Below are 72,089 nucleotides of genomic sequence, written 5' to 3' on the forward strand. Positions count from 1 at the left end.
CACTAAGAAAATAACCCTAGCCACATATTCAAAATCATGTAACACAATAACTATGTAATTTTATGCTCGCTTATGTTTGTTCAATTATATTCATTTTTGTTCAATGATTTCACAGTAGACGAGGTACATGCCTGGGCATACTTGTATTTTGCATTTTAACAAGAATACTAACAAATGCCGTCACAACGTGTCAGTTGTTCTCTTTACATTTTGTTGCATATGTACAAGTCCATTCAGCTTTAACCTAATAGTGGAGTGACTACAAACAACCTTTTCTTTTTCTTGTTACGCAATGAAGAAACGTGGACCGACTCACTGGTAGACGATCTACTTTCCTCTGGTGTGATTATGCTATTCCACCGATGGATCTCTGGAATCTGGGTTCTTCCACCTACAAAATGAACAGCACCGTAAACTTACCCCTCAGAAAGGGACAGAGGGGTCCTCTTTGGGGTAACCCTCCGGTGTGAGAATAAGTGTTTGTAGGAGAAGATAATAATATCAGAGTAAGGAAAATGGAGTGTATTGCTTAATAGCTGAATACTCTGTAATTGTCTGTGATTGTGTATTCTTCCTTGTGGAGTTGATGTGATATTTATAGTGCTAGGGTTTCCAATGATTGGGCTCAGACCCAATTAGGGCCTTGCTGGCCTCCTCCAATTGTTTTGCGCCACGTGTCCTCTGGGACACCTGGTGCTTTTTCATTGGTTATAATCACGTGGTAGCACATGGGTTTTGCTGAGTTGTCCACCTTTCATTGGCAGCTGTCAACATCAGCATATTCTTATTCCTTAAAAAGATACCTTCTGGAAGGTTGTCTGACGTGCACCATCAAGGTTGCCCTAATCCTGATTTGGATAAGGACGAGGTTGATTATGTGCATGTGTGATACGCGCCTATCCTGAGGATGCGCGAGGTCTTCTCTTTATTCTCACGCGCAGATGTTTCATGCGCAGATGTGATATGCACAAGCATGTGATATGCGCCACGCGCGGATGCGCCACGCGCAGATGTGATATGCGTGAGCATATGTGATGCGTGAGCATATGTGATGCCTGAGCATGTGATGCCTGAGCATGTGTGATGCCTGAGCATGTGATGCATGAGCATATGTGATATGCGCCATGCGCATAGGTTTTGGCTTTGTGCCTTCTTGATTTCAAGCCTCTTGTCTATATCTTGTGGGTTTGACCCGCCTCGCTCGGTGTTGAGGCGGGTACATACCTCTTCAAGCCCCCCCAGTCTAATGTGTGTCTTGTCTCGCGCGAGCGAGGTAAGATAGATATTAGACTTAATATGTTGCTCTTTTTAATAGGGTTTGTCTTTTCTTCTTATTACTCATCGTTGCGCGAAATTCTATCCTTTTGGCTGAAAACGAATCGTCCCTGTACGTGGTTGGTTGTTGCTGACATGCGTCAGTGATGGAGACGTGTCAGACCTTTCGTGTGCTCGAGGTGCTACAGTTGCCTTTCGTGTCCCCTCATATAGTTTCAGGGACACGTGTCGCGCTCGCGTTGGTCCGTTCGTGCGAGTGGTGGTGCGTGAACTCTGGCAGCAGCTGTATAGTTTCTTTTCGTGTCCCCTCACACAGTGTCAGGGACACGTGTCGCGCTCGCGTTGGCTTACACCTGCGAGTGGGGGCGCGTGAAGTCCGATCAGCACCAATTTTTCTCTCTCCTGGGCCTATAAAAGCCAGCCCCTTTGAGTTTTTTATCCTTCATCTTCTTGTTTATTCAGAGCTTTTTCCTTTCATACTATTCCGATTAGCTGTCTTCTGCTTCCAAATCTCTGTTCTTCAGATCATCATTTGTCCGTTTTTACAGTTGTATGTCTGATAGCTCAGACAACACAATCTCCCCCATCCATTGCCTTGTGAAATCGTTAGTGTTGTCTACGTTGAAGAAGACCGGCAAGGGGAAGAGGGCTGCTGAGGCCTCATCGGAGGAGGTAGGGAGGACCAAGGCAGTGAAGAAGTGGGATGAGATCCCCTGCAAACTGAGGCAGGCCGATCTTGACAGCCTTATCGATACTCAGGGTTTTCTCCCTGAGTATGGCTGCATGTTGCCCGCGGCCGGGCAAACGGCGGCGGACCCGCCCACCGGCTATATATCCCTGTATTGCCATTTTTTCACCCACTGCAACCTTCGTCTCCTGATGACAAGGTTTGTGGGTGCGGTGCTTAAGTTTTATGGGATTCATATATCCCAAGTCCATCCGTTTGGACTTGTGCGCATGACTCACTTTGAGTTCATGTGCAAATCCCAGCGCGAGGAGCCCACCCCTCGTCGCTTTCAATTTTTTTATAAGCCCAAGATCCAAGATTCTTGGTTCTCATTTATTCCTCGCAGTCAGAAGGTCAAGTGCTGCACTGTTTCATTCAAGAGCCTCCATGACTGGTCTGAGAGATTTTTCTACATCAGGGCTGGTGTGATCCCCATCCGCATGACCATGCGCGTGATTTCTTCTGCGCATGCGGATGTGGGTGTCCTCAAGAACCCAACTGGCGCCTGGGTAAACAAGTTGACTGCCGAACCATCCCCCGCCAAGAACATTTGCGAGGAGGCGCTGGTGGGGGTTGGCATGAGCAGGAGGTGGGCCGACAGCGCGACTGAGCCCGTTATCCAAGTTGACGGCTTGTGTAAGTTAATCTCATTCCATTACTTCTGCGCTAATGTACTTCGTTTTGCTGATATCATTTGACTTGTTTTGTGCAGTCAGCAAGGATTATGTCCACGCCGCCTATGACGAGCATATGGAGGGTGGCTCTGTCGCGCTGGGCGCTGGGGAGGTTGGTTTCCCCGATCGCTTCAATGACATGTTCATCCCTGTTGATCTGGGATTTGTCTTTGACAGCGATGCGCCTGGTAAGCCTTTGTACTTATGCTTATGCCTTTATAATACCAAATTTGGCTAACATTTCCGTTGCACTTATTGTAGATGCGCTCGAGAACTACGAGCTGGAGCTCGCGGAAGAGGAGGAGGAAGAGGAGGCGCCCCAACTAAAGCGTAAGGCTAAAGGGAAAACTGGCGCAGGGCCAGTTTGAAACAGAAGAAAGATGATGCCCCTGTTGTTCAGGATCCTTCTACCCAGGCGAAGGGACTTGAGAAAACCCAGGTGTTTACCACCAAGTTTTCCTTGTCTTCCCTGCCTCAAAAAGTGGGCAGACCTCCTGTTCACTTGAGGTATGGTGGCGCTACCTCCTCCCTTCGCGCGGCGGAAAAGGGAAGCGGTGTTGCGCCTTCGACAGGTATACTTTGCTTATCCTTTGCCTATCTTTTATGGTTCTATGAGCGCGATTCTGATAGAATTACTAACGAATCTTTGCTCACTCAAATGTGTGTAGAGCCGGCGACCTTGGTGGATCAACCTCAAGCGCCACAAGATGCCGAGGCTGCGCCGGAGGTCCCTTCGAAGTCCCCCGTTTTACCCTCAAAAAAGGGTAGAATGGACTTCATGGCGATGTTTGCCTCGCGAACGGAGTTGCGCCAAGGTATGTATTGCGCTTTAATTTTCTGACTTTTTGTTTTAGATCAAGTCATGAACATTTCTTTTTGTTGATTTTTTCATAGGAGTCATTGCTGGCGTACAAGCTGCTGGCGGCACTCCTGGCGCCGGTGCCAGCGCCGCTGGTTCTGCTCCTGCTCCTGCAAGTGCTGAATCTCCCCTCATCGGGATTACTAAGGAGCAGGAGGCCGTTTTACGCGCCGACCTGGCGGCGTCGAGACCTCCCTCACCTCCTCCTGCGCACAGCCCTCCTCGCGAGACTGAGTTTGGTTCTAGGTCGCAGGAGAAAAGGCCTGTTTCCGAGGAGGATGAGGAGTTTGAAGTTGAAGACTCCGACGGCGGCCGCGCCAGCCCTGCAGCGCCACGAGGTTTCGCGGCGGAGCCTTCTCGTGGGGCTGGCGCTGACTTTTCTGCTTCATCCCCGCAGGTATAGGTTCATTTTTGCTCCGCTGCGCGGACTTCCATCTTAGTGTTTTGATGACTTAGATAATTACTTTGTTTTTGCAGGAAGCCGATCACATTTACCGCCCGAGATGGAATATTACTGAGTACAACACATTTCAGTCCATGGGTGTGTGTGCGGAATTCTGGGCTCATGCTGTGCCTCCAGCTGAAAGGAGGTTCCAGGAGGACCGCGCTCGCGATAACTTGCTCAACGATCACCTGTTTGCTGGGTCGGCCTTCTTTGCTGCCTCCCAAGAGCTTCGCTATGATTACGTAAAGGTACGTGATGCTCTTGCGGAAGCCAAGCAAGAGGCTAAGGTGTCTGCTTGGCATCTTTCTGATGCTCGAGAGAGAGCTGAGAAGCTCCAAGCAGAGCTCAGTGAGAACAGAGCAAGTGCCAACAGCGCCTTCGTGAAGCGCGGGCATGAGCTTCAGGCTGCGCGGGAGAAGTTACAGGCGGCGGAGGCGGACGCGGCCAAGTACGCGCGTAGAGCGCGCGACTTGGAGCTGGACGCGGAGGCGCGTGACCAAGCTCTTGTCCAGTCTATAACTGAAAAATCATCACTGGAGAGTGAGGTTGCGCGCCTGAAGAAGGAGCTGGCGGCCGCGCAGGCCGAGAAGGATGAAGCCTTGGCGACGGCAGCGTCTAGCCAGGAAGCGCTCGAGCTTGCGCGAGCGGAAAAGGAAGAAGCCCTGGCGGCAGCAGCGTCCGACAAAGAGGAGCTGAAACAGACTAAGGAAACTTTTGAGTTGTTAAACTCTCAGATTCCTGCTCTTGAGACGTCTGTTGCTTCCCTCGCGCAAGATCGCCAATGGCTAATCTCACAGGGTGTGACTCATTGCGCTTACGCGATGAAATATTCAGACGAGTTTCAGGCCCTTGTGATGGATTGCAACGCTGCCGCGCGCTTGGTGGGTCGAGCTGAAGGGTTTAAGGATGGCTATGAATATGGGATGCTGAAGAAGAACCCATCCGACTACCCTTATCAGAGCGACGTTGCCTGCGCGGACATGGCCGCGATGGGGGAGAAGTATTTGAATACTCCCATTCCCATCCTTGGGCAGGTATTTTAACTTTAATGAGATTAATTTGATTTATTTTCCAAGTATTTTTGTACTCATATTTTTGCTTATGATTTGCAGATATCCGCGCTTGCTGACCAGCCCGACCTCGGTGCGCTAAAGAAATTACTTGACGAGTGCGAAGGGGCTGGTGGCGGCGATGATGGCGCGGGGAATGCTGCCCCTGCTAGCGGCTCTGGCGTGGCCAAAGGATCCGCTCCTGACACTACTGTGATAGAAGACTCCATTCAGGATGAACAACTTGACTATGGTCAGTTTGGAGATGACGAGGAGCAGGCTGCGCCAGATGCTGAGGGCGGTGATGAGGATGATGAAGAGGCTGACGTCAACGTGGAGACTTGAGAAGCCCTTCATGTTTTTTATTTTTATTTGTAGTTTGTATCTCATCTTGTAAACTTGTAAATTTCAATGCTTTGGAATGAAATTTTGTTTTTCCCTTCTTCGCATCTTGCGCATTCCCCATTCATCTCTTTATATTGCATATTTGCTTGTTGAATATAAGATATGCTTGCACGTTGAAATAAGAACAAGGTTGTAAGGAAATTATTATACTTAATCCTTGTCATATTGTAAGTGATTTTGCCATATCTTGATTATGTTGACACGTGACTTGGCGTTTTCATTATTCCTCTTTTGCGCGACGTTATCGCGCATTTATTATATGGAATTATGAGATTTTTAGCCTTTACGTGTCAATATGTGTTACTCAGATATCCATTACAATTTTATGCGCGACCTCGACCTGAGACCTTAACAACTATGTTTTGGCATTTGCTTTGCCTTAGTTGTGTTTAGGTATTTTTATGGTCAGGCTGCGCAGCATGTAGGATGGATGTTGTGAGTGATTTGAGCTAAGGCTCACATTATTGGGCTAAGGCCCTGAGCTAAGGCTCATATTATTGGGCTAAGGCCTTGACGTTTTAGAGTTAAGACTCGTTAACGCGTTTTTGAGCTTGAAGCTCGCGCATGTATGTTTTACTTCGTTTTATTTTGTTTTGATGTCAATACAATGTTGTCATATTGCTCAAAATTAATAAAGGGAAGTGTGAAACATGTATGCAAAAGATAATAGAATCCACATTAAGTGAAGATAGCGCGTATCATTATTCATAATGGCTTAAAAAGCCTTGATTACAAACTTGACATTTTTTACATGAAACATTTTCTAAGTTGTGCTGCGTTCCATGCGCGCGGGATCTTCTTTCCATTCAAATCTTTTAAGGCGTATGCGCCTTTTCCCAATTCTTCCAAGACTTGATAAGGTCCCTCCCAATTGGGGGACATTTTTCCCGGGGGTATCGCACGGCTAGCTTCATTGTTTCGAAGGACAAAATCATTTTTCTTGAAGTGGCATTCTTTCACGCGCTGGTTGTAATATTTTTCCAGTTTTTTCTTGTATTTTGCTTCACTGATGATAGCCGCCTCTCTGCGCCCTTCAAGTAAGTTGAGATCCAACCTTCTTTCGCGCTCGTTATCAATCTTGCTCATCATGAGGACTCTATGTGATGGGCATCCAATTTCTGCTGGAATCATTGCATCCGTTCCATAGGTTAGGCTGAACGGGGATTCGCCATTGCTGGTTTTGCTTAATGTCCTGTGTGCCCACAGGACATTAGGTAGCTCTTCGACCCAAGAATGGGATTCTCCCTCTAACCTTTTCTTCAGCCCATTCAGCAAACTTTGGTTCGCGCGTTCCACTTGGCCATTCCCCTGAGGGTGATAAACTGAAGTGAATATTTGGTTGATGCGCAATTCCTTGAGCCAGCTGGATATCTTCTTGTCAGTGAATTGCTTGCCATTATCGCTCACAATTTCCATGGGCTAGCCAAAACGGCATATGATGTGGCTCCAGATAAACTGCTTTATCGCTTCAGCTGTGATTTTTGCTAGTGGCTTGGCTTCAACCCATTTTGTGAAATAGTCTACTGCCACTACCAAAAATTTTACTCGTCCTTGCGCTTGCGGGACCCACAATATCGATTGCCCATTTGTGGAAAGGCCATGCGGAGGTCACCGGAATCAAGTTGTTCTTTGGCCGCATGGTGTTTGGCGCATAGCTCTTACATGCTTTACATTTTTGGATCTCTTTTAAAGCGTCCAAGTACATCCCACGGATGGTGCCAATGAAGAAACGTGGACCGACTCACTGGTAGACGATCTACTTTCCTCGGGTGTGATTATGCTATTCCACCGATGGATCTCTGGAATCTGGGTTCTTCCACCTACAAAATGAACAGCACCGTAAACTTACCCCTCAGAAAGGGACAGATGGGTCCTCTTTGGGGTAACCCTCCGGTGTGAGAATAAGTGTTTGTAGGAGAAGATAATAATATCAGAGTAAGGAAAATGGAGTGTATTGCTTAATAGCTGAATACTCTGTAATTGTCTGTGATTGTGTATTCTTCCTTGTGGAGTTGATGTGATATTTATAGTGCTAGGGTTTCCAATGATTGGGCTCAGACCCAATTAGGGCCTTGCTGGCCTCCTCCAATTGTTTTGCGCCACGTGTCCTCTGGGACACCTGGTGCTTTTTCATTGGTTATAATCACGTGGTAGCACATGGGTTTTGCTGAGTTGTCCACCTTTCATTGGCAGCTGTCAACATCAGCATATTCTTATTCCTTAAAAAGATACCTTCTGGAAGGTTGTCTGACGTGCACCATCAAGGTTGCCCTAATCCTGATTTGGATAAGGACGAGGTTGATTATGTGCATGTGTGATACGCGCCTATCCTGAGGATGCGCGAGGTCTTCTCTTTATTCTCACGCGCAGATGTTTCATGCGCAGATGTGACATGCACAAGCATGTGATATGCGCCACGCGCGGATGCGCCACGCGCAGATGTGATATGCGTGAGCATATGTGATGCGTGAGCATATGTGATGCCTGAGCATGTGATGCCTGAGCATGTGTGATGCCTGAGCATGTGATGCATGAGCATATGTGATATGCGTGAGCATATGTGATATGCGCCGTGCGCATAGGTTTTGGCTTTGTGCCTTCTTGATTTCAAGCCTCTTGTCTATATCTTGTGGGTTGACCCGCCTCGCTCGGTGTTGAGGCGGGTACATACCTCTTCACGCAACCTTTTTTTTTATTTGTCTTTCTTCATAAGCTTAACAGGTGATTTTATTGTTGACAACATTTGTCTCCTAAAAATAAAAAAAAAAAAGAGGAAAAAAAGGGAAAAAAATTCTAATCCCACCCGCCATTGTTTTTTTTTTCTTCCAATTTATCAACATTGTAAAGTTTATTCAGATTAAAATGTACACTTTGACATGCTTATTTTACGTTTCTATATAAGTTATAGATATAACCAATTCTTACAAAACACCTTATTGAGTGTGAGTATATGGTGGAAGCACTCCTATCTATTTGTCGCCTACATGGAAACATTTTTTATTTTATGCTCATATTACCATAACACATAATGATACAAAGATAAACCTTATATAATATCCATGAATATATGAACTTGCCCAATTGTCTCCTCATGATCTCATGAATGCTTCTACCATCATTCATGTTTTGATTTGGTATCATGTCACATTGTCACCCCATATGACACCCGGAGATCACAATCTCACTCACCATCATAATCCAACATACATGGGTCTTATCACGCATTGGATCAGTGCTCTCATCAACATTATGCAACCATCAACAATGATTTGGGAAAAAGTAACACACCAAACAAACAAAGGGGTCAAACCCCGCTCCTGTAGTTTAAATCAAAGTTTGGAAAAAAAATGATTTTTACTATATCAATAATCAATTTTTATTAAGTAGTAATAAATTAGAAATCCTATAAGAAATATTTTTCCTAAAAGTTTTAGAGCAAATGCATTTGTTTTAGGTTCTAGCATGTTAGCATTTTTTCATGAAGCACCTATTAAATAATAACTAATCAATTTATATACCTATTTATTCAAGAAATGAAACCGACATTTTATTAGGCGACCAATTAATATCTATCGAAGTTAACCACTCTTAAGCACATTTATTAAATATATATAATAATAACTATTGATGCATGCTCTCAATGACAACTTCATTTTTTTAAAAACATTCAAATATAGTCCAAATTTCACACATCGTGTATATAACTGGTAACCGAGTTGACTGTACGGTTGAATGAGTGTTAATTTGTGAGTTGATGGAATTGTCGCCTCTATCTCATCTAGTTTTATTTCTCATATTTAAGTTTAAGTTTAAATTAGCAACATCACTAATTTAAATTCAGTTGTTGACTTTAGTTAGTCCAAATTTGAATTAAGCTTTGTATCAGGTACTTCACATATTAGTTGTAACCCCATTGTTTTGCATCCCAAAAATGATCAAATGTATATTCTTTCTAATATTCATGGAGTCCTCAACATTAACCGCAAGCAAAGGTGTTAGTTTACATGGCTGCGTCCAAGTTCTCTTTGTGGACTATTAAGCACTCTATATTAATTACAATAACAAGTCATCAATTTATGGTGAGTATTCATTTGATTGGGTTCCTTCGTCTAGAAGGTCGGGTGGGTTATTATCGATCTGGGATTCCCAAGTCTTTCGTATGGAAAGGGTGGTCAAGAATAATAATTGGCTTCTAGTTTCGGGCACTGTGAAAGGAAAGAGTAGCTTGTTTCATTTTCTCAATGTTTATTCTCCTCAAAATCTAGTTACTAAACGAGCTCTTTGGAGGGAAATTCGTGATTTGATCGGGGAGGGTAATGGGAGGTGGATTGTGGCAGGAGATTTTAACTCGGTTCGGTGTGCCGAGGATAGGCGGAATTCTTTGTTTAATGTGGGTGAGGCCAATGAGTTTAACGATTTCATTGATGATTCGAATCTTCACGAGTACTCCTTGAAAGGGAGGCGTTTTACTTTTGTTGCAGGAAATAAATTAAGCCGTATTGACAGAATCTTCGTTAATTGGGATTTCTTTATGGAATGGCCGTGTGCGGAGTATATTGCTCTCGAAAGGAATAAGCCGGATCATAGTCCGTTGGTTTTGAAAATTGGTTCTTCCAAGAACTATGGTCCCAAACCGTTTAGGTTTTTCAATTCATGGCTTGGTATAGAGGATTTTGGGACGTTAGTTAAGAAGACGCTTGTTGATGGCTCGTTTCACGGTTCTCCGGACGCGAGATTGTTGTATAAATTTAAAGCTTTGCGTGATGCTATCTCTAGATGGGCGATCGATTGTAAAGCCAAAGAAAAGGAGGAAAGGGTTTTATTGGAGCAAGAGTTGCGTGATTTGGACCAAACCATGGAGGTTCGGGATTTGTTGGAAGAAGAGACATGGTTTTTAAGCGAAATTAAAAGACGGCTAGGCGAGTTGGATAATCATTATTACCGGGATTTGAAGCAAAATGCTCGGTGTAATTGGGCGATTCATGGAGACGAAAATTCTCGATTTTTTCACGGTTTTATTAATAAACGTAAAGCTTCAAATTATTTTCCGGGTTTGGAAGTGAATGGGGTGTGGGAAACAAACCCGGTTCTCATTAAAAAGGAAGTTTTGCGTTTCTTTGCTGGTAAGTTTAAAGAATCTATTACACATCGGCCTCGGTTGATTGGATATGGGTTTTCGGTCTTGTCTTCGGTGGAGGCGGATTTTTTGATCAGTGATTTTTCCGTGCATGAGATCAAGAAGGCGGTTTTTGAATGCGGTAGTGACAAAGCTCCTGGGCCGGATGGTTTTAATTTTAGGTTCATTCGGTTTTTTTGGGAGTTGTTCGAGAAGGATTTTGCGGATATTCTTGATCATTTTCATAGTGTTAAAAGTTTTTGCTCGGGGGTTGGATCGTCTTTTATCACCTTAATTCCTAAGGTAAACAATCCGTCATCTTTGGGGGATTTTAGACCGATAAGTCTCATTGGTTGTATTTTAAAGACTGTGTCGAAGGTGTTAGTGAATCGACTCAAAACGGTTATGAATAAGATTGTCTCAGAGCATCAGTCGGCTTTCTTATCCGGGAGATATATTCTTGATGGCCCTTTGGTGGCTAATGAGGTCATTGCTTGGGCTAAGAAGAGGGAGAGAAGAATTTTTTTGTTCAAGATTGACTTCGATAAAGCCTATGATAATGTGAATTGGGAGTTCTTGTTGTCGGTTCTTTCTCAGATGGGTTTTCCTTCGGTCTGGTGTGATTGGATTAGTGGTATTTTGTTGGCGACCAGATCATCTGTTCTTGTTAATGGATCTCCTACATTCGAATTTGGGTGTCATAAAGGCATTCGTCAAGGTGACCCGCTATCGCCTTTTCTTTTTATTATTCTGATGGAGGCTTTTTCAGGTATGTTGAAACAAGCCTGTGATATAGGTGCGTTTCATGGTATTACTCTTCCTAATGAAGGTCCTACTTTATCTCATCTTTTTTATGCGGATGATGCTATGATTATGGGAGAATGGTCTTCTTTTAATTTTGATAACTTGAAGCGTATTCTTCGCATATTTTACTTGTGTTCGGGGCTAAAGATTAATCTCCATAAATCAGTGTTATTTGGAGTAGGTGTAGAAGATGGTGAGATCGATATCCAAGCTGGGTTCATGGGTTGTAAGCCGGGTAGAATCCCGTTTTCTTATCTAGGGATTATGGTTTGGTTGGCGCTAACATGAATAGGGTGGTTAATTGGGAACCGGTTGTGTCCAAGTTCAAGAAGAGGCTTTCTAAATGGAAAGTTAATTCGTTATCTATTGCCGGTCGGTTAACCCTTATTAAATCGGTGCTGGATAGTCTTCCCACTTATTATTTTTCGCTATTTAAGGCACCCAAGAAGGTTACCAATGATTTAGAAGCTTTGATGAGAAGGTTCTTATGGGGTGGTTCGGATGAAGTGAGGAAGATGTCATGGGTGGCTTGGGAGGTAGTCACCAAACCTATAAAAGAAGGGGGTTTAGGTATCGCTCGTTTAGAGGTTAATAATCAAGCGCTGATTACTAAATGGCTTGGGAGATTTCTAAACGATCATCACGCGATGTGGAGAAGAGTAGTGTTGTCTATTCACGGGTCCTCGCGCTGTTGGGGGCTTGCTCCGGTTAATAATGGGGTTCCCAGGGTTTGGAAGAATTGTGTTATGTTTTGGAACAAATTTAAGGTTGATGGTGTGGGTTTTAATAGAGTGATCCGGGCCACAGTTGGGAATGGTCGCCAAGTTCGGGTTTGGATGGATTTGTGGTTGGGTTCAGCGCCGATTATGGACAAGTATCCGTCCTTATATGCGGTAGAAAAACATAAAAATGTCTTGTTAGCAGATCGGTTGGTGGTCACTGGATCCTCTCGTCGCATTGTGTGGGATTGGCTTAGAGTTCCTTGCTCCCAACAGGAGGTGATCGAGAAGCAAGATTTGGAAGATCTCCTTCAAGGGGTGGTGATGGTTGACCGTGAAGATTCATGGTCTTGGGCGGTTGGTAGATTAAAAGATTCATGCAAAGAGTTCGAGGTTTCGTCGATTAAAAGATGGATGGTGCGGTCCGTTGTGGATGCTGGGAGTTTCGGTTTTCAATGGAGCGATTGGGTCCCGAAAAAATGTAATATTTTTATGTGGAGGGCCGTTCTGGATTGTCTTCCAACCAAGGAGGCTTTAGCTAGAAGTCATTTGCATTGTGATGATCATAGTTGCGCTTTATGTGAGAGTAATGAGTAATGAGGAATCGCTCGAGCACTTGTTAACCGGGTGTTTCATTTCTATGGCCGTTTGGAATGCGATTGGTTCATGGTGCAACATCCCTACATCTTTTGTTTTCTATGTTAATGATTTGGTGGAAGTGCATAAGGTTAGTGGTGCGACGGAGAACAAGAGATTGATTATTCATGGCATTGTCATCATTACTTGTTGGAGGATTTGGCGGGCTAGGAATGAAAAGATTTTTTCGGGCAAGAACACTAAGGTGGTAGAAATGGTTGCGGATATAAAATCTTTGGGTTTTCTTTGGTACAATAATAGATCTAAGATAGGGGTAGTGGATTGGAAAAGATGGTGTTTATTTGATGTAACGTGATTGATGTTTTTGGTTTTGGCTTTCGGCGTCTATCTCCGTCTTGGTGATAAGTCGTTGGTTGTGTTTGTTTTTAATGAAAGTCATTTTTCAAAAAAAAAAATATATTCAAGAATCTAAACCAACACTTTATCAAGTAACCAATTAATACCTATCGAAATTAACCACTCTTAAACACATATTAATTATAATAATAACTATTGATGCATACTCTGAATCACAAGTTTTCAAACACACCTCTATATAGTCCAAATTTCACACATCGTTTGTTTCACTCAAGGTTGCTTGCCATTTAAATTTTGATTAATATTTTATTAAATATAAAAAATAATTTTTACTATATCAATAAAAAGTTTTTATTAAGCAATAATAAATTAGAAATCCTAAAGAAATATATCTCCTTAAAGTTTTTAACAAACTGCATTTGCTTTAAGTTCTAACATGTTAGGCACTTTTTCATAAAGCACCACTGAAATAAATCAAATCCTCCATAATCTTAGCTTAACAACAAAATGCATTATATACTCTCAAATTTCACTTACCATTTGACAAACATGTAAAAGAGTACCGTTAACATTGTTTCTTTTTGAAGTGTAACATCGACAACATTTAGTTTTCAAAGTTATGTACATAACGTTGAAGGTTGGTGTTTGTGTGTGTGTGTGTGTGAGAGAGAGAGAGAGAATTATATAGGGGTGTTTTTGAAAATGAACTTGTGATTGAGGGCATGCATCAATAGTTATTATTATAATTAATATGTGTTTATGAGTGGTTAATTTGAATATGTGTTAATGTTAATTGGTCACTTAATAAAGTGTCGGTTTCATTTCTTGAGTATATAGGAATATAAGAGTTATAATTATAATTAATATGTATTTAAGAGTGGTTAATAGTTCCACAAAGAGAACTTTTCATGGAGCCATGTAGTAGCACCTTTACTTGCAATTAATGTTGAGGAGTCCATGAAGATTAGAAAGAATATACATTTGATATTTTTTTGGGTGCAACAATGAGGCTACAATATGTGAAGTACATGATACGAGTTTAAATGAAATATATTGGTCCTACAAAATAGATTATAAAACCCCATAATTGAAGAAACATCAATAATTATTATATATTTAAACCATGACATTTATTAATATAACCTCTACGAACGGTATTGTTTTAAAAGCAACGTTATGTCTGCATATCGTGCCAGATACAGTGAGTGTGTTCGCTGGTAGAAACACTCTTTTTCCTTAGTGTTCCCCGATGGCTCTCAGCGTCAATCACGTTACGCTTAACCCTTTTGCATACTGTTTTATTTGTAATTGTAATTAAATCAAAACGTTAAACATTACTTACAACTCCAATTTGCCATTCAAGGGCTACTATGTATTTAATTAAGAACGATTGGAAAAAAAGTAGTTAAGGAGGTTAGGGTGAACATTGTGAAGTATATTAGTCAAATGTTGTGAGGTGTATATTAGTAACACATTCTTCAATGTTTATAGCACAGTCAATTAATAAATGCCATAACAAATTTTAAAGAAAAACCCAAGCTTGCTTTGAATACAGAAAATTGCAAATCTGTATACAAGCACATAGAACGACACATGTGAAAATGATTTTTAATGCACGCTTAATCATGAAGCAAATGTTTATTAAAAAGTAAAACTATGTTAATACAGTAAAGAAGAATTTAAATAATGACATCTTGTTGACATAAAGAACGTAACCGGATTAAATTAAATGTTATTGTAATGACCAAATAAAGGTCGACCTACATGGAAAGCACGAGGGCACCCATCACAAAGCATGAATGAAATATTAAAAATATGGTGCTCCAAAAGAGTGTCTCTATCTTTCTCATCTAATTCTTGGGAGTGTTTGCCTACTACAAAAGGCTAGGGAGATTAACCATCTCGAATCGGTTACTATCAGAGAACCATTGTCTCAATCATAAGCACACCGAGTTCATAACTGTAGCAGAAGTAGGCACCCGGCTGATAATAAGAGTGGTGATGCGGTGGTCTTCATTTAATGTGAGCAGGTTGCCCGTGATGAGAATTTTCATTAACAAATCGGGGAAACTATATCTTTTGACCTACTGGATCATGATAACATACGTAGTTTCCTTATCCAAATGCAGATATCTTCTTTTCAAGGTATCAATGACCAACTTTGTTATTCATAAATTATTTTATAACTTTGTTATTTATAAATTATTTTATTTTTCATTTCCATAGATTTTATTTTATCAAGCTCCATATGTTACTTTTCCAGCAGAAAGTAGCCAAAGAATTGGGTATACCAGTACAACATCAACGTTTATGGCTTTGGGCAAAACGCCAAAATCATACTTACCGACTAAATCGTCCATTGACTATTTTAGAAGAAGCTCAATCTGTATGTACCTTTAATATTTTTAATTGGTTGGCGATCCTTAATATTGTTTAATCTGTTTTTTTTATTTTAATTTATGTTTAGGTTGGACATTTGGGAGAGGTATCAAATAAGGATAACAATGCTGAGGTTAAGTTGTTTTTGGAGGTAGAAGGACAGGTATCATTTATTGATATGGATTCATATGTAAATTATACACCTTCACCTCTTTATTATATGGTAATATTAATAACAATATTTTATTAATTTCACTGATTATTTTATTGATGTAGGATTCACAACCAGTTTCCCCACCTGCGAAAACTAAGGAGGAGATCCTAGTTTTCTTTAAACTTTAAAAACGAAGCTTCGGTAACTCTCTCTCTCTCTCGTGTACACACACATATATATATGACACTTATATATGTAAAACTATTTGATTTCTAATATTTGTTACATTACTCAGTTTCACATAAAATATTATTATCACTTTCATCAACCATATACATCAAATACAAGTTTGATTTAAAGTAGCATAAACATTAAACATTCTAATTTCTACACATCATTCCCTGAAATGAGAACCAACAACGATTAGTCCACTCTTCTAAATCCAAAGTCGGGCCTTGCTTTACGTTAGTTGTCGTTGTCGTTGTCGTTGTCGTTTTGAATAATGTATAGAGAGCATAATAAGTAGAGAAAAGAGAGTTTGTTCTTCATTGGTATGTATGCATGTATACACAAGAAGCCACTATATATAGGCTAACAAAGTTAATAGACACATAATGACACATGAGAGTTAAGAATGTAAATAGTCACCATAATAATAATAATAACATATTTAAACCATAACCTTTTGTTTTCTAAAGGATTGAAAAGTAATGTCACAAAACGTGAAGCTTCATGATGTTGTACCAAAAGCTTTAACAATTGATGTATACGTTGACAAATTATTTTTCTTGCCCTATTATGAAATGTCGAGTTTACCCTTGCAATGCAATTATGAAATTACTTTTGTGCCCATCATTCTTTTATATATAATATATAGATATAGATAATTTATTTTCACCGTATAACTTTTGATATAAAACTACATGTACGTAGTTAGCGTGTTAAATAAAACTGACTTTTCTTATTTTTATCTATGTTATGAAAAAAATATTTGAATAAAATGAGTTAAAAGAAAATGTAAATATATGACAGGAAGTGATCCAGGTGACGTAAGTAAATATTCTCTCCTTCCAAACAAATTACATCTTTTAACACGTTCTTTAAGCTACTCAAAAGTTACACGTTTAATATTGACATCCATGGGATAAAATCTTATCCAGCTTTTTGATACACCGATAGGTCAAAACTCTTTAATATCCAAAAAAATTAGTAGTAGGATATCAATATAGTTATGGGTAAAATATAGAATCACACTTTTATTTTTTTGACTACTTTTACTTATCAAATCTATGGTGAACACTTGTTAATTGTAACATGAATAATATAATCAAGTATACCTATTGTATCTAGTAATGCGTATGACACATGCAAGACTAACATTAACAAGATTATCACGAGCATTTAACAGACTAACTTTTTGTTTAATCAAAAACCTTGTCATTATGACATGGCTATGAATCACAAAGAGAGAAACAAAAAATGTAGTTCGAATGATACGAATATACCTGCAAAAACAATGCACAATTAGCTCCACTATAATGTGAGAAGAATTTTTCGCGTGAACAAACTATGCTGTAAAAATTTGTGTTTAAGAAAACGACAATGAGAATGTACATTGTTAAGAAGGAAAGAATAACGGTCGTTCTCTTATGATAGTGATGGGTATTTATGCTTAGACTTCTATGTGGCATATGTGACATACTCTCTTTTGAAGTCTATTATTGGCCCAGAGCCTTGGCCATGGTAATGCACGATGCATCATTTGTCTTGGCTTAACTGGTAACCTGGAGCAAAGTCTAGTTATTAAATTATGTTTTGATACGTATAAGTTATTGCACGCAACTTGAGCTACACAGATAAGTAAATCATTCACAGATCTAACACATTCTCCAACATAACATTTTATCAGGGGGAGGGGTGGTGGATGTGGTGGCATCACTCATCACACACCCTACCTAATTATATGGTGCCAAATCACCAACCCAAAATCCATCACATGTGATGGTTTTTTACTAAGAGTGGTGGTGTGGTGTGATGGTTTTTTTTAATAAATACTAAATTAAATAAAAAGAAAACAATATTACATTAACTAAAAAAACAAGATTACATTAAATAAAGACAACTAAATTAAAAAAAAAACCTACGGCCCTTCCCAACCCCACTTGTCGCATATCTCGCGTTTGCGTTGAAGTATGAGCGATTTAAAGGGTTCCTTAAGATGTTCGTGCGGTTGTAGGAGGAAAGTTAGATCGGCGTTTTTTTGTTTTTCATTCAAATGGTTGATATACGTCTCCTCATGTTTCATTTTCAAAATATGAGCCTCTTTCCTTCGCTCCTTCGTCTCGGCCATTTCCGCCATCTTAGCCGACTTGTATTCGGCGAAGTTTTCGGCCACCGTTTCTTTCCAAGTCTTGAAGGTTCCCCACTTTTCTTGCGATTCGGCCGTGTGGGTGTGGGTATGTCTTCGTCGGGATTATCTTCGGGTTCCTCGTTCAAATTCATGTTTTGCATGTTGCATGATAAGCCGCCGGTAGACGTTGTGTAGTCCCCGGACTCGGAAGTTTTTGATCTTTTTGAAGAAGATCCTTTCTTCCTTGGAGCCGTTGGTCAGTTCAAATCGACCAACAAAATCGGTTCCCACTTCGCGTGAGGCCTCGCAATCTCCCACGCTTCCAAGTGGGGAAAATCCCTACATTTGTAAGCTTGGACATATTCGGCCAAAGCGTTCTTTATGATAGTCGCCTCGCTCGCTCCGCTTTGTGGAGTTCGGGACTACAAAACATTTAGAAAAAATATATATATCAAATTATAAAAATAAAGTAATAGATTATAAAATAAATAAACTAAAATAGTTACCTCTTGGACGTAACAAGCATTAAATTTTGACATTTTTTATTCAAATCTCCCCACTTGCCAATCATTTGATCCTTGTTTCGTTCGGTTGCGCTGGGAAGTTTCGAGAAATGTTCTTTAACACGTTTCCAAAACGCTTCTTTTCTTTGTTGGTTTGAGTGTTTTTTTGATTCGGAACAATGTAAATAAGCCTTGGTCAAGGCGGCCTCCTCATCGGCCAACCAACGCCGATTACCTCTTTGATGCGGCTCCTCATCCGCGGAATTATTTTCATCCAAAGTTTGCACTTCGTGACGAAAAGCACTTGCAAATTGATGTATAACCTCGTTATCGTCTAGAGGATCGACGGACATTTGAGACGGTTGAGATCCAAACACTTGAGACGGTTGAGATCCAAAAGTTTGAAAAACATTATTTGGGTAATTTTTGGTAGAAAAAGGGGGATTAAAAGGTCGGTTTTGATACGATTGGTTTTGGGACGGTTGATAATAATATTGTTGTTGGGAAGGTTGTTGTTGGTTTTGGGACGAATGAAAAGGTTGGGGATAATAAGGTTGTTGTTCGGAAGGTTGGTTTGTGTCGGTTTCGTCTTGTAAGCGAAATCTCGTCGTTTCACCTAGATTTTGTCGAACCTTTGGCCGGGTTTGGGTTTTCTTTGAACCCGACACACGTTTCTTAGAACCCTCCATTTGATATGTTAAAAATGGTGTGTGTAATAAAAGATTTTGAGTTGGATTTGAGTTGGATTTGTGTATGTTTTGAAGATATATTTATATAGGTTAAATAATGTTTTTTTTTTAATTTTCCAAGCATCTCCAACGGCTACATTCCACCCCCCCCCCTAACGGTTCTTTTCTTGGAAATGGAACCCTCATCCCGCGTGACAACCATCACGCAACTATGGCATTTTCCGCGTGACAAGGGGGCGGCGGCGGTGTGCTAAGGGCCACCACGCGTGATGGCTTCCCCACCACGTGGTGCCCCGTCCCCCCTCAGGCATGTGACTTTACGTTTTGACACCAATGGATATCGATGAAAGTGAATTTTTTTATTTGGAGTACAATATTAGATAAAATCTCACAAATGTGATAAATACCATTATGCTTTATGTGAACTTTTTCTAGAAACTTAAATTCTAGCGTTGCAAGGATGGTTTAATTAGTAATTTGTTTACGAGCTTTCACCAATGCTCGTGGCTCGTCGCTCGTTTGTCGTTCGCTTGAAAATTGCTCAGTTTCGGCTCGGTTTGGAAGTGAGCCATTCGGCTCGGTTCGGTTTAAAAACAAATCAAGCACGAGCAAAGCCTCGCTCAGTTTGGTTCAGTTCGTTTTGCTTGAATTACTTTTTATTTATTAGTTTTATATATAAGCTTTATGAATATATATAAAAGTATACTATTTTTTTAAAGTTTTTAAAATTTCAATCTTTTGTGTTGAATTCAAAGTTCAAATTTAAACCATAGCCGCTCGTTTTATATATGTTTTGTTGTTAACTTTGAGTTTTATACATTTTAAAGGTGGAGCTTTAGACAATTTAAAGTTGAAAATCTTGAATTAATGATATTTTGAAGTTTTAGAAATTTAAAATTGGAAATTTTGTACGAAATCAAGCAAAACCAAGCCGAACCAAGCCGCTCGGTTTCAAACCGAACCAAGTTCAAGCATAAAGATATCGCTCATTTGTTTAAATTCAATCCGCTCGGTTCGGCTCGCTTTCAAACCAAATCAAGTATAAGCATGTCCGCGTTCGGTTCGGTTCGTGAACAGCCCTTACTTCCAATCAATCAATTGTTGTTAAATGAGAAGAAAGATGAAGTTCAAACAATTTTTTACGGTAATATGTTGGATGATATGGAAATGGAGAAATTATAAAAAGAACTTCATAAATAAACAAAAGAAGTAAAAAGATCTACTTTAGATCGGAAGAGTTGGTGTATATTTAAGTAATTAACATTATGTTTTAAGTTTTAACAGAAACATATAAACAAAACCAAAAACACTTATTATTACATTTTGGTGGTGTTAACTCTCCACATAATCATCACCAGTCAAAACATATAATACAAGCAGAAGATCTGGAGGAAGAAGAAGAGAGAATCGCATGTCTAATCCGAAGATGTCCAAACATGCGAGTCCTCCACCAAATCCACTCCCACATCATCACTCGATCATCTTCTTCCTTCTCTCTTTCCAAACTCATCTCCTTCTGTGCACTCTCACCTCTCGGCAACATCCAATACGCCCAAAGATTACTCTTCCATACCCCAAACCCAAACATCTTCTCCTACAACTCCCTCATTAGAGCCTTCTCCCAATCCCAATCTTTCTCACTCTTCAAAACCTTAATCTCCAGAGGCCACCCAACCCCCAACACTTACACACTCGCGTTTGTGCTAAAATCTTGCTCCAATTATTCGATTCATCAAGGCTGTCAGGTTCATTCGCGTGTTATTCGATCTGGGTTTTCGTCGAATTCGTTCTTGCACTCTTCGTTGGTTACTTTCTATGCGAAATGTGAGAGGATTGAGTATGCACGGAAGGTGTTCGATGAAATGCCTGAGAGAAGTTTGGTGGCTTGGAGTGCTATGATTGGTGGGTATGCTAGATTGGGCTTGTGTGATGAAGCTTTGGGCTTGTTTTCGGATATGCAGAAGGCGGGTGTGGTTCCGGATGAAGTGACGATGGCGAGTGTGGTCTCCGCTTGTGGCGGTTTGGGGGCGTTGGATGTTGGTAGGTGGGTGCATGCTTATGTTAAGAAGAGGAAGATTGTCGTTGATGTTAAGCTTAGTACCGCGCTGATTAATATGTATGCGAAGTGCGGGTGTGTAGAAGAAGCTAAAGAAGTGTTTGATGAAATGCCTGTTAAGGATTCGAGAGCTTGGAGCTCGATGATTGTCGGGTTTGCGATTCACGGGCTGGCAGAGAATGCTTTGAGCGTATTTGCGCGTATGGAAGAAGCTAAGGTATTGTAAACGAACCAGAGGGTTACAACTTACAACCCGATTTCAACACTGCAGGTCGGGTCCAGTCCGGTTCTTGCCAAAACCAGTTTCATTACCGATACTTGTTTTATTTTAAAGGTGATTGGAATTTTTTTTTCAGGTGAAACCGAATCACGTAGCATTCCTTGGTGTGTTACAAGCATGCGCCCACGGTCAGCTAGTCAACGAGGGTCAAAGACACTGGGCTAACTTACTCGAGTCGGGAATACAACCATCAATAGAGCATTATAGTTGCATGGTTGATCTATTTTGTCGGGCCAACTTATTTCAACAAGCCTACACATTCATAAAAAACATGCCCGTTGACCCTGACCCGGTAATCTGGAGAACATTTCTTGTAGCCTGCAAGAAAAACAAGGATATAGAGAAAGGAGAATTAGTTGGTCAACAACTACTCTCGTTAGAACCGCTTAATCCCGACAATTACGCCCTGTTATCGAGCTTATACGCAGCTTGTTCACAATGGTCTAAAATGGGCCATTTAAGGAAACAAATGAAAGAAAATGGGCTCAAAACCGTTCCCGGATGTAGCTCCATAGAACTTGATGGAACCGTGCACGAGTTTGTGTTAGGGGATTGGTCTCACCCCGAGTCAAAGGACATAAAGGAAGCGTTGAGTGATATTATGAGACGGGTCGAGTTATCGGGCCACAAACCGGATGGCTCGGGTGTGCTTCATGATGTGGGTGATGAAGTGAAAGAAGAGGCTCTTTGTGAGCATAGTGAAAGGTTAGCTATGGCGTATGGGTTGATGAAGACTCGGGCCCCGGTGGTGATTCGGGTTGTGAAGAACCTTAGGGTTTGTGGGGATTGCCATGAAGTGACCAAGATTATTAGTAGGGTTTATGAGAGGGAAATTGTTGTTAGGGATAGAGTTAGGTTTCATAGATTTGTTGGTGGAGCTTGTTCTTGTAAGGATATTTGGTGAGTGATTAGTGAATATTATTTGTTTGGTTGAATTACATAAAATATATTTTTGTAGTAAATTACTTATGATTTAGGGAATTCTTTTTCACAATAAGATTTGATACTTGTTTACTATCGATGGAATTTTACTAGGTATGGTTATTGTATAGTACTTGATACTTGTTTTTATGTGCCATAAACAAAAGGTTAATTACACGGATGGTTCCTATGTAAGGTCAGATTTCGGTTTTGATTCAAACTGTTTGTGAGCGCTCAACGGTAACAAATTAGGTTTTTGACGATAACTAACTATTGAAAACGTATACCAAAGCTAGTTACGATAAATCAAGCAACCGCAACTGAAGAAAAGAAAAACTTGTAATTGATTAGCATGCTTTACATGATCCAATTTGCTAAAGAAACTAAATAAAAAGACACAGAAAATACTGGCCCTAAGGGTATGTAAACACATCCATATTTACAACCATAATCCAATATCTTTGTTAAAACAGAAGAAAACCTCAATAAAGCACTTCAACAAAGGTCAAATCTAAATCATTTCTTTTCATGTAGTCAGTAGTCTATCTTCCCTCATTGCCCAAGTTCAAAGATCCATTTTGGAACAACTTCAAGCTCAAATTATTGTATCTTTCTCTCGAATATTGTCGAGATGCTTTCCTCCAATCTGTTCCCGCCTTCATCATCGCAGTGAATTCTTCGAAACTAATCTTACCATCCTGCAATTATCAACCAATACTATTTCATTAGAATGATGATAATAATGGCTAATCTCAAGTAAATTACAGCTTTCATGTCCTTTTGTATAGGATAACTTTCATATCGTGTCCTCTAACTTCAATAAGTATAAAAACGTCCCTAAAGTTCATATGTTGTCACACTTTTCATCCTTTCAACTGTTAATTTTTTTTATAATGACCATCGTTTATTATTTAAACAAGGATAAAATGGTCATTTCGAAAACAAAACTACCTGTTACGGACTTACGGAAAAGGACGAAAAGTGTGACAACAATATAGATTCAGGGGCTTTTTTTTTTTTTTTGTAATTATTAAAGTTAAAATCACAATCTGAAAATTACCATATGCATAAAGAACAAAAACTGTAATTTACTTTAGGATTTTTAAATTTTGAAAAAGAAAGAAAATAAAAATGACCTTGTCAGTATCGACATCATGAATGATGGCAGAAATGACTTCTTCATTGTTGGCTTCATCATCTTCATCAGCTAAAGCTTCCCTTAACTCATCAATCTCTATGTAACCACTTTGATTTTTATCGAAGAACGCAAACGCATCTTTAAGATGATCATCATTCCCCATCTTTCTTAAATGAACAGAAATCGCAACAAATTCTCCATAGTTCAAGAATCCATCTTTGTCAACATCACCCTATATGCAACAAAATATGAACACCTATCAAGCCATTGACTAAAAGTCAAACGCTTCAATTTAAACTATGCAGTGGGTCAAATAATGCCCCTGGTGAGAGATAAAACACAACACGAAGCCAACCATTCATAAAACAACGGATCAAAGTCAACCCAAGACACTTTCAGGTCATTGGCTAAAAGTTTCAAGACTTCAACTTAAACCAGGAGCGTGCACGGAACCGAACCAAAATAACTTAACCCAATAAAAATGAATGTGTGTTGTTAATATTTAAAAAAAAACGATTTTCCAGTTTGGTTTTACTATCAACCAAAAAAAGAAAAAAGCCAACCCAATCCAAACCAAACCAAACCAAACCAAAAAAAATGCTTTTAAGTAATTTATAAGAAATTAATAAATAGCGTAGCACAAAAATGAGTTATATTCACCAGATCATTATTTAACAAACCAAAATTTCAAGCCCAAATGTTAAAACCAAAACCAAAACCAAAACAGAACCCACTCTGAAAACTGAAAAAACCAAATTCGAACAGTTTTCAAAACCCAAAAAACCGAAATTTCAGTTTTTAGTTCGAGTTTAGACCAAACCGATCATGCACACCCTTAACTTAAACCAAGCATTGGATCAAATAACACTTCTTTGACCAGTGAGAGATAAAACGTAGCCAGAATTCAATCATTAATAAAACGACAGGTCAAAGTCAACTTAAGACACTTACAGCTTCCATAAGTATTTGAACATCTGCATCAGGGATTTGATGTCCAAGTTTCTGCAAGCCCGCTTTCAGTTCAGTAATATTAATCTTCCCTTGCTTGTTTGTGTCCATCAAATCAAACCCTTCCTTTATTCCCGCCACTTCCTCTGCAGACAAATGCTCAGCAATTACCTGGAACAAGATTATCGCATAACTTCAGATGAACCAAAAATATATATAGAAAAAAACAAATTGTGTAAATAACACAACAATAAAGTTCTTACTCTTAGAGCTCTCTTCTTAAGTTTGTTCATGACCGAGAATTGCTTTAGTCTTGCTTTAACCGTTTCACCTAAAGACACGTTTGGAGCCTTTTTGGCATTCTGTATCCATGGATGATCTGGACAAATTTTACAAAACAGATAATAAAGTTCCAAACTTTAGAAACTTCAAACAAACCCCAGGAAGATTTGATCGGTAAGTCTTTATACCTAGAACTTCTTGAGCGGTAAGTCTTAACTTTGGATCCGGATTGAGCATTTTCTTGACAAGATCCTTTGCAGCATCAGATACCTTGGGCCAAGGATCCCTCTTGAAATCCACAACAGATTTAATAATTGCTTGCGCGACACCTTGTTCAGTTTCTGGAATTAAAATGGCAACTAATATGTAAGTTATCACTTGAAAAATCAATAATAACCACTAGAAGGTTTATGTTTCAATATTACGCATAAACATTATGATAATATAGGATATCGATTAGCTTTGCATTTTGAATTACATTGTGTAAAAAGTTAGTGTTGGTCAAACGGGTCAAGTTGGCGGGTGACGTGTCAATACATATGTTTTAAAAAAGTCAAGATTTGTCAGTGCACTGACCTGCCCAAAAAGGCGGGACACCACATAGCAATATGTATAAGATTACACCAGCGCTCCAAACATCAACTTCCGGGCCATAGTTTCTTTTCAGGACTTCGGGAGCCATGTAATATGGACTCCCAACAATTTCATTAAATCTTTCTCCTGTTAAATATTAAAACACTTTCATTAAATGCAAATAAATAGAGACGTAATACGATAATGAAGTGTAATATCTGGAATAAGACACGTCATGTTGAAAGTTTGCACCTGGTTTAAAGAAAACAGATAACCCGAAATCAATAGCTTTTAAGGCTGCAGTTTCTTTCTTGTTTGCAAACAAGAAGTTTTCGGGTTTAAGATCACGGTGCATAACACCATGCTTGTGGCAAATCTGCAATAAAATAAAGAAATCGAAAAAATATCATTATTTTAATACTGATCGTACAACATCTTTTGTTGCAGACAACAATCATTTTTGTGAAAAATACAAAAACAAACACTACATTTCGTAAGAAAGAACAAGTGGTTTAGGTGGATTTTAGAGAAGTTAAAAGCATGTAGATTTTTTGTATATATAGAGCTAAACCTGTATGTTACACTAAATTTCAGAATTTATGAACAAAATACTAAATGATATAGCTTTATAAGTTACTAAAATCAGCTGCTCCCTAGAGGTGTAAACGAACCTATCCGCTCATGAGCTACTCGTGATCAGCTCGCTAAGCTCGAACCGAACCAAGCTCAAACGAGCTCCAGCCTGAGCCTAATAATAAGCTCATTTAATAAACGAACTCAAGTCACTTCAAACTAACTATTGCAACTTCATATAATCACAACACCATAATCTATCAAAAAAGGAAAACAAAAGTAATAGAAAAATAAAGACAGATCATTTCAAGGAAACAAACTCACCTGAATAACCTCAACAATAGTCTTGGTCACACCAGCAGCCGCCCTCTCAGTGTAATGTCCTCTAGCAACAATCCGATCAAACAACTCCCCGCCCTCACACAACTCCATAACCAAATGCACTGCATCATCATCCTCATAAGTATCCTTCAAGCTCACAATATTAGGATGAGGTGGCATATGCTTCATAATCTCAACTTCCCTCTTCACATCTTCAATATCCACTCGAGTTCTCAGCTTCTTTTTAGATATGGATTTACACGCATAAACTTCACCCGTCAATTTATCAGTACACATATAAGTAATCCCAAATTCCCCTCTACCCATCTCCTTACCAAGAACATATGCTTTCTCAATCTCATTTCCAGTCGGGTTATCCAAAACAGTTATTTTGAAACCACCATTAGCAGATGGAGTAGACCCACCATAATCCAATGAAAACGGGTTCGGTTTGTTTTTCCCCCTTTTCTTCTCCTCACTGGTGGAAGGTGTAGCACAGCAATTACCCATGTAACCCGAGCTTCAAAATCAAAACCTTTTAGTATTTGTGTGCTCTAATTTCTGATTTCTGCAACAAAAAGGTAAAATCTTGAAGCTTTTTGGATCTTTATCCAAATGGGTGTTACAGATTTCAGTAATTAATAATCTCAGAAGCAAAAAAGATTAAATCTTGAAGCTTTCTGGATCTTTATCCAAATGGGTATTATAGATTTCAGTAATTTATAATCTCTGAAGCAAAAAAAAAAAAAAAATCTTGAAGCTTTTTGGATCTTTATACAAATGGGTGTTATAAATTTCAATAATTTATAACCTCTGAAACAAAAAAAACTAAATCTTGAAGCTTTTTGGATCCTTATCCAAATGGGTGTTATAAATTTCAGTAATTTATAATCTCTAAAGCAAAAAAATTAAATCTTGAAGCCTTTTGGATCCTTATCCAAATGGGTATTAGAGTTTCAGTAATTTATAATCTCTGAAGCATAAAAATTAAATCTTTAAGCTTTTTGAATGTTGAATCCAAATGGGTGTTGAAGATTTCAGTGATTGAGTTAACAGCAGCACAAACCCTAAAAAAATGAAGAGTTAAAATTAAAGATCAGGGAAGAAGGTACCTTGAAATGGATAGATCTTGTGGTTCTAGAAGTTAAAGTTGTAAACCTGATATGGGTTTTATCTGATGTTACTTTTTAGCACAAAAGTGATGAAGTTGGAGATTGGCCCGTGATTCTTGGGAGATGTGAGTGGTGAGTTATGGAAATAAAAGGGTTTTGAGGGGTTGAAGAAGATTATACCGACAGTTTTTTATTTCTACCTTTGATAAGAATGTAAAAATAAAAGAAATACAGGTTCTATACCAGATGGAAACTCAAAAATTTGGTACCGATTCGGTACCGAAAGTTTTGAGACATGTATTACCTGTCCCATTAGAGTATGAAACGGTTTGGAAAGGGTATGAGATATGTAATATGTAGATCACCCGAAGCGATTACCTGATAACATGACATTATTTACCGGATTATATACCCGAGTAATCTAACATAAATTTTCTATATCTATATCTATATCTATATATTTTATATATAAAGGAAGAGTGATGGGTACCAAGGTCATTTCATAATTACATGACAAGGACAAAAATGACATTTCATAATTCATGTTTTATGAAATTACTTTTTTTTTCTTTTTTATCAATTTGCTTTGTTTATTTGTAAGTCATTTCATTATTAAATGACAAGGACAAAAAGGACATTTCATAATTTATGGTTTACTAGTTTTTATCCCCCGTATTACGGGGGCTGTTTTACATTACTCGTTTTTAATATTTATATACTTTTTTTGGGTTTTATTTTATTTATTATAATGAAATTAATAATATACTTAGAGTTTCATGATAAAAATGTTTCACATATAACAAAGACGTTATAACCCGGTTTAAAAGTTATTTGGGTTTGGTAAGACACAAGACCCGCTTATTTAAAAAAATCATATAATAATTTTTAGTATATCCTATTTTATAGGATTTTCACATCAATAATTTGGTGAGATTAATTTTTAATTTAATGAGATGTTATAAACCGTTAAGGAAAATCTGGGTTTGGTAAGACACATACCCGTGAATTTGTGTCAAGTCATGAGAAGCCTCCATTTAAAAATCAAGCAAATCTGATGACCCCAAAAAAGGGAGGAGCGACCACATCGCGACACGTAGGATTTTTATGTTTTCGTTTATATATATTATAGATGAAATTACTCCTTTTGTCCTTTTGTTTTGTTTCTTTGTAAATGCAAAAGGTTTACACTAATTTAATTGATGATTGATGATTAATACCATTAACTAATTGTAATAAAACCCCACTATACTAGAATTGAATGCACTAATGTAGGAATTGAATTTGAGAAAATCAATGGTTTCAAAATGCTCTAATTTTCATCTATACCTGTTAATTTGTGTGCATGCCATTAATGTCATTGGTGGAGTTAACGATCTAACATCCAACATAGTTCGTATTTTCAATTATCCCACTTGTGGATGTTGAGTTGTAGGCTTTACTATGGTGTTTTAAAGCTTTGACTGCACTTTTACTTTCTTTTGTTTTTGTAAAGGGTGATTTTAATCATTCTGGACATTTAATGATGCTTATGAACAATGATTGAATCTTGATTATCAAACACAACTTAAAATTTAATGGTTGTGCTTGGATGTGCTTGGTTACTTGAGGTGAGTTTTTAGATCTTTTTATTGTTATTATTATTATTATTATTATTATTAGAAGTGACCGTTTGTAGGGGGGTTCAAGAAATCCGAAAAAAACCGAAATCCGAATCGAAACCGAAATCCAAATAAACCGATCCGAATTCTTATTCGGATATTCGGATCGGATCAATCCGAATATCCGAATAAGTAATTCGGATTCGGATCGGATTCGAATATGGAATTTTAAAAAATTCGGATTGTTCGGATTATTCGGATATCCGATTAATCCGAATAAAAAACATGTTTTTATTGGTATTTTCTGGTTTGGTATATATTTTAGACTATTATTTGAAGTTTAAACTTTTAATTTATGTTAAGAGTAATTCGTATTTTCCGGTTTGTATGTTTATTGTGGCTCTAAACTATTAAATGTTAGGAACAAAAAAATAGAAAAAAATTTTAGCTTTATTTCGGATTATTCGGATAAATTCGGATTATTTGGATATTATCTGAATCCGATCCGAATTGAATTCGGATAGATTCGGATCGGATAGGAATATTCCTAATTCGGATCGGATTTCGGATAGGGTCTAAAAATTTTCAAATCCGAATAATCCGACCCGAATAACCCGAATAATCCGTTATCCGATCCGATGAACACCCCTAACCGTTTGCATAGTGTGGAAAATGGCTAAATGCCTTCCTACGATATATAGAAGTGACCGTTTGCATAGTGTCCTCTTGGACGCTTAAAGGATGCAATCTTTATGGTTAATGTCTCATTTTCTTGCATATGTTATTTTGTGCCTAGTGCCACCCATTTTGCCATGGCCCGAATCCAGAAAGGGTTCGATGGTAGATCATTTTTCGAGTTACAAGATAATTGCGGATATCAAAGAGAGCTTTTCGGATTCAAAAAAGGTTGCAGATGCGTACAACTGATTGGAATACTTGTGCGAGATTTATAGTTATTTTATAATTTTTTAATTTAACAAACACAAGGAAATACAAAGAAATAAAAATTCGAAAGGACAATGTTATTATTCAGATAATCATAAAATGTAGAGCATCGGTGTGTTGGAAATTAAGAAAAGGATAGGTTAATCATAGTATGTAAAGGAGTTATAGTTGTCTCGTTGAACACGATGCCTTGGTCGCTGCTAAACCAATTCATGTGGCATGCACGATTTAACGGTTTGCTGACCATTGCAATTTCATATAGCTTTGTCACACCATGTGGTAGACAAGTGAATTTTTTTTCGTGGGGAGGGGGGGGGGGTTAGGGGTTGTTTGTCTATATATCGTTATATATTATTTTTTTCCGGTTCGGGTCGGGTCTAGTCTGGTCTGGTCGGTCATATAAAAAAAGATAATCAAACTAAGTTTTGTATAATTAACATAAGTACAACAAACGCCATTACAAACACATAATTAAATTAATATATTTTTTAATATTGTTATTTACGAGCTTTAATTTTTAAAATCTAACCATAACCAATTATTTTAAAACCAAACCGGAGATTGAACCAAACATGTTAATGGTCCACAGGTTAGATCGATCATACCGATTGAATTGTTCTGTTTTATATAAATTTTTTATCGAAACACAAATAAAAATAAGCACATCGTAGAAAATAAGAACGTCACAACTGTGTAGTCGAATTTTATATATAAAAAATATATACATTAATAATTATAATAAGAAATTAAAGTACATTAAATATAAAAAAACATTATGTATAATAAAGGTTAAATTATTCTACACATTTTAAAACGTTTATAACTTTTTCATATAATATTTTTTAAAAGAATTTCATTATATTAACAAGTGTTTTTTAATCTTTAATATAAGTATGATTTTGTTATATAAAAATAAAAAATTTAAAAAACGTTTGTTATTATGGTGATTTTTTTTTAAAAAAATGTCATCTGAAAAAGTTATGGATGATTTAAAATGATTGTGTGTGTGTGTGTGTGTGGGGGGGGGGGGGGGTTGACATGTGACTTACATGTGAAGAGAAAAAAATAATTTTATTGTACTTTGTATTTTAACCTTATCATACTTATATTAAAGTTATTTGACTTATAGTGAGTTATTATTTTAATGTCTTTCTAATCAATTTTTATTCTTAAATTAATCTCCATCATCCAAATTTAGAATCAATGAATTAGATTCTTACTCACACTTCTCATTCTTATTTTACTTTGTATTTTAACCTTATTATATATAATAATAGGAGTGAAATAATGCTAATTGATTAATTTTAAAACTCTTATATGTCAAATGTAATTTGTAATCTATACACATATAGAGTATACTTTTTAGCAATTAACAAGTACCACTAAATAATTTATAAATCAGAACCTAAAATTATAATAAGCGCATTGGAATTTCAAACTTTAAAGAGCATTCACAAATAATAACGAGGCATACACTTATTAAAATAAAAAGATAAATTACATAACTGAAAATCTTCTTTGATGAGCGAAGTAAAAAGTAATTTCCTAACTAAATACCATTATATTGTCCTCTCTAACGTGGTGTAGTGATAGAAAGTCTGGGTTTCTCAATGGAGACCCAAGTTTAATCCTCACTTACGACACTTTAAAGGGGGGGGGGGACATGGTTGGCTCAATGAAAGAATCCTGAGATTTTTGTAAATCTCCAGTTAGATCCTGAGGGCGTTCGGGTTTTACCACAAGTGGGCCTTCGGGTGGATGGGTTTTTTTCCGAAACATGAGATAACTTGGAGGCGTTTAAGGGCTCCATACGGCTAGGTTGGGCTAGCTGGCGATGACCTTTTTGCCATCGGGTCACCTCGTATGAAGTACTTAGGCATTCTATGTTTGTTGGTCGTTCAAAAAAAAATTATACTACTCGGACTTCAAAACAATAGTTAAATAGATTGGATAATAACAACCTTCAAAGAACTTTGACTTCTTTAAATATCCTAATTAAAAAAATTATTATAACGACTGCATCTCTTTCTTCATCCTATCAAAAATAACCTGCAAGCACTACTATTTTTTATCAACATTCAAAATATCAATGCACGCATCTCCGATTAATTATATTCATTAACAAATATCCGTCGTGTTTAAGGGGCGCTTGAAAATTTTTAGGGGGTGGGTTCACAATTTTCACAAATATATAACTGAAAAAGAAAAACTAAGGGGGTGGTTGCCCCCCTTTGGCTAACAGTAACCCGCCACTGGTCACGCCACTCAGCAAAAAAAGTGCACTGTTTGTAGTCTATTCGGTAATTGGTATCCGCGATCCAACTCACACTGCATCAACTCTTCAAGTCACCAATTAACACCCATTGATGCATGCATTTAATGTCAGAAACATGATGTCAACCGCTACTAACGTTTTTATTATTGAAAAAAGAACTTGAACCATTAATAACGGTTTTATTTCACAATTTAGTTCACCTGAGAGATTCAACTTTGACATGGTATGTAGGTTGTCAACTTAATTCAATTAGATATTGGTAGATCGATTATATAATTTTTTATTTGCCATATAATTTGAAGTTTTGTAAGTTAAAGACCTTGTGCTCAACTCGAGCCTAGAATTAATCTTGTTCAACAAACGATCCTGAGATTCACTTATCGATCACGAGTATGGTCGCAATCCTAAACGAGCCCAATTATGACTGATTTATAAAAGAAATTATGATAGACCAAGTTAAGAATTGAGCACATTTAAAAGTTATATTTGAAATGAATTTTGTCATTGTTCATATTCTTTAGAACTGGACACTGTCAGACAATAGTTGTAAAAGAGAAGTTTGGTTTGTAAATTTTAATGACAACGAATTAACTGGTTGTTAGAGCATCATTATATTAAATACCATGTAAATTTGTTGTATATAATTTAAATTTTACCCACTATACCTGGTATTCACATATAATGTAAAAAAAATATCGAGTAGGGTGGCCTGAATAATGGTTGGTGGTCCTATTTTCTTCCTGAAGTGCGGGAGAGGCGATGTTTATTTCTAACATTCTAAAAGTGTTATATGTATTACCTTGATTATAATTAGAAATCAAAATAATGGTAGATGCAATGTTGACAACAAAGAGTGGACATGAATAATATGGGAGTTAACCTTGCGATGTGTAAAACTTGGTTTTAGTTATTGGCAGTGGGACCATATAGGGGTGTTGGCGAAAATGAAACTTCCATTGAATGCATGCATAAATGAAAATCACAAAGTTTCAGAAAAAGGATGTCATTGACCCAACTCCATGGAACAGATGAAGAAACAAAGCCCATAGAAAATGGTAAGTACAAAGCTCTGCTAGACACCTTCATCTTATATATATACACACCATTTTGATTCATATATTTAACAAGGTACAAATGAAAAAACAAAACCCACACCACGAAAGCACTATGAGAAAAGAAAAACTCATATACCCTTAAGCAACACAAACACGGGTTCTGCTTCAACAAAGAATTCAACAATGAATCGTCAGAAAGGACTGAACCCCGGTACACCCAAAACATATTTCACTACTCATATGATTTAACTACAAATTATAAGGTTTGTTTTTATTATAAAAAATGATTGTGTTGGTTCTCAACAACACCCACATCCACCAGCAACACAACTAAAGAAGAAGGAAATAACATTGCATGTATTGATGCATCACCCGCACTCATAACCATCATACCGGTCTGCCCAACTAATGAGAACGACTGGAATGATGCATGGTGGGTATCAATTTAGACACCTCATCCAAGGCTGCCAAGCTTACGAGACCATCAATCCTCTTTTGAGATAATTATGGAATTATTAATGTTTGGTATCTACTTCGACGTTACAATTGTATAATAGGTGTTATAATAAGCGCTTGTATTTTCTTAAGGGTTAACATTTGAAGCATTTTTCTACCTAATATGGAATGAAGAAAATCAATTACCTAATCACCTTTTTACAACTGCGGAATGTCTTCTTTTTACAATTACCACTCAAATTCGGGTAAGATATTATTTTCGTCAATGTTTTATAACATTCGATGGTTAACAAAATGAAAAATATGATATCAAAAGGTAAATTTATATCACCAACCTTCCATAACGTTACGATCCGCACATATTGTCATAGAATGTTACACTACATCACATCGGTGTAATGGTTCTAAACACGACAGTAACAACAATCAATTTAATGAAAAATGCAAAAAAGAAAGGGTCGTTGTACTACTTATTCACCTTTATAAAATATGGAATATCTATTCATATACCAAACAAGTCTGTTCCAACCGACCTTCACCACAATATCACCTTTCTTCTCATGACATTCATCCCTAATATTTAGTTACTCATGTTCGCACTGATAAACCATTACACATCATATCAAACACTACAAACCAATACGAGGTGATAATTTGAATGATCCAACGGCAACGAGCGGTCACTTATGCTAGTTTATATATATATATATATATATATATATATATATATATATAATTATTTGTGTGTGTGTGTTTCATTATAAATTACCTATAGATATAATACATGAGGCAATGATAAATTAAGACACCTAATTTTAAGAGTTTTACAAATAATAACGCATAAAGTACATGTGTTGAAAAGGGTAAACTTGTATTTTAAACATAATTTACCCAACTTACAAGTTTGTCCCATCATCTTTAACCATATTATATATTTTATTTCAATTTTAAACCAACCATCCCTCCATGAGTTTTAAACGGCTATAACGTTTTCATACATTAATATTTCTATACAAAAATTGCATCATAAAAACGAGAATTTTATTCTATTTAATTTGAGTATAATATTTTATATTTTTTTCAATTAATAAAAGTTTAATATGCTACGCAGGGGTGTTCAAGGCTAATTTTGATGTTTTTTCTAAGTTAAACATGTTAGCTTAACCATTAGTAACAAACTTTTATTGTCGAAAACCAAAATCGAACAGTTGAAATTGAAACGATACCATTACTAACGGTCTGGTTCTAGTTTTGTTTCATAGTTTAAGGTGCAATGATAAAGTCGGTTTAAAATGATTATTAATTTAACTTTACCATCAATTCTAACTAAACACCGACAAAATATAATACATGAAAGGATCATAACCCGAAGAATAAATTTTAGCCACACAAATGGTAAGCGTTAATCTAAGACCTAGGAGGCGAAAAATAACAAGAACAAGTATTACAAAAAAGCATACTAGAATTAGGTAAATTTAATGTTGTAATAGCCAGGTTTACTTATATTAAAAAAAAGTTTGTTCAATTATATTTTAACTATATTTAATATATATAACAAAACACATCTAATTCTATATAATAAAAAAGATTAAAATACATTTACAGTCTGGTCTGGTTTCATATTGTCGATTTCTAGTATAAATCGTGAACCCAAACGTTGTTACAGTTTGAAAATTTTGAAACGGCCGACCAAGCAATAGAAAGTAAAAAAACAACAACCGGAAACCAAACCGATGACTGGTTTAAACGGTTTTAAGGTTTTAAACCGAATCATGTAAACCCATAATTGATATGTGATTACCAGGGTCTGCATTCAAACACTCACCGCATCGCGTGGGCACCCACCTAGTAAGATTTTAAAAAGATTATTTATCCAATCCGCCTTACTTTCCAACTTTCAAATTCAATTTGAAAATTGGAATAAAAATTTTCATTAACCAAGTATCCAACTCATATTATTTACAATTGATCGGTTTCTCGTAATTAGATTATCATCTCATGCCTCATAACATTGAAAATATATGTACCTACACCCTTAAAATAAACAATATTTTTCACTTGACATCATTTTAGAGTCTTCACATAGATGTCAAGTGAACTATTTCCTATTATATCATGACCCATGACCCGTTTTCTAAAACAATAAGGCTTTGTAAAATTTTGAAAATTTGAAACCATGTAAGCTAATTCCTATTATATCATGATACAAGACCCATTTTTCAAGACAATAAGGCTTTGTAAAATTTTGAAAAATAAATTATTGTATGATTCAAAAGTCTTGTACCCAAAACCTCATATTTCAAACTAAACACAAGCACCCGTTATTTATTATTCTCATATGCATATAGAAATGATATTACTTTTAACATATTTTTAACTTATACATTTACTTGCCATGGACCTTTGAATACATAATCAGATGCAACAGGATGATCGGTAGTGGTTAAATAAAAACCATTAGGCCTCACCAACCAACGATACATTCTGCAGCCTGGTGTGTTTGGTGTATAAATTAGTTTGCCGCATCTGTTCGGCCATCCAATATTTATAACTTGAAATTTGTTGAACAAATTGTTCCAATGGAACGTACATTGAAATACTGAATGCCTCCCGGGCCAAATGAGGTCACGAAAGGTCCACGGATAATTCTCATTGATTCTCATAACATGATTTCCAAGATTGTCATCCTTTGACCAACATTGCACTACCAATGGATTTTCGGGCGTTTGATCCATACCATTAATAATATCAACTTGGAATTGGTGAGGCCACGATGTGTCACACCCTCAAAATCCACTAACGGAGTTATACCGTCAGAGGGTGTGAACTAACAGGATCGGAATCATTAGTTATAATCAAACCATAAAATAAAGTTTCAAAACCATGAAAACGTTTGCGAGTAATTAGATGCGGAAGCGTAAAACCATAGCAAACAATGTTACGTCACGCAGGACGATTTAAAACCCAATAATAATAGTTTAAAATAAGTTTTGCATAATAAAAATGTTTCAAGCAATGCATGTTCCTAAACCGCGCGCCCGCCTCGGCTACCTGAGAATAACATACTAAAAGTGTCAACACAAGGTTGGTGAGTTCACAAGTTATTTAAAAATAAATGTTTAGCGTTTGCGTTCAGCGTGTTGCGTTAAGCGTTTTGCGTTACAGCGTTTTGCGTTAAGCGTTACCAGATAGTGTTATGTCAATTATATATCTATAGGTAGCTAGCCTATAAAACAAGTATCACTAAGTGTTCGACACCGAAGCTGACTGTTTATCAATTGCCTTGCCACCAGGTCATCCAGACCATGGTATGTGTTTAGCCAAGATTACACCCGCTCGACATCCAGTCGAGTTTAGCGTTGGGTGGGGTTTGTCAAACCCAGTAGTACTACTCAACAGTGACTCGCTATTATCCAAATATTAACCGGTTCGATGTTATGAAGGACTTTAGTTTACGCGTTTGCCACTTAGTCTTTACAAGTGATATATAATCTATATTAACAAAATCTTAAATGCGTTTCGGAGTATGTTATCTCCCCCAAGTGAAAAGCGTTTAAAAAACAGTTAAAAAGGGGAAAGTGAAACTCACTGTTTGCGAAGAAATTCCCAAATTAAATCACCAAGATGCGCGTCACAGAAAAACTCTCTCTAGCATTCTAAAACAACAAAGAGATTCTTCTAAGTGTTGGAATATTATCGAGTCTCTAGACCCGGCACATAATACCTATGCACATAACATGTATCGTGTTTCGTTTGTGAATCGTGTGTGACTTTAACAAATGTATTTGTGATACACTACATGTGTAAGCAATTATATACGTGTCATGTATTCATAAAGCACATCACTAGCAATTACTCCCCGTAAGGGCATTTTGGTCAACAAATAACAATTAACTAGCCATTATTCCCCATGAGGGCAATTTGGTCAAATCATGACAATCAATTAGTAATTATTCACCGCAAGGGCAATTTGGTCAATACATAGCAATTAACTTGCAATCATTCCCCTCAAGGGCAATTTGGTCATAACACGATAATAAATTAGCAAGTATCATGTTTCATGCATTTTCATAAAACTCAGCGGCTAGTTTCACCGAGACAGAAATTCTACTTGAAAGATTGTACTATTCCACCGATCATAGCATCTCAATTAATTTACCAAAAATCATCACAGAAGCATATATGTCTTAGGTTTCCAGAACATATTTTATTATATTTTTATTCCACATAGTTTTCTCACAATCATCAAATCATTACAGCAAACTCATAACAGTCAAATTCATGCGCAACAGAATGTTATTTGAAATTCCCGTTAAACAAAAAATCCAATAAATGCAAGACCACTTGGGTTAAGTTCCTAACTCAATGAGTCAACTTCCAGAAGTGGAACCAACCCAATTGGCCTCGTAGTTCATGAGATATAACATTTACAAAACAACCTAACAGCAGGTCTAACAGCTCAGCTTTTTACAACGTTTTTGTAAAATCATAAAAGTTAACTTCTGCTTGTCCAAAAATTACAAGTTTATATTCTTTAGAAATTAGACTCAACCTAGTTTACTTTAGTATCAATAACTTCAACCAATTTTTACATTTACACTTCGTTACAGTCACTTAAACATCAATAACACATTCTGTCCAGAAACTGTTTGCATCCAAACTCAACATATTAACAATCTATGAACTATCATGCATTCATATAGGACTCTAGACTCCATAAACACCATCCATGCACATCAATTACACATTACATACATGATTAGGGTTTTTGTTTGAACTCAAATCAAAGACACAACGATTAACGTGTAACAATATAAATTCTAGTTATCAAATCATCATTCAATCAACAACAATCATATTAGTAATACACACACACACAAAATCGGCTGCTAGGGTTTGTAATTAACCCAACAAACATCAAAATCAAGTAGTAAGGATGCATAGGATAATCAATTATACCTTCCTAGCACCTAATTCTTCAATCAAACACTTGATTTCTTGATTGTATGTATGTGTAAAGTGACGGCAGCCGTGAGGGGGAGGGGAGAAAGCTCCGAACGGGATGTGGTGTGGGGGAAAGAAAATAAGTTAGGGTTTGGTTAATGATGTATTTATAAACATATCATGTTACATTCAAGTCCCTCCACTTCTAAGTATTACTTTTCTAGCCTAACTAACTTGTTTACATCTTGAGTTAACGTTTATAACCATGTTATCACATAACACATAAGTCTAACACATAATTATCACATAATTACTGTTTTGACGTTTTTCGTTTATTCGTCAATCGTTTGCGTCAACTCGTTTGCGTTTCGGTGCAATTCCCGAAAGACTACACATGTAGTAAGTGTTAAGCGTCATTTAAAGCCTAGTTTAAATGTAATGAAGTGTGCGTTATAGATTCAATGATCTTAAGTTTGAATTGACGGAGTTGAGTTAACGGAGTTAACCTGAAATTGACGATTGTCACACGATGTTATTTCATGAACGTAAAATGCCAACAACATAACAAATGACATACACAAATTTTGTTCTCCAACTCATTGTTATTGATTTTGGATTGTCTTATGTTTGTAGGTGATTTAGTCTCGTGGAGAATACATGATTATATAAGAAAATGTACATTACGTAAATAGTATTGTTACATATTTGTAATTATATTAGCATGATATGTATTCTATTACCATGTATATGTAATTATGTGTAGGTTGGTCTATTACACTAACTGGCGTTTAAATTTCCATTTAAATCAACATTACACTATTAAAACTAGGAAACTTAATGCACTTTCACGGCGGGAATTTTGTGCATTGCGACAAGCGAATTTTGTTCAGTTTAGGTGTACTTGCTATAGCAAACAAAAATGGAAACCCATAAATGTAGTTGTAATATTGTTGAAAGGATATGGAAACGTGCTTAATTGATTGTTGACGCAACATGAATTCGATCGGTATTGGTTGGTTCGTTACGACATCAGATCTCGGTATTGGTTGGTTCATTACGACATCAGATCTCACTGCAGTAAATGAAAGGGAAATAAAATAAAGTCGTGATATGCCCAAAAGGATAATGACACTAATATATCTTATTATTCCATAAATAATTTGTTTTTAATAAAATTGTAGTTTCTTCGACAGGTACACCGAAATTCAACTCATGAAATAAAAAAGGAAACTTATACCAAATGTTGATACATTTATGTTTCGTGTTTGTAAGGTCCCGATCCCGGTGCCCTACTTTAGCGTTGGATTTACTCATAAACATAGTTCTAAATATCATAGTGAATTAAAACTTTTCGTGGAATAGATAAATGTCAACCATTCATTACATAAGTCTTGGAATTTAAACAATATAAAACATGTCTTTAAGTTAAAACATTGTAAATTAAGTCTTGAGATGTCAGCTTTTTTATTCCTTTGCCATGTGTACCCTTCAAGCTAGCTGTCTCATCCTACTCACATGCGTACATACTAAAAGTCAGATGTAACATCACGGAAATTTCGGGCCAAAAATGTCAACTTTCCAAAGTATAGGGATCAATTCTGCCAATTTCCTAACTACAAGGTGAAAAGTGAAAAATCTGTTTTTCGTCTTATCGCGCTACGCGATGGGGACAAAAGACCAGCACATCGCGATACGCGAAGGGGCTTGGTCAAAGCTTCTGGAAGGGTCAACAGCGATACGGGATCGCTGTTGAACCAACGTCATCGTGTACCGCGATGACGTGGTCTGACACGTTGTGACACGTGTGCCACGCGACACACGGTGGTATCATCTACCGCCACGTGTCACCACGTGGCAACACGTCCGCCACGTGTCGCCACGCGGCGTAACGCCTGCCATGTGTCACCACGTGGCAGGTCTAGTGTGTGACTGGCCAGGCCTACGTCGCGCTACGCGACGGGCAGCCAAGGAACCCATCGCGTACCGCGATGGGATCCAAAATCTTGCCTATAAATAGCAAGGTCCGGGTCTTCACAATTCACACCAAAATTTCAGTATATCTCTCTAAACATCTCACTACACCTCGAAAACCGTGCCTTCAATCCACCTCGATAAACGTGCCTGATTCCTCGTTTTCCGTGCCATTCCTCGATTCTCGTGCTATTTTCCGACGACGTGTATATAAAGAAGGTGATCCCATACCGACGTCCCGAAGATCGTTTCGGAGTGTGTGCCGTGAAGTATTGGTGCCTCGAGAAGCGTGCAAACGAACGTTAAAGATTGATTTCGTTTGACGTAAAGAAGTGTTGATCAAGTGGCAAGGGAGTGCTGCTCAAATCCTTAGGGTTCCCAAAACGCCAACAAGGTTAGGCGTAATGTCAAATGAATATAATATAATATTATATTAAAGGCTTAATGCCCTAAGTCGAAATTATATACCTCGAGAATAATGATATAACAAAGAAAGGAAATAAAGAAAAGAATTGGGTATATTTATATTTGAGTGTTATATAAATTCTTTGTTATAACTATTATTATTATTTAAGTATAATGAATATTCTTAAATAATAAAGAAAAGAATACGTTTCTTAAAGAAAAAGAAACGTAGGGTTTTTATAATAAACTAAAGGTTTATAAATACTACTTTTTCAATTAAATGAGAAATGAACTAAAGGTTCATCGAGGTAAAATAAAGACTAGAGGTCTTAAGCCGGATTTTATATCCGACTAACAAATGGTTATACTCGTACTATAGGTGCGAGATAGCAAGAAAGAGACTCAAGGACGGTGTTGGAAACCGATCCCAATCAAAGGTGAATACGCCCCACTTTTATAAGCTTGTTTTCAAACAAACAAATGTGTTATGTGTAAAACTTTGCATGAGACCAAGTGTCTCTAAAAAAAATTATGAATAAGAGTAAAAGCCTAGCCCTCAGCTGTAGTATACGTTTGTCTGGATCCTTACATATGTGGTTAAATGCGGTGGGCACATCGCACCACGCCTGGTCACGAACTCCAGCCACGATGGGCCGAACCAAAGTATGTTCGAGTGAGAATGACCTTGTGTATATTTATGGTACCTAAGTACGTCGAAACGCTGCTGTTTTTTGATGGGGTGACCTAGTGTAGAGACTCGAGTTTATAATGATGTTGTTTTAACTTTGTTATTCCTAAGCCAAGATGGGCCGAGGCCCGCGTAACCCTCTAGGGGTGACAAAGTAAAAGAAAATATTTTTAGCGTCAGCATATTCACCAGTAATCATTGCTGACGTATTTTTATAACATTTTGCAGGTAACCAAGAATAGACTTGAAGGACGAAGGGCTCAAGAATGCGATGGCTCAGATATTTTGTTTGAATATTAAAATATGATGTTTTTTGTAAAACAAGTAAACAAGTAAATGGAACTCTCGTTCCATCTTTTGTAACGTAAATGTTTAACTTTAAATCCACATGTTTTATAAAGTCTTCCGCTAATATCCCGTAACTCTGATTTATTTACAAATATGGTACCAACTGTTGGGTCGCACTCCTAGGCCTAAGATGGGGGGTGTGACATCAGCTACGTTGAGTGAGTTCTAGTTAATCAGGCAACATACAATACGTTCATATACTACATACTTAACTTGCTTTACTTTCTTTTATACACTCAACAGTATATACCTTCATTCTTACTTACTTACTTTCATACTTTCATTCTTTCATTTTATCTTTCTTTATATACATACTTATACGTTTTAAAGAGCATTTCGCCCTACTTTCCTCGAGTAGTATTAGGGCCCGGATACCTCTTGCCTCAGATATTATTTTTAGGGTCCGGTTCCCTCTTGCCTCAAATATTATTAGGGTCCGGTTCCTTCTTGTCGGAAAATTTAGAAAATGTGAATGAAAAATTAATTATTTTAATAACAATATAAAACTCTTGATTGGTGAATCTCTTGAGTAAAGTGGCTTGATGACACTTAATGAGTTTTTATTATTACATTAAGTCATTAATTAAGTGAGACACTTGTTTTCTTTCAACTCTTGAATATATTATTTGGCTTTGTGCCTCATTTGAAGAGAACTAGAAATATGTGTTCACTTAAAAAATTCATATGGTTAGAGAGGAGTACTCTCTACTTGATTCCTTCATCACATTATTCTAGCATATTCATTTTCAAGAATACCGATATACCCGATGTAACCTCGGGCGCGTAGCCTTTTCCGGCAGTACATACTGCTTCTGCTGTTGTACCCTGGGAGACAGACGGACTCTTTAGTAGAAACCCGAAATCTGTTTTAAGGGAAACGTATTGAATACGTGTCTCAACCAACGCTCATATATTATTATGTTCATGTTTTGTTGCAGCCAATGGAGTTGGGTCAAGAATAAGAATCTGTAGCCATACCAAGGAAAACTAAGATGAACGTGATTCTCAACGTGTGGAAGACTCAAGTCAAGAGGTTTTGGTGAAGTTCTCACCAAAGACATCGACACAAATCTATATTAATTGTGCTCTATATTAATTTTATTTTTGGTTTTGTACACGGTATTCTACTACGATATTTCCCTTGTATAACGAGAGTAACGTTATACTTATTTTATTTTATCACTTTAAATATTATTGTGACTCATGTCTAACAATCTTAAAACAAAATTTTTCGTAATATTGTTGCTACAATCTTAAAACCTTATTTATAAGGATTTTGGGTTCACGAAATGGTTTGAAATAAAAAATATTTTAGATATTATAATCTTATAAATATATTTTTTTTTGGGAAATTATGTGCCTAGTACAACTTGGTGTGTTTGGATTTTAGAGATCATGATGCAATCTTAAATCCTATACCGTGTTACAAAACGTAATATTTGATTCAACCGTTTGGTTCTAGAAAACGATTTGTGTAATCGTTTGTATTCTAACTATAGTGTTAGAACCGATCTTGGAAAACCATTGGGTTTTCAATAGTTTTGTTTAACGATTTTTGCAATCGTTTATGTCTAACAAGTGTGTTAAAAATGGTTTTAAGTAAACCATTCGTTTCTTGTAAATGTTAAATATCTTACAATGCGTGTAAGATACGATTTATTTATAACGTTTTGTGTAAACGTTAATTTTCTAATGGGCGCGTTAGAAAATATTGTAGTGAGACGTACATGTGTGTTTTGGTGAAATAGTGTAGAAAAGATTCCACGTGTGTCTGTTCATATTCCTCCCATTAACTTATTAATAATTTAAGCATCGACTCGATGTTAATGGAGCGATCTTTGGGCTATATATTAGAAAACCAACAATTTATAAGGTTTTGTCATAATGACTATTGGTTCATGAATGTATTGTCTTTCCTCTAACGTGCGCGTTAGAATTGTTTAAGTTCTAACATGTTTGTTGGAAATTGTTTATTTTATAAACCATACTGATTGAAAATGTTTTATGTGAACATTTAATTTTCTAGTGTGCATTAGAAACATTTATAAATGGTTTATTTTATAAACTCTATCATTTGAAAACGTTATTATATGAAAATGTTAATTTTTATAATGTGCGCATTATATCATGTTTTTTTTGGCATGTGTGCTAGAAACTGTTTAAGTACATAGATATTAAATCTAAATCATATAAAACTGTTTGATGTTTGATGTTTTGATATTTGATATTATAAAACCTTTTTTTACATATTAATAATATAATATTTTGTAAAACTAAGGAAATGATTTAGAATGATTCTAAACAAAGTTTGGCATATTTTAAGATTTTTAGAAAATGGTTCGCTACTCTTGCTAAAAGTAGTATATATTAAACTAAGATAACATTCACAAGGATACTTTATGGTGACAACAACTTTGTGTTGTGCGAACAAGGTTGATTGTTCAAAGCTTTGCTACTTAAGTGTAGTAATTGTAACAAGTTGATGTTATTTGAACATATTTGTTCAAGAGTATGGTTTCAAAAGTGAAACGAGGATACGATGATATGTGTGCATGGATTTCTATTTGAGGGAATACTTGTATACATAATATAAAATGATATCACTGAGATGATTATCCATATAGATTTGATGTGTAAATGTCGTATGTTTATCCATATGGAGTTTTGAATTAATATATGGATTAATATATGTTAATGACATATTAACTCCTTGAAAATTCACTAAGTGTGAATTGTAACATATGAATTAATATATGTTAATGACGTATTAATTCCTTGGAAATTCACTAAGTGTGAATTGTAACATATAAATTCATATATGTTAATGACGTATTAACTCTTTGGAAATTCACTAAATGTGAATTGTAACATATGAACTAATATATGTTAATGATGTATTAACTTCTTGGAAATTCATTAAGTGTGAATGGTAATGAGATATTTAAATCCTTGGATATTCATCACTGAAAATTCACCGACTTAATTGAATTTAAGTAAATCTCAAGAGATTTACTATAATATGCTTACAATAGCGATGGACATATATATGTTTCTACCATCATTCACTTTGTTTGAACTATGTGGAAGTTTATCTTTCATTTCGGGAGAGTATCCCAATAAATAGCTTCAGAAACAAAAATAAAATGTATAAATTATTTTATGCAAATGAGAATACCAAGAGTTTGAGTGTTAATCCAATTGACTTTATCTCAGCATAAAAGTGATTGTAGATGAGTAACATTAATCATGATGAATGTATTCATCAAAAATGATTTGGATTAAGACTTATGTTCAAAGTCCATATAAGTGAATAAATAAGTTATGTTCCTTAAATGAATGATGAAGTTATGTATGCGCTATATACAATAACTCGTGCGACTTTCCTAACTATTAAGGTTTGGGCGTTGTGAATAAGTCTCATAATTTTGTCTAAACAAAGGGTTGAGTGTTTCAAAGTGATATTGTAATGGCTGTGAAGGATCAGAATGATGCATCTTCTGTTCACATGCTAAATTATTGTAGTCTAAAGCATGCTAGACTAATACTTGTTAATTATGGTTCTTTATAAAGACTAATTAACGCGAAATTTAAAACATCAACAACACAAGAATGAATTTGTGTATAGACAAATTTAAAGAAATTTTCATTTAATCTAAGGAAATGATATAACTTGTGAGGATCACAAGAAGACCTCGAACTCTTTAGGTATGTTCTAGATGGTGATTTATTCTAGATCTGTGATGGTTTGTTAACAACCTTATGACAAGTTTAGCTTAAACTTTAGAAAGTGGTGGAAGCTAACACTAAGGCATGTGTTATGAACCACTGATACAAAGACGTGGTCTTGTTCAAATCATAAGTGTCGAGTTGACTTCATAAGTAAAGTTAAACAAACTATATCAAAATGCAAGAAATTTGGGGGAAGCCATTTAAGAAACTACTCTTTAGAAGTATGTAGAAATGGTAATTGATATGATTTATCAAATTTGTGTGGAAAGGAAGAACCTTTCTCTACCCCATTTGAAAGTTGGATGATTTTATCCAATAACAGTTAATGTTGGGGGTGTCTTGCATTTGAACGTGGAAGGTTTACCTATAAGGATACCCCATTTGAAAGTTGGATGATGTTATCCAATAACACTTAAATGTGGGGGAAGGTTTACCAATAAGGATAATTATCTAAAATTTCAAACATGTGACCTCGTGGAGTACACAATGGTCATAACGATCTAATCTAGTGATTAGAATAGAATGCCAAATGGTTACTAGATGTATGATATGGCATACTAGAGGCAATATTAACTTACAAGTTAAGAGCACGTCATAACAACTCATCTTAATTGAAATTATCTAGTATGACTTGGCAAAGTCATAAATAATGGTTTTGGATCCAACAACCCAAGGGTTGATAAGAGATGGAGTTGTGGAATGAGACTAAAGCCCATGAAAAAAAAGGATATATGAAGGACAACCTAATTGTATATCTAAGGGTGGTCACTGTGGAGGCATAGCCAATATATAAGTTGACATATAAGCTAATATATATATATATATATATCCTCCTACATTGTAAAAGGAGTTTAACTACTTCCTAGTCCATTCCTATAACAACAGTGGCATGTTGTGAGGCTAAGCATAATTTATGGTTAATGATTTATAGATAATCACCTATGTGAAAGAGAAGTGAGGTCGCTTTGAATGAAAGTGTGGGGTGCGCAATTTTCTAGAACTTTCACAGAACTAGGCTAGTGTTCCAGGACCATAATGGACACGACAATGAGGGGATGTGCTCAGCTAGGGAGAGTATTGTGTGAAGTGTATTGTCGTCTACACAAATGGGGGTTAGTTCAAGGACATCGCGTCTACTAACCGCTAGTAGTCTAAGTATACTTCACAAAGGAAGGTTCACAGGTAACACCTACCTATCCTGCAATACTCAACTGTCGAGGTTCCATTGGATATATTGTGTGTGTTTTGATCAATCTCCATTCATGTGGGGGATTGTTGGAAAATTTAGAAAATGTGAATGAAAATTAATTATTGTAATAATAATATAAAACTCTTGATTGGTGAAACTCTTGAGTAAAGTGGCTTGATGACACTTAATGAGTTTTTATTATTACATTAAGTCACTAATTAAGTGAGACACTTGTTTTCTTTCAACTCTTGAATATATTATTTGGCTTTGTGCCTCATTTGAAAAGAACTAGAAAAACGTGTTCACTTAAAAAATCCATATGGTTAGTGATATACGTCTATTTATACATCTCGAATCCCTTGTAAAGTTATGTTTATTTAATGTTTTTAGTTCGTTTAAGTTCGAGTTTTGTAATCTTTTATTATTTAAGGTTTTGAGTCAACTTTTATCTATTTATTATGTTTTATATATTTTGGTGTCTTGAATGTTAAGCTTTAATTCTTTCTATCATATCATGTGGAGGTTAAGTTCGTGCTTATGTTCGTTTTGTTCGTCAAACGGTTACGTGATTGCTTCACTAATGTTTTGTTATGTTTTCATATATATGATGGCGTGGAGAAGCAAGGGAAAGAAGATCTAGAAGGTTCCATGTGTTATCTAGCATGTTAAGTCTTTTATTTTGCTTTTGTTTTTAATTTTTAGATTTTTAGTTTTTTGTAGTCCGACTTTATTTTATTTTTATTTTTGTTTTAAGTCGTTCTTATTCTTGCATTGAGGACAATGCAAAATTTAAGTGTGGGGATAGGATATTTGAGTCGTAGTTTAAATCGAGTTTATGTTAAAAAAATGAAAAAAAAAATTGAAAAATGTTTTAAAAATGTCCCTTGAATTTAGTTTTTTGCGTTAAAGTGGGAGATGATGATATTTATCGGGAAATCGGTTTTTCAAACTACTAATAATATGAGATAAATAAAAGAAAACGCACTTAACTTGGGATGTGTCGGTAGGCTCAGCCTTGAAAATGAAAGGGCAAATTTGATAAAATGGTTAAAACGGAAATATTTTGTGTGTAGAGCGTTTTGTCCGTGGAAAATAAGTAATGAAAGGTCGGGCCATACTCAAGCCTCATTTACTGGTATGAAAAAGTGGAAATATTATAAATTTTAAAATCTGAATACGTTATCATATGATGCTTGGGTAGGTTTAACGTTAGAGTATGCCGTGTAGCCTTGATATAAATCTTAAACTGCTAGTTAGTGTTTTACACCTCATTGGCGTATGGTTTTATAACCTTAAATCCTGTATTGATGGGATGCTTCGGGTCCGGAGACCATGGGTTTGTATGCAATCTATTCATCTGGGTATTCACAATTCCTAAGTGGGGTTGTGAATATTTAAAATTAAGCCAAAAAGAGCAAACCCTTATAAGTCTATAAACATGATCACAAGAGTACAAAAGTACAAATACACTACAGACTTGATCATCCACGCTGTTAGCCATGTGGGGTCCCCTTGCACGCGTCTCATTACCATTAAGAAACGGACCACAAGGGACACACTACATGTAAGCCCTACAGATGAAATTTGCATACTCACCTATGGTGATGGATTTGGGGTATTGCTTGATAACGGGGGTATGTCATGTTGTGGGGAGCACTAGCTATAAATTAATTGAACCTTAATCGTATCTAATGGCTGCTTGGTAGACTTTGATGCTTAAGCTTAGGTGGATAAACAATACCCTTGATCGTCTTAACTATTCATGAAAAAAAATAGAGCAACAAAAGTTTTAATTCTGCTAATTTTGAGGTTTAATTCAAGTTGGGGTGGTCTGGTCCGGTAAAAGCTGAAAATAAGAGGGTCTTAATTATGTAAAACACTGAGTAAAAAATTGTCGGATCTTATTTGTCCCGGTAAAGATTAAGGCATGGGTTTAAGTGGACAACAATATCGGTGATTGCGGTTTTTGCGTTCTTCTAAGCTTTAAAAATTAACCTATATGTTTGTTAGACTGTATTTTTCCGATTATGATCCAACTGCATTAGAACTTTTCAGGGACGAAAAAAGAGTAAGTGTGGGGATATTTGATATACGTCTATTAATACATCTCGAATCCCTTGTAAAGTTATGTTTATTTAATGTTTTAAGTTCGTTTAAGTTCGAGTTTTGTAATCTTTTATTATTTAAGGTTTTGAGTCAAGTTTTATCTATTTATTATGTTTTATATCTTTTGGTGTCTTGAATGTTAAGCTTTAATTCTTTCTATCATATCATGTGAAGGTTAAGTTCGTGCTTATGTTCGTTTTGTTCGTCAAACGGTTATGTGATTACTTCACTAATGTTTTGTTATGTTTTCATATATACGATGGCGTGGAGAAGCAAGGGAAAGAAGATCTAGAAGGTTCCATGTGTTACTTGGAGTTCAAGGAAGTTGATTATCAAGATTTGACAACAAATAACAACAATTAGTAAAAAAATCCAGAAATCACCCAAAAGGGGCGCCGCCGCACGCGAAGGTGAGAGGCAATATGCCTTCGCGCGGCACCTTGGCCTCCCTGGTCAGCCATCTTTGCAAGCCCAAGCCCAGTACTCGTTTATATAAACATCTCTTGCAAAACCTAGCTGAAGGGGACACTATTGGTGCCGATTTTTCAAGGATTTGTGAAGGTTTTGAGGCTAGGAATCAAGGAGGATCATCGAGCTTTCATCCGGGTGTTCAAGGATCAATCGGAAAGGGTTTTATCGCTCTAATTTTTGTTCCTTGTTCATTATTTATCATGTCTTTCCTCTTTGTTTTTAATACTTGTTTAGGATTGTTTTCCATAATGATTCAAGGCTAGACTTCATGTCTACCTAGGTTTGATGAACATGTGTTGACTTGATTCTTGCTTTGGACTAATGTTTTGATTATGGTTTCGTTATTTTAATAGTAAAAGACTTGATTTTGCTTTCATGATGCATATGAATGTTTATTATCTTGATTGATTGTTAAGTATAGCTTCACATAGATCTTACATCTCTTGATTGTGTTCTTTAGATTTAGGGTTTATGTTTAATAATTACTTGGTGTTTTGATTATTGTGATTGAATGGGCCCATTAGATCATAGAAGCTAGTTGATAGTTGGTTAGGGTTTTGAATGTTCTGCTAAATTCCAATAGCTGTGAGGTGAGGAGTTGTTCATGTGTCTTGGTCAATTGCATGCTAGGATAGTAGTGACAATATTCATGCTTAGTGTGTTGATCCTTGTTCATGATGTCGTGATAAGTTTATCAAGTTATCTAGGGTTTAGTGTTTCGTGAGATTACTTGCTTTAGATACTATTAATTAACTCTATTTGATAACCGTGAGGAAATCAATTTAACTGATTGCTTAATAATCTAATAATCATTCTTTGGGATGTCGTTTGATTCAGTGAAAGGTCCTTTAGGGTTTGTTAGATGAATACGTTTAGAAATCAGTTTCCATAATCATGTTATTTATCCATTGCTTGATGATTGTTGATGCATGGGATTCTTACCTAGGTAGATTCCTTCTCTATTTGGTTCCGATCTTGTGTTTGGTTGCTTGTTTATTTGCTTATTTGTTTTCTTAGTTTAATATTAGTTTTAAAATCCCCCTTAAAACATTAATAATAAATAGTCGTGTCGTAAGTCGAGTCTAATTAGCTAATTTACGTAATTTATAGAGTCCCGTGGGTTCGATATTCCGGACTTACTTAGCTTAGTACAATTGATCGGTACACTTGCCGGTGTTTTTTTTAGTTGAGTCTTAAGTCTAGTTTTTTATTACTTGTTTAATTTAGTTAATATTTAATTGACTGTTTTCACCACATCAGTTAGAGAGGAGTACTCTCTAATTGATTCCTTCATCACATTATTCTAGTATATTCATTTTCAAGAATACCGATATACCCGATGTAACCTCGGGCGCGTAACCTTTTCTGGCAGTACATACTGCTTCGGCTATTGTACCCTGGGAGATAGACGGGCTCTTTAGTAGAGACCCGGAATCTGTTTTAAGGGAAGCGTATTGAATACGTGCCTCAACCAACGCTCATATATATTAATATGTTCATGTTTTGTTGCAGCCAATGGAGTTGGGTCAAGAATAAGAATCTGTAGCCATACCAAGGAAAACTAAGATGAACGTGATTCTCAACGTGTGGAAGACTCGAGTCAAGAAGTTTTGGTGAATTTCTCACCAAAGACATCGACACGAACCTATATTAATTGTGCTCTATATTAATTTTATTTTTGGTTTTGTACACGGTATTCTACTACGATATTTCCCTTGTATAACGAGAGTATCATTATACTTATTTTATTTTATCACTTTAAATATTATTGTGACTCATGTCTAACAATCTTAAAACAGAATTTTTCGTAATATTGTTGCTACAATCTTAAAACCTTATTTATAAGGATTTTGGGTTCACGAAATGGTAAATTTTTTATTAGTATTTGTATTTGTATTCGTTAAACCGACCCATTGTGTCTTTTCAATAAATTCGTTTTGTCGTTTATCATTTAATATTAATTACGATGATTTATAGTTATTACCCGTTCATTGTCTATTTATTTAATTCAGATAACAAATCTCTGAGCTATAAAAGTCTATAAAATAATCAAAGTTTAAATCTATCGAGTATAAAACGTAAGCAATCTAAAGATATTAAAAACATAACGAGTTTTAATCAACTTTGAATAATTGTAAAGTTTAAGGGTTAAAGATTAATAAGGTTAAAAACAGTTTACAAATATTTAAGAAGTCTAGGGTGTAACATCCCGTTTTTCTAGTTTCGGTTAATAAATGAAAATATGAGTTATTATGAGTCGGGCTAGTGTTGGGTAAATGGGTATGGGTTATGGACTTGGGCTATGAAGGAAAGGAGGAAAAGACCATGGGCTTAAGCCCATGATCCATAATTATATAAGTATTAATTACCAAGTAATTCTCATTTACACATATTCCATACACCACCAAAACACACTTAGTTCTCCCTCATCTTGCTCTCTCTCTCTAGCCGAAAACACCAAGGAAAACCGATCCCGATCCAAGGTAATTATAGTATTATGTTGTATGAGCTTAAACCTGTTAGATATGGTCACAAAACGACGATTCGACACCGTTAAACCGTTTAAGTCACGACATCCGGGTGGAATCGGGTATAAACCAAACCTAAGATGTGCTTAGGGGTCACCCTAGCTCAGATCTGGATCGAACGGGGCAAAAAACGGTGAAAAACGAGTCAAAACTCGTTTTTCCGGCTAAACCGCGTTTTTCCGGCGACGGCGCCGGAAAGTGGTATGAGGTTAAGAGATGTCATAACCCTAGTTCATTAACGGGGAATTAACGAACTAGAGGTGATTCGTTAGTTGATTCGTCTAAATGAGCATAACGAACTAGGTTTAGTTCGTATGCAATTCGTTAAGGGAAAAGATGACGAATTACCCTTGATTTGTTATAGCCATTCGTTAAAGGAGATAACGAATTAGAAGGTCCAATTCGTTACAGAGGGGTCATTCGTTATAGGGTTCTATTCGTTACAAGGACCAGTTCGTTAAGAACCAAGTAACGAACCAGACCATGTTGAGATAGCGAACCAGAATAACGAATCAGCTAACGAACTAGATCATGGAAGATAACGATTTAGTTAACGAATCAGGCTTAATTCATTAGGGCAAATGAGTTAGCGAATTAGAAAATAATTTAAATCCTAATGGAAAATGTGTTAAGACAGTTAATGAAATAAAATAATTTAACCCCAGCCAGGGGCTCTGCCCCTTGGACCCCGCTAGGGCTAGAGGTGCACAAAAAACCCGTACCCGGAACCGGACCCGAAAAAAATACCCGGAATCGGTTTTTTTTTATACCCGGGTATTCTATACCCGAAACCAGAACCGACCCTACCCGTAGGGTATGGATAAGGTATGCATTTTGAGGTCAATACCCGTACCAGGAACCGTACCCGATTTATACCCGTAAATACCCGGACCCGATCATACCCTATACCTGATACCCGGTTATACCTGATACCTGATACCAATTTTCTAATACCCGAAATAATACATGAGTTTTTATAGTATATTTTTATGTTTACTTCACAACTTTTATGTTTAAGTTTTTTTTAAAATGAATATTATTAAGTAAATAATTTGTACTTAAGTGGATTTATGGTTTTTGAAATATAATTTAATTATTTTTATAAATTACAAAGCAAATTTAATTATTTTTTCAAATTTAAAAATGAATAAATAATTTATAAATTCAAAATCGGGTATTAATACTCGGTCGTACCTGGTTCCAATACCCGAACCCGATTATACCCTACCCGGCTACATAGGGTTGAGTTTTTCTCGTCAATACCCTACCCGAACCCTACCCGGTTTCTCTCAATACCCGATTTTCTAATACCCGATCATACCCGGAACCGGTTTCATACCCGAACCCGGTTATTAGAAAACCCGATTTGTGCACCTCTAGCTAGGGCTGCCGCCCCTTGAACCCCGCTGCCAGGGGCGCTGCCCCCGGACCCCCGTTCGTTGAGGTTTACGACTAAACTAGAAATACGTTATGGAAAATGATAGTAATTAATACGCGTAATTGTTATACAATTAGCCGTGCACAAACTAAAGAAAGGGATTACCATTAACGGTGAACATAACCACATTCAGGTGAGTTTCTAGCCCCACTTCCTTGTTATGTTTCGGGGCTGTGTGCATACTCGATGTGATAGTTAAGACACTTACTTTAAGTGGTAAGTGTATGCCTTGTATGATTTATGTATGATGATTGCTTGACGGTGCGTGAACGATCTTCGGATATTGCATGTACCGCCAGGTGGTAGTTAAAGATATGATTAATATATGTATGCCATGTATGATTTGTATGTTATTTATGTATATCTTAAACGTGAATGAAAGCTTGTCGGTGCGTGAACGATCTTCGGATATTGCATGCACTGCCAGGGAATGGTTCGATGATACGATTGTGAGTATGATGGATGAATGATGTAAGTACTAAGTACGTATGAAACTTACAGATATACATATGATAAGGTATGTCACACCCCAACCTACGGCGGAAATGCCGGGGCGCGAGGATCAACCTGGCTCTGATACCACCTGTAACATCCGGCCCCTCGCACCACCAGTATTGTCCGCTCTGCCCACGAAGAGCTCACGGATTTGTTTTTAGTTGCCCATATGGAGACTTCCCAGGAGGTCACCCATCCTAGTATTACTTCCATCTAAGCACGCTTAACCGTGGAGTTTTCATGTGCTCCACAGCCAACTAAGCCCAAAACGCGTTGGTGATTGAAGAGGCAGGACATTTACTTATGAACAAAGGATCTCTCTTGCCCACGGCTGATGTGGGATTTGCCTAAGAGTGGGACGATGTTGTGCTTTCCAAGGGTGTTACAAGGTAGGGCATGATAATAGGATGGAGGGTGACTGGACCCTAATAATATCCGAGGATGGAGGGTGACCGGACCCTAATAATATCCGAGGATGGAGGGTGACCGGACCCTAATAATATCCGAGGTAGTTAGGGCGAAATGCTCTTTATAATGTAAGGTTAGTTATGAATATGCATAGGGAAGGATGACGCACATGTTATGTATGTAATGTGTACCTTCGGGTGTTTGTATAAGTATGTGGATGTATTGTATGTAGTCTGATTAACTAGAACTCACTCAGCAAAGTTGACTTTTAGTATGCACGCAGGTTAACAGATTGAGACAGCTGGTTTGAGCAGGACACATAGCAAGATTGAAGAGGCTGGCATCTGAAGTTTTGTCATGATGTTTTGATACTATGTTTTAGTTATGTTTTGAAAAGACAAGTTATGAATATTTGTAATGAATGGTTGACTATTATTATTATTCCGCGAAAGTTTTAATTAACTCTGATATTAAAACTACGTTTACGAGTAAATCCAACGACCAAAGTGAGGCACCGGTAACGGGGCCTTACATAGGGTTTAAATTGTAACATTTGAATTTAAATTATAATATAATATTAATAAGAAACCCCAGCCGGCCCCACCCCCTCTCTCTCCTTCCTCGTTTTTCCGGTACATCGCCGGCGGCGACGAAGGAACTTCCGGCAGCCATTAAAACATCCCATAACGCCATATTAATCAAATATTAATGATTTGATACCGTTGCACCGTCATATTAATACTTAATCAAATATTATCAACCCGGAACCGTCGGATTTTAATAAAAAGATCAATAACTCGAATTATCCTTCAAACGGTCCAATTTCAACTATAAATAGCACCCTAATCTCTTCATAAACGTGCTACAAACATAATTTTACACTAACAAACTCTTTAATATCACTAAATAACTCGTCCAAGAAACATTCCGGCCAACTCGCCGTTCAACCTCATTCCGGCATCATTAGAGGTAATTGATAGGTGAGTTTTCATTGTTTTGATCTGTCTAACAAAACCCCCAACCTAAATCAATCAAACCTAGAATGAATCTGGAGAATTGAAAACCTAGGGTTTATGTGAAGAAGATGAAGATTGGGTTTCTGTTTATAATTAATTGTTTTGCATCTTTAACACTAAAAAATGTTTGGTCCAGTGGTTGGGTATACTTTGTGTGGTCATGGAGACCCGGGTTCGAACCCGGGTCACAGCAAACCCATGTTATATTTTTTTAAAAACTGTTTTATTAATTATAATAAACCAAATATATATTTACAAATTCATACAAAATAAATAAAATTAGTTTTATAGTTAAATAAAAGATATTTTGATTTCCGTTAACAATTTTCTTTCAAGAATCAACTTTTACAAACCCAAACCGCTCGTTAAAACTCGTAAAATAATTATATAGATAATATATATATATATATATATATATATAATGTCGTTGTAACTTTATAATATCTAAACCAACAAATGTTTAGACTAAAAATAAAACATAGCGGTGACGACAAATTTCGTAAACATTAATATTAATTTTGTAACTAATATTATAATAATAAGTCAGAAAAACCCGTTAACTTAAATATTAATACACTTGAAAATATGTAACAAAATACTTATAAATATAAAGGCGTATGAACTACAAAACCGACATATTATTCCATTAAATTAGTTTGTAATTCTCGTGTTCTTGTTATTTTAGCTCGTGAGATTCGATTGTTCGGTTCCATATAACGCGCTTATCATATTACTTTCAAGTTATCATCCAACCTCAAATGTGAGTTTCTCACACCCCCTTTTTACCCTTTTTAACTATTATGGGGGTAGCATATATATCCTATCAACAATTCAATTTCGTTATTTATAATTACAAACTACAATTCGTTACATGGACTTGTGTGCTTATTTGCTTACTTGTTCAAAGACTACCTGCTCATGGTTTCCTCAATAAGTATGATCATACGCCCCCTATGCACTCAGGACCTCGATGTTATGAGTGGAATAGGGAACCCCCGATCCGAGTACATTTGGTTGTTACCAAATGGAAAAGACATTACTTGCGCTATTACTACACCAAGTTTCATGGAATTGTATGATTTTTATGTATTTGTATCAAACTTGTGTGGACTCTCCAACTATTCAATTAGTTGACTTTATTTTATATATATGCTACAGGTACCTTCATTAGAGGATGAAATGACGAAGATATTAGAATTTTGGTTATTTCAATAATAAACAAAGAAGACATGTGTTTTAGTTTCTTTCCTTTGTATTTGTTTTATTGAACAACTTGTGTACTTGGGATTTGAATGAATTAATGATATTATTGTCACGTAATAGTGTCACATGTGTTTTGAGATATCTGTACGTCACACCCGGGCGTATTCCGCTTTAGCCGGGGTGTTACAAATTGGTATCAGAGCCTTGACTATAAGATAAGACATTAGACGTAGTGTTCTAGTTAGTTATAGTTTATTTGCTTAGTTGTTTAGGTTGCATGATTAGAAAATTATGTGGGCCTTATGTGATTGTTCAAATGCACTTGCTTAATATTTTATTGTCTATTCATTTATGCCTCATGTACACAAAGCACACACAAGCCCAAGGCTTATGCCTAAATACAAATATTGTTCAAACATTTTCAATTATTGATTTTTATTGTGGTGTTCCGATATATATTCTTCTTAAAGATGGTTATATATGGCAGGTATGTAGTAAACTGTAAGGAGGGCGTGCCTGTTTTCCGAAACTCTTAACACTAAGGTTATTGAAACCTAAGAACAAGCAATGCGTATAAATCCCAATCAGATGCGGGACCTGGTTGCTTACTTGGAGAGTTAGGAAAGAGCCTGAACTTTATTAAGCCAAAGCATACCATTTTCAACGCCATATGAATCATAACTTTAAGTTTTCAAACGCGACCATGTTCTCTTTGTGAAAAGAATATGGTTGAACTCCTCTATGTTTTACAATGTGTTTTAATGGAAGTCTGTACACGAATACGCAGCTTTCGGTTCGATTTGATTTCGAGTTTCTTTGATGTTTAGAAAATAAGAGTCCATGGCGGTTCATGAAAACTCTAAAGTTCCACATAAGATTTATTACCATTGTTATGATTTTCATTTATTTATTTATCTATCTATGTTTATTTATTATTTTTAAAGCAAACTTTAACAAGGATTTTTATACCACACCCTATTCCGAGTCTCACGATTTTGGTCACCATTGTTCGTAGAATGTCTCTCCGTTTCAACAAGCGCCGTTCTTCCGGATCCTCCAGTCGGAAGTTAATCGCTCAGATCACCAAACAACTAGCCGCGGTCCTTCCCGGCATGATGAGCCAAATTCAACATAATCTTTCTGCTAATAACGCCTCTGCTTCAAGCGAGCCTAAAGCATCTCAATGTTCATTTAAGACTTTCACCAGCACAAAACCCCCAGAGTTTGACGGGACTGAAGGTGCCACTGCCCTACTTCAGTGGTACGATCAAATGGAGAGCAAATTCCTCCACATTGAGTGTCCCGATGACAAGCGAACCCGCTTTGCTACAAGTGTCTTTGCAAAAGGGGCACTTACCTGGTGGGTGAAGGAAAAGACAACCCGTGGTGCCGAAGTTTCTATGGCTATGCCATGGGACGAATTGAAAGAACTAATGACCAAGAAGTTCTGCCCTCCGAGTGAGCTTATGAACTTGGAAGCTGAGTATTGGAACCTCAAACAAGAGAGTGGTGAGCACGCAGCTTACACTTCTCGTTTCAATGAACTCAGTGTGCTGGTACCTCACTTTGTTACCCCAACTTCGCGTGCCATTGATAAGTACATTAAGGGACTACCGACACAAATCCAAGATAGTGTTTTGAGTAGTGCTCCCAAATAACTTGGTGACGCGATCAATCTTGCTTCAACTTTAACTGATAATCATGTTAAAGTCCGGACTTTGACGTGGAAGGATTCAAAGAAACCCACTGATAAACCCTTTACCGAGTCCAAAGAATCGAAACCCAAGTCATCCAAACCTGCTTTCTTCTCACACCACCATAGCAAGAAGCGTAAGAACTATGCACTAACTCACCAAACCGCACCTTAACCTCAAACTAACCTTGCATCACCACCCAAGAAACTCTACAACGGACCCTGATATGGTGAAAACAGTCAATTAAATATTAACTAAATTAAACAAGTAGTAAAAACTAGACTTAAGACTCAACTACACAAAACACCGACAAGTGAACCGGTCAATTGTACTAAAGCTAAGTAAGTCCGGAATATCAAACCCACAGGGCTCTATAAATTATGTTAATTAACCAATTAGACTCGACTTACGACACGACTATTTATTATTAATGCTTAAAGGGGGTTTTTAAACTAAGATTAAACTAAGAAAGCAAATAAACAAGTAAACTAGAAAACAAGTAATTAATCACAAGATCGATACCAATCAGATAAGGAATCTACCTACGTAAAAATCCCATGCATCAACAATCATCAAGCAATGGACAAATAACATGATATGGAAACTGATTTCTAAATATATTCATCTAACAAACCCTAAAGAACCCTTGATCGCATCAAGTAAAATCCTAAAGAATAATTATTAGATTATTAAGCGATCAGTTATATTGATTTCCTTACAGTTATCAATTAGGGTTAATTAATAGTATCTAAAGCAAGCAATCTTACGAAACACTAAACCCTAGATAACTTGATAAGCTAAACACGACATCATGAACAAGGATCAATACAATAAGCAAGAATATTGTCACTAATCTATCCTAGCATGTGATTGACCAAGATACATGAACAACTCCTAACCTTACAGCTATTGGAATTTAAGAGTACATTTAAAACCCTAACCAACTATCAACTAGCTTCTATGATCTAATAGGTCTATTCAACCATAATAATCAAAACACCAAGTAATGATTAAACATAAACCCTAAATCTAAAGAACAAAATTAAGAGATATAAGATCTATGTGAAGCAATAGTTAATAATCAACCAAGATAATAAACATTCATATGCATCATGATAGCAAAATCAAGTCTTTTACTATTAAAATAACAAAACCGTAATCAAACAATTGTCCAAAGCAAGAATCAAATAAACACATGTTCATCAAACCTAGGTAGACATGAAGTCTAGCCTAGAATCATTATTAAAAACAATCTTAAACAAGTATTGAAAACAAAGAGGAAAGACATGACAAATAATGAACAAGGAACGAAAGTTAGAGCGATAAAACCCTTTGCAATTGATCCTTGAACACCCTTATGAAAGAACTCTCGATCCTCCTTGATTCCTAGCTTCAAAACACCTTCAAAACCTTAGTTTATCTCTCGAAATCGGCTGCCAATAGTTGTTAATTCGTTTAGGTTTATAACCCTCTTTATATATAAACGAGCTGGGCCTTAAATTGCAAACTATTGATGATCAGGATGCCTAGGTGCCCCTCGACCGGCCTAGCCTTCCCCGTCGCGCGGCGCGGCGCCCTCTAGGAGGATATTTTTCTTTTTTTTTATTTTATTAAAAATCTTGTAAAATCTTGATAAATCTTCTTTCTTGAACTCCAAGTAACGCTTAGAACCTTCTTTTCCTTGACTTTCAAACCACCATCTACATGCAAACAAATCAAAACACTAAGTGGAATAATCATGTAATCATTAATAAGCAAAACGAACTTAAACTTCTTATGAGATGATAAAAAGAATTAGATTTAACGTTCAAGACACCAAACAATATAAAACATGATAACTATAAATAACTTGACTCAAAACCTTAAATAATAAAAGACTAACAAAACACGAACTAAACCAAACTCAAAACATTAAATAAACATAACTTTACAAGGGATTCGAGATGTATAAATAGACGTATATCAGACCCCATCCGTATTGCAACTTTTGCCGACGTCATCACCCCGCCAATGCTGCTTGCCACCAATGCACCCGTTGCAACCGTTTTGGGCACCTTAGCACCGCTTGTCGTGAGACTGCTATTGTACCAACTGCTCCTCAGCGGTTTGCGCAACCCAACCCTCGCCCTACACCGTATGCTCAACCCATTAACCAAATGCGAGCTTGCTATAATTGTGGTGACCCTAACCACTTTCGCAATGCGTGTCCACGACTTGCACATGTGAATACTCTGCAGATTGCTCCAGCTCCACTGTACCAGGTGCAGACATATCAAACCCAGCAAGCTTATTAGCCACAAGTTCCACCGGTGTTGGCTAACCAAGCTCAAGTTCAGCCGCATCAAGCCTGTAACACCGCATCTTTTACCCTATAAATTTAAGCCTAAATATACTAACTTAGAAAGTATAAGGACAAAAAATGAACATTCTTAAAACTTCACCCATCGCGATACGCTACGGGGCAAAGATAAACCCATCGCGTAGCGCTATGGCCTTGCACACAAACCCAGAAATGGGTAGCATAGCGATACGCTACAGCTCAATCATAACGGTCATCGCGTATTGCGATGACCCTGATAAGTAACTGGACACGTGTCCAATAACGTGTCAACACGTGGCACGATATGACAGGCCACGTGTCACGAGCAGATAAGGCGGTGTCTTTTTGCGGCATCGCGATACGCCACGGGTCACCCGGAACCCATCGCGTATCGCGATGGGATCCAAAAACGGCTATAAAAGGGGAGGACGGGTATGAGCTCCATTAATCCCAAACTCACCTTAATTTTCACACACATAGCCTAGGGAAGCGTGCCCAATAGTCGTGACAAGCCGACGTGCCATTTTCTCTTGATTTGTGCAAGGATCGAAGTTATAATCAAGCTAGCAATCGTATAATCGAGTAGATCAAGATCCTGTCTTTTTCTTATTATTAATTTAAGTATCCAATCTAAGGTAGGAGTTATTTTTAAGTTATTTAAGTTATAGCTTAGACGATCAATCAAGGCTATGGCCTTTAACCTTGAAAGGTTTCATAAACATTTTATAAACATTCATAAACGAGTTTTCATAAACATTACTTCATAACTAAGTAATGTCAAACAAAGATATATTTTGACGGGCATGTAGTAACTGTAAGGGTGATATCATTAGTAGTAAGTTTCATGCCTAAGGAAAAGTAATTTGTATAAATCCCAATCAACCGAGGGACCCGTTTACTTACCTGGAGAAACTTACCAACGTGTTATAACCTATAAGCCAAAGCATGCTACATCAAACGTCACATGAAAACTAAGTGTTTTCATTCACAATCAAAGATAAACGATTTCAAGGTTAAGCTTAGCAATCATAGCTTAATCAAAACATCATTCAAGTATTTATACGAACCTATTATGTATAGGTTAAATATCATTCACAATCAATCAATCAGTCAAGGTTTCCAACACCGACGGTACAGGTGAATACGTTAACCTTTTTAATCAATCAAAACATATTTATACTCGATAAGATAAACGAGTGTTTGTCTTAACGAGTCAGTCAATATTTACATGAGATTATGTGATCTCTAAAACATTATAATACAAGATAGAAAATAAAAGCAACTCAGACCGAATACACATGTGTCTGAATCCAAACATAACCGTTCAGCCTAATCATTCAAAGGCTACGTGGCCGCGGGCTAATGGTCATAACTAGCTTCCCATCAAGGGCTACGTGGCTCGAAAATAATTGTGTGCGTATGGCAGTGGTACATAGACCAAAAGTAGAAATGCTTCTGCTGAGCTTGTAGAGAAAACTATACTTGTATTGTAATGTCATTCAAATGTTTTATTGAGTCATACGTGTTCACCAGCATATAGCTGACATATTTTTCCAACCCATTGCAGGTAATGAAGCATAAGTAGCATTAACAAGGATTGGAGTCTTAATGAAGATAGCAGCGCGTACAAGATGGCTCCGTTTTTTATAACTAAAAATCCTTGTAATATGAAACGTATCTTTTGTAAACTAATACTCGGGTATTTAATTCCCGAGTAAATTTTCAATGTAAATTAATATTATATTCAAACCTAACGTCTTCCGCTAAAATTAACCCATAAACTCTTATATATTTACAAAACAAGTACCAACTTGTGGTCACACGCCTAGGCCCTAAGTCGGGGTGTGACAAGTTGGTATCAGAGCCATCGGTTTCAGCGAATTAGGTATTTAAACATTAGTACCTAGGCTTTAACCTTAAAATTATTATCATTATATTCTTAGGGATAAGATAAGATTGGTAAACTTCCTATCCCTAATCTAACTACGTGTAGATGTCTTATATTAATTACCTTGGTCATAGACACTGAGTAGCAATCCGATCAAAACCGACAATCAACTACGAACCATCCGACATGGAGAGTAGCAATAGTTATTATACAAGCTTTTTCAATCACAGTCAACCAATCATTCCAATGTTACCATATGGGAGCCAGACCATATGGGAGCCAACCCGTGTATCTCCGAGGAAGTCAACAATGCCCAATCGAAATTTCCGATAATACTGCCGACCACAATCCTCAGTACTACCCATCCGACATTCCCACGTACCATCCTTCCGAGGAACAGGAAGTACAGAGTAAGATCAAACAAGAAACTGAATCAGAGTCATTGAGCTGGATGAATTGTCATTCTGATCAAGGGAGATGGCAATTTGGATCACCACCAGTAGGTTATCAATACCAAATTCCACCTACCACTGCAGAACCAAGTCGTAAGCCAAAGATAAGGGTCATCTTACCATACAAAAAGAGATTAGTTCAATCATCAATCAAGAATCCTTTTGAATCGGAGAAAGAACCCGAGGAAGAGGAGGATCTGATATGAGCTTTGTATCTTTAAAATTTGAGCCTTTACTTGCTAAACCTCGATATAAGCTTAAGAACTCGTATTATGTTGATGTAGCTAATGGTAAATCTGTAACAATTGACTCGGTTATTCTAAATTGCAAATTAAATCTAAACGGCCACAAGTACTCAGTCGACCTCATTCCTATGCAATTGGGAAGTTTCGACATAATAGTAGGCATGGACTGGTTATCTGTTCATTGTGCTGAAATTGTTTGCTTCGAGAAATTCATTCGTATACCGCTTGCCGATGGTCAAATTCTTCGTGTCTCTGGTGAAAATCCTTTTTCCTCGAACCTAAATTTTATCACTTGTTTTCAAGCCCAAACGTACTTATGCAAGAAGTATGTTGCATTCGTAGCCCATGTGGTGGAAAAGAAGGAACGAAAAATTGAGAACATTCCTGTTGTTCGCGAGTATCCTGAGGTGTTTCCTGATGATGTTTCTGGTCTTCCTCCTTTTCGTGATGTGGAATTTCGAATCGATCTCGTTCCTGGTGCAACCCCGAATGCTAGGGCTCCTTATCGTCTTGCACCCTCCGAGATGCAAGAATTGTCTAACCAGGTTCAAGAACTTTTGGTTAAAGGGTTCATTCGTCCTAGTTCATCACCTTGGGGCGCACCCGTGCTTTTCGTCAAGAAGAAAGATGGATCCTTCAGTATGTGCATTGATTACCCGAGCTCAACAAGCTCACAATCAAGAATCGTTATCCTTTGCCTCGTTTTGACGATCTTTTTGACCAACTCCAAGGAGCCTCATGCTTCTCAAAGATTTATCTTCGTTCAGGTTATCAACAACTATGCATGCATGAAGATGACATACCCAAAACCTCTTTTCGGACTCGTTATGGGCATTACGAATTTATTGTTATGCCTTTTGGGCTAACCAATGCACCCACAGTGTTTATGGATCTCATGAATCGCTTATGCAAACCTTTCTTAGATAAATTCGTAATTGTTTTTATTGACGACATTCTTATTTATTCCAAGTCCAAAGCCGAGCACGAGAAACATCTTCATTCTGTCCTTGATCTCTTAAGGAAGGAACAACTTTATGCTAAATTCTCAAAGTGCGAGTTCTGGTTGAAAGAAATTCCGTTCTTAGGGCATATAGTAAACGAAAAAGGTATCCACATTGACCCAACCAAAATCGAAGCCGTTAAGAATTGGAAAACTCCAACCACTCCTACCGAAATTCGTTCATTTTTTGGACTTGCGGGTTACTATCATCGCTTCATTCTTAATTTTTCCAAGATCTTTTTGCCCCTAACCTCATTAACTCACAAGGATAAACCTTATGAATGGGGACCAAAGCAAGATGAAGCTTTTCAAACTCTTAAGCGCATGCTTTGCGATGCACCGATCCTTGCACTTCCCGATGGCAATGAGGATTTTGTTGTCTATTACGATGCTTCCAATCAAGGCCTCGGTTGTATCCTTATGCAACGAGGTAAAGTTATCGCTTATGCTTCACGACAACTTAAGATTAATGAAAAGAATTATACAACGTACGATCTCGAACTCGGTGTCGTTGTATTCGCGTTGAAAATTTGGAGACATTACCTCTATGGCACTAAGTGTGTGGTATTCATCGACCACAAGAGTCTTCAACATATTTTCGACCAAAAAGATCTAAACATGCGACAACGACGATGGGCCGAACTACTTAGAGACTACGACTGCGAAATTCGTTACCATCCTGGTAAAGCGAATGTTGTAGCCAACGCCCTTAGTCAAAAGACCCATGTGAAATCAATTCTTCTTCATTGTTTGACTGTTCAAACCGATCTCCAACTTCGTATCTTCGAAGCCCAACATGTCTCTGTCACCGAGGGTAATATGTACGATGAAATGTCCTGTGACGTCGAGAATCAACTTGAAACTAAGCACGATTGTTTGTTGTATTACCTCAATCGTTTGTGGGTTCCTAACCATGACGATCTTTGCACATTCATCATGGACGAAGCTCATAAGTCTCGATTTTCCATTCATCCCGGTGCGGATAAGATGTAATTTGATCTACGGACCACATTTTGGTGGCCCGGTATGAAGAAAGACATCGCGTTATATGTGGGAAATTACCTTACTTGCGCTAAAGTCAAGGCCGAGCATCAAAGACCTTCTGGTTTGCTCGTTTAACCACACATCCCTATTTGGAAATGGGAGGATATCTCTATGGATTTTGTGTTCAAACTCCCGACTACTCGAAACCGTCACGACGGTATTTGGGTTATAGTTGACCGTTTAACTAAGTCCACTCATTTCATCCCGATCAACGAAAAGTTTTTGGTTGATCAACTCGCTCAGATTTATGTGCAGTGTATCGTTTGTCGTCATGGTATACCTTTGCGTGTCATTTCCTATCGTGATAGTCGTTTTACTTCTCACTTCTGGTCATCGCTTCAAAACGCGTTGGGAACTCGATTGGATCTTAGCACCGCCTATCATTCTCAAACCGATGGGCAATCCGAGCGCACGATTCAAATGCTCGAAGACATGCTTAGGTCATGTGTCATGGATTTCGGTGGAAACTGGGATTCTCATCTTCACTTGATTGAGTTTTTGTATAATAATAGTTTTCATTCGTGTATCGGTATGGCTCTGTTCCAAGCTCTCTATGGTCGTAAGTGTTGATCACCTATCTGTTGGAATGAAATTGGTGAAACCCAAATCACCGGTCCGGAACTTGTTCAAGAGACTACTGATTTAATTGCTCAAATCCGACAAAACCTCTTAACCGCTCGTAGCCGTCAAAAGAGTTACGCCGATAACCGACGGCGACCTATCGAGTTTAATGTTGGTGACCGTGTCCTTATCAAGGTATCTCCTTGGAAAGGTGTTGTTCGTTTTGGTAAGAAATGCAAACTATCTCCTCTCTTCGTTGGACCTTTCAAAATTCTTGCTCGTGTTGGTAGTGTTGCTTACACAATCGAACTTCCTCAAGAGTTTTCTAACGTTCATCCGAAATTTCATGTTTCAAATCTAAAGAAATGTCTTGCTGAGGGAAACCTCCATGTACCACTCAACGAAGTGCGTATCGATGAAACAATGCACTTTGTCGAGAAACCGGTGGAAATCATGGATCACAAAGACAAGGAAACTAAACGTAGCCGTATACCTTTGGTAAAGGTTCGTTGGGAATCCAAGTGTGGGGCTGAATTCACTTGGGAACGAGAAGATCAAATGCAAACAAAGTGTCCTCATCTTTTTGTTACGAATTCTTCTACTTAATTTCGGGACGAAATTCTCAAAAGTAGGGAATGCTGTGACATTTGTCAATTTTTATTAGTATTCGTATTTGTATTTGTATTCGTTAAATCGACCCGTTGTGTCTTTTCAATAAATTCGTTTTGTCGTTTATCATTTAATATTAATTACGATGATTTATAGTTATTATCCGTTCATTAGCTATTTGTTTAATTAAAATAACAAATCTCCGAGCTATAAACATCTATAAAATAATCAAAGTTTAAATCTATCGAGTATAAAACGTAAGCAATCTAAAGATATTAAAAACATAACGAGTTTTAATCAACTTTGAATAATTGTAAAGTTAAGGGCTAAAGATTAATAAGGTTAAAAACATATTACAAATATTTAAGAAGTCTAGGGTTTAAATTGTAACATTTAAATTTAAATTATAATATAATATTAATAACAAACCCCAGCCGGCCCCACCCCATCTCTCTCCTTCCTTGTTTTTCTGGTACACCGCCGGCGGCGACGAAGGAACTTCCGGCAACCATTAAAACATCCCATAACGCCATATTAATCAAATATTAATGATTTGATATTGTTGCACCATCATATTAATACTTAATCAAAACCAATTACGCGTAATAACACCCTAACGGACGGATTATCATCCCGGAACAGTCGGATTTTATTAAAATGATCAATAACTCGAATTAACCTTCAAACTTTCCAATTTCAACTATAAATAGCACCCTAATCTCTTCATAAACGTGCTACAAACATAATTTTACACTAACAAACTCTCTAATATCACTAAATAACTCGTCCAAGAAACATTCCGGCCAACTCGCCATTCAACCTCATTCCGGCATCATTAGTGGTAATTGATAGGTGGGTTTTCATTGTTTTGATCCGTCTAACAAAACCCCCAAGCTAAATCAATCAAACATCAAATGAATCTGGAGAATTGAAAACCTAGGGTTTATGTGAAGAAGATGAAGATTGGGTTTCTATTTATAATTAACTGTTTTGCATCTTTAACACTAAAACCTGTTTGGTCCAGTCGTTGGGTATACTTTGTGTGGTCATAGAGAGGGTCACAGCAAACCCATGTTATATTTTTTTTTTTAAACTGTTTTATTAATTATAATATACCAAATATATATTTACAAATTCATACAAAATAAATAAAATTAGTTTTATAGTTAAATAAAAGATGTTTTAATTTCCGTTAACAATTTTCGTTCAAGTATCAACTTTTACAAACCCAAACCGCTCGTTAAAACTCGTAAAATAATTATATAGATAATATATATATATATATATATATATATATATATATATATATATATATATATATATATATAATGTCGTTGTAACTTTATAATATCTAAACCAACAAATGTTTAGACTAAAAATAAAACATAGCGGTGACGACAAATTTCGTAAACATTAATATTAATTTTGTAAGTAATATTATAATAATAAGTCATAAAAACCCGTTAACTTAAATATTAATACACTTGAAAATATGTAACAAAATACTTATAAATATAAAGACGTATGAACTACAAAACCAACATATTATTCCATTAAATTATTTTGTAATTCTCGTGTTCTTGTTATTTTAGCTCGTGAGATTCGATTGTTCGGTTCCATATAACGCGCTTATCATATTACTTTCAAGTTATCATCCAACTTCAAAGGTGAGTTTCTCACACCCCGTTTTTACCCTTTTTAACTATTATGGGGGTAGCATATATATCCTATTAACAATTCAATTTCGTTTATTTATAATTACAAACTACAATTCGTTACATGGACTTGTGTGCTTATTTGCTTAATTGCTCAAAGACTACCTGCTCATGGTTTCCTCAATAAGTATGATCATACGCCCCCCTCTGCACTCAGGACCTCGATGTTATGAGTGGAATAGGGACCCCCGATCCGAGTACATTTGGTTGTTACCAAATGGAAAATACATTACTTGCGCTATTACTACACCAAGTTTCATGGAATTGTATGGTTTTTATGTATTTGTATCAAAGTTGTGTGGACTCACCAAATATTTAATTAGTTGACTTTATTTTATATATATGCTACATGTACCTTCATTAGATGATGAAATGACGAAGATATTAGAATTTTGGTTATTTCAATAATAAACAAAGAAGACATGTGTTTTATTTTCTTTCCTTTGTATTTGTTTTATTGAACCATTTGTGTACTTGGGATTTGAATGAATTAATGATATTATTGTCACGTAATAGTGTCACATATGTTTTGAGCAATATGTACGTCACACCCAGGCGTATTCCACTTTAGCCGGGGTGTTACATGGGGCAACGAGGTCTAGGGGAAGCAGCCCCTAGCAGGGTCCAAGGGGCAGAACCCCTGGCTTGGAAAAAAATTATTTTCATTAGCAGTTCTTAACAAAACTTTCATTAAATTCTTAATTGATTATTTTTTTTGCTAGCTCATTCGTTATGACGAATGGTCTCTGGTTAAGCATCATTCGCTATCTCATTCGTTATGAAGAATGGTTCCATTCATTATAACGAATGGTTTGATTCATGTCTTAATGAGACGAACGAATGAGTAAAGTAATTCATGATTTCTTTGAGACGAATGAGAGGCTTATTTGTTACAAGAGCACACGAATGTATCTATAGAGAATGCCTTGATTCGTTGTTTTATCATGACAAATGAACGGATAACGAATGAGTAAGATCATTCGTTATTTCTATGAGACGAATGAGAGGCTCTTTCGTTATGAGAGCATACGAATGCACCTTATTCGTTATGATTGTTTAACGAAATTATAGCCATTCGCTTATCATAGCGAATAAGCTTCAGTATTGACCTGATTTGTCAAAGTCAAAATCAATAAGAACAGTCAAACTGTCAGCGAAACCAGATTTGCGATTGAACCCTGAATCACGATGAAACAACACAAGTTTGACATCAATGGACTCTTAATCACATCGCCTACTAACCCCAATCAATCAAACACTTAAACATTACGTAAAAATGGTGTGTTTGATCGTTATATATATACGGCTAAACCATTTATTAATTAAACCATCAAACGTTAACAGATTTCAACGAGAAGCATCACGTTTAACTTGTCTTTATCATTTGTATACATCTAGGGATACTAAAAGAGCCGAGCTTAAACGAACAAGTTTTCATTATAAAACGTACCTTAAACGAATCGGTTTCATGAACACGATTTAATCTTGGCGTATGTCTTGATCGTCATGATGTTCTAACACCCACAAGCTCGGGTCTTTTCCTTCGGATCTTGGTCCGAGATAAAGGAGGGTGTTTGTGTGTGTTTTTGAAAGTGTATGGAGGCAAAGAGATAATAATGAGGGTTTTAGGGTGGTTTAAGGGTTTATATACCCTTAATCCCATGGACCTAAGGCCCATCATCATCCCTTATTCCATCTTTTAAATATCCAGGCCCACACCCCAATATTTTATTTATCTAAACTGAATAACCACACATTATTAAATAAACAAAATTTCTATTATTAACATTATCGAAAGTAGGATGTTACATTTTTGAACATAAGGTGTAGTTAATTGGCCTACTAGTGCTGCAAAGTAACAGTTTATCAGATCATGGTATGCAATCTGTTGCAAATTGCAGGTTAGAAATTTCAAGAAGCTAAATTGGGTAAATTTTCACCTATATTTCTCAAGACATATATAAAACAAACATAACAAATTTTGACTAATTTAAATTGTTATATGTAATACACCCCTTGTTAGCGGGGAATGGTTTGTAGCTTGCTACATATTGTAGGTTAGAAAGTCCCATTTAAAATCCGGTTTAAAAAGTGCATTAGCTGCAGATTGATGGTAAATCGGGAAACCATAAAAACTGTATACTCGGCCCGAATAACCTGTTTAAAATCCCAAACCAACCCATTAATTTCTAGATTTTAAGTAAATGAAACTAGCCCTCCATTAAAGACCCACCTATAATTAAAAAAAAGTACAAAATAATTTTATTAAAAACAAGCAAAAACCAACTTTATATAAAATCTATAAATTTTATACATATCCAGCATAAATAAAACAACCTAAACAAAATCAACTACACTTGTTTAATTACATTAGTGGTTTGACTTCCGCATCTGACGCCTATGTTAACATATGTACACAAGTCTTCTGCATAATTTAAAATACAAGGCTGTCCATTTCCTGATATCACCATTAATCAACCTTAATTGGCCAGGGTAGACGCTTTAGAGCACCGACACGACATGACATTGTTTGTGTGTATTTGTAGCGTGACGCATAGTTCCTCACCCTGTATTAGAAAAAATAAGCTATAGTCACACATAGTATATAAAAAATTATAAATAGACAATAAATCTTTTCAAGCCTGTTTAACATTGCGGTATTGCACCTACCAACTTGTATGAAAGCAATTGTGGCTAAAATGTGTTTCGGACCAAGCTAAATGTGATCGTATAAAAGTTATCATGTTGATATGTAACATGACTGACACGTTTTAATAAAATACATGCATCTGCAACATGCTTTGGCAAAATCATTAAAAAAAGGCATCGACAGTTAAAACAGCTCCAAAACTCACATATTAGTAACAAAAAACCAACATGACATTTATTGGAACACCTGGTATGCAATCCGTAAACCATCGTCAACAACAAAAAACAACAACACACAAAAGAAAAAATCACAACTTCTAAACTATTAAAATACATGCATCTGCAACTAAAAAAAACAAATCAAATCACTTTACCTAATCATAAAGTGACCACTGATCATATTAGACGAATGAAGACAAAATATAAGCATAAAGTGACCACTGATCATAAAGTTGTTCAATAATAGCTTCCAATGGTTTGCATCTGTATACAGCTAATATAGATTACTTAAATACATTATATTACATATATGTACTACTAAACGTTATATTACATATATGTAGCATACAAAATGTTACCTTGTTGATCAAATCCACCATATTGCAATTGAATAGGCAGATAGTGAATTAATATCAACAGATGAAATCATATGAGCACTCCTACCAAATCCACCAAAATTTGTTATGTGATTACCAGGGTCTGCATTCAAACACTTGACGCATCGCGCGGAAACCCGTCTATTAAGATTTGTAAAAAGATTAGTTATCCAGTCCGTCTTACTTTCAAATTCAATTTGAAAATTGGAATTAAAATTTTCATTATCCAAGTATCCAGCTCATATTATTTACAATTGACAGTTTCTCGCAATTAGGTTATCATCTCATGCCGCATAACATTGAAAAGATATGTACCTACACTATTAAAAAAAGTAATATTTTTCACTTGGCATTATTTTAGAGTCTCGAAATAGATGTCATGTGAACTATTTCTTATTATATCATGACCCATGACCCGTTTTCCAAAACAATAAGGCTTTGTAAATTTTTGAATTTTTGCAACCAAGTAAGTTATTTCCTATTATTTCATGATACATGACCCGTTTTCCAAGACAATAAGGCTTTGTAAAATTTTAAAAATAAATAAATTATTTTATGATTCAAAAGACTTGTACCCAAAACCTCATATTTCAAACTAAACAAAGGCACTCGTTATTTATTATTCTCATACGCATATACAAATGATATTACTTTAAAATATTTTTAACTTATACAATTACTTGCCATGGACCTTTGAATTCAAAATCGGATGCAACCGGATGATCGGTAGTGGCTAAATAAA

General features: G+C 36.5%; 3 protein-coding genes across 3 annotated transcripts; 2 read left to right on the forward strand and 1 right to left on the reverse strand.

The window, feature by feature from the left end:
• Nucleotides 1–20,455: 20,455 nt before the first annotated feature.
• Nucleotides 20,456–22,365, forward strand: LOC143601260 (pentatricopeptide repeat-containing protein At2g02980, chloroplastic-like). The gene is made up of 2 exons (XM_077078713.1): nt 20,456–21,375; nt 21,515–22,365. Exons 1-2 carry the CDS (start codon nt 20,539–20,541, stop codon nt 22,340–22,342), a joined length of 1,665 nt encoding a protein of 554 aa, XP_076934828.1. The 5' UTR covers nt 20,456–20,538; the 3' UTR covers nt 22,343–22,365.
• A 322-nt stretch (nt 22,366–22,687) lies between these two features.
• Nucleotides 22,688–27,485, reverse strand: LOC143601261 (calcium-dependent protein kinase 7-like). Its single transcript, XM_077078715.1, has 9 exons — nt 27,307–27,485; nt 26,198–26,762; nt 25,553–25,676; nt 25,304–25,447; nt 24,916–25,068; nt 24,709–24,824; nt 24,449–24,616; nt 23,496–23,729; nt 22,688–23,057 (listed from the first exon to the last, which is right to left on the reverse strand). Exons 2-9 carry the CDS (start codon nt 26,702–26,704, stop codon nt 22,902–22,904), a joined length of 1,602 nt encoding a protein of 533 aa, XP_076934830.1. The 5' UTR covers nt 26,705–26,762; nt 27,307–27,485; the 3' UTR covers nt 22,688–22,901.
• Nucleotides 27,486–57,590: 30,105 nt separating this feature from the next.
• On the forward strand, nt 57,591–58,232 carry LOC143601262 (uncharacterized). The gene has a single exon (XM_077078716.1). It carries the CDS (start codon nt 57,591–57,593, stop codon nt 58,230–58,232), a length of 642 nt encoding a protein of 213 aa, XP_076934831.1.
• The last annotated feature ends 13,857 nt before the right edge of the window (nt 58,233–72,089 follow it).

Source organism: Bidens hawaiensis, unplaced genomic scaffold, assembly GCF_021521415.1.
Source record: "Bidens hawaiensis isolate Kalapana, Puna unplaced genomic scaffold, B.hawaiensis_p1.1 tig00055984_1, whole genome shotgun sequence".
Lineage (NCBI taxonomy): Eukaryota > Viridiplantae > Streptophyta > Magnoliopsida > Asterales > Asteraceae > Bidens > Bidens hawaiensis.

Bases quoted from the DNA above. Each gene is read 5' to 3' on its own strand.
- LOC143601260 (XM_077078713.1), top strand. From the start codon at position 20,539: ATGCGAGTCCTCCACCAAATCCACTCCCACATCATCACTCGATCATCT. The intron at 21,376-21,514 runs GTATTGTAAACG...TTTTTTTTTCAG, and splicing joins CGCGTATGGAAGAAGCTAAG to GTGAAACCGAATCACGTAGC.
- LOC143601261 (XM_077078715.1), bottom strand. From the start codon at position 26,704: ATGGGTAATTGCTGTGCTACACCTTCCACCAGTGAGGAGAAGAAAAGG. The intron at 25,069-25,303 runs GTCAGTGCACTG...TTTTAATTCCAG, and splicing joins TGTCCCGCCTTTTTGGGCAG to AAACTGAACAAGGTGTCGCG. The intron at 23,730-24,448 runs GTAAGTGTCTTA...TGTTGCATATAG, and splicing joins TTCAAATACTTATGGAAGCT to GGTGATGTTGACAAAGATGG.
- LOC143601262 (XM_077078716.1), top strand. From the start codon at position 57,591: ATGTCTCTCCGTTTCAACAAGCGCCGTTCTTCCGGATCCTCCAGTCGG.